Here is a 72,089-nt window from a genome sequence, read left to right as displayed (position 1 = left end):
GTAGAGAGGAAGCCACACTAATCTGGGTATCTGTATTAGAAGCAGGAATATTGTTGATTTTAAACAACAATAAAAGCTTATCTCTATAAATGCTTCACAGCATGAACCCTGGTAAAGCACAGTTTAGCACTCACTATCAATTAGATACAGGGTTTTACAGTAGTCTGAGTTTGTGGATGCTGTAGACAAGAGCCCTCAGACAATGCTTGGATCAGGGGGAAGCCAACAGACCTGGAAGCCCTAATGCTTCTGCAAGATTTAGGTGTCCTCTACAAATATGAACATATATGATGAATAGATGAACTGCCACTAAACAGGACCTAAAACATCTCTTCTGGCCCACCACTACCTCAACACCCCTTGCAGAGATGTTGACACTCAAATTTCAGTACTATCCATTGAGACAAATCCAAAGCCAGTGTTATTTAGCAAGAAAAGCACATGAAGGATCTCATCCTTCTCTCACTGAATTCCAGAGGAGTCTTGTTATGGGTTTTAGCAGAGGCTGAGCAGAACCCAAAGCATTGAGTTGCATTGCTTTGTGCTCATCAGGAAAAACAGAGCTAAAAAGGGCTGGATTGACTTGGTGGAGGGGAAGGCAGGAGCAGATCCTCTCTCAGCATGGATTCACCCTTCACTTTTGAGATGTTTATACACAAAGCCAAAGACAGTCAAGAGATCTCTAATGACTTTCTAATCACAGCAGTCATTTACCCTGTGTGAGTGGGATGAAATCTAATATAAAGCTTGACTCAAGACAATGCAGACCAGAGTTTTGTAACAACTAATGAAAATAAATTTGTAACAACTAATGAAAATAAATAACAATAAATTGTTATTCTTTCTCAGAGCAATGTACTTTTATGGAATTTTATGGAATGATTGAGAAGTAAAACCCACCTACTCTCAAGAATTCAGTAACTCTTTCTTTCTCCAGGACCCAAACAATTGCTCTAGGCTATGAAATGCACCTGAAAGTACTTTTGAGATTTAAATCCTTGTCAAGATTTAATCCAGGAAAAAAGTTTAAACAGCCAAATTAGTGGAACAGTCCAAAAGAGCACCCTCAGCCTGGGCCCTGCCAGTGCTTCTTCTTTCCTTTTACTTAGTCAAAATCTACTATAATTGCCCTCCCAGTCTGTTTTGATGGTCATATGTTCTGGGTCTTGGAAAGACAAGTGCAAAGAGTGAAGTGTAACTTTTAACAGGACTACTACAGGACTACTAACAGGACTACAGAAATGTATTGGGAGCAAAGTCTTTTAACACTAGGTAGCTACGTCACTAAGGTTAAGCTTCCTCCATTGTTTGAGATAAATGTTCTTTGCCCTCTTTTTGTCTTAGTAATCACAGTTTGTGCATCAGTGATGAATACTTAAACCCGCCTTTTGCTTTCTGCAAAATCAATTCACATATCTCTGGGTGAGCAGATGGAGGCTTCGTTACCTGAGGGTGTACAACTGCAGAGAGGAGCAAGTGAGCAGCACACAGACACCCACTCTTACACCCACAGCGTTATGTGGCTAAGGGGCAAATAGGAGATCCACTCTCTGCTCAGCTATCTTACCTTTCCTTCTCTTCCCCTATTAATACATTATCTTTCATTCCCTGCCCATTGTTTTGGCCTCTTAGGGCTTGGTTAGGCACCTACTAATAGCAAACCTGTGCACTACCAAACCAGCTGTCAGCATGACTCTCTTGGGATCAGGTCATGGACATAATCCTGCAGCAGTGAAGCTGACCTGCCAGTGTGCACTCAGTGTTTTTGGCAGCTGGAGCAGGGCACCCCACCTTCCCTTCACCTTTGGGTGTGCTCCTCAGTGCTACCCATTTTGCACAGTGCAAACACTTCATAGGTGGTTACAAGATGCTCTTCTTAAAAATGTTGTGTTGAAAGCATTGGCTGAATGCACCTCTGGCACCTGCCCCTCCGAAGTGTCTTCCAATTCTTCTTTATTGGAAGGTGTGTTATCTGCCATCTTCCAGACCTTTCTGCATCACAGGAGACACTTTCCAGGTAGGTAGTCTGGCTAAATTGTGAGCAATAATTAATTCTTACCCATTGCAGGACATGATCCAGTGTGTGCCCAGGTGGCCAAGCAAGTTGCACTGGGGAGGTTTAGATTTTATTAGGAAAAATTTCTTCACCGAAAGAATTACCAAGCATTGGAACAGGCTGCCCAGGAAAGTGGTGGAGTTGTCATCCCTGGGGGTGTTAAAAAATGTGTAGATATTTCAGCAGGGGTTGGAGTGACATGGTTTAGTGGTGAGCACAGCAGTGCTGCGTTAACAGTTGCACTCAGTGACCTTAGAGGTCTTTTCCAACCTAAATGATTCTATGATTATAACTCTTCCCTGCAAGAGAGAGTCAGGGGTGCAAGTCAGTGCACTCTTTGGCTTGATTTGGTAATATTAACAAGATCAGTACTTTGCCCATAGGACCTAAGAAACCATCTGACACCTAATAGACTGCTCAGGCTGGATGACATGACACTGACCTGTGTCAACCCTGGGTAATAGAAATATCTCTTAATCCAGCAGGAACAGCAAGGGAACCACACTCTGATCCTCTGCAGAGCTCCTGTGGGGCTTGTTATGCTTTTGGAGAGAAGCAGAAATCTGTGCCAGGTCAGTCAAGAAACTTGTTATTCCAGGAAACATTAGAGGAATGTTGCTTCATTAGCTTGAGCTAAAGTTCAGTTTTTGCACCCTGACACACTGATAAGGGTTGAAATTGTTGATGATTACCTGGGTAATAAGGCCACGAGAACCTTGCTAGCCTGTGTTGTTTTCTACGTGCAATCCTCATCGTAATAAGAAGTTATTGGTTTTGTGCCAATTATTTTCTGAGGTTTGCCAGCACGTGGCTTGGGTATGACCAGCTTGAGAGAACAGAAGGTGCTGAGGAAATGTCAGCCAAGGAGTAATGGAGGAGTGTGTGAGGTATACGGGGGGGGCCAGGATGCAGGGGGTACCCTGAGCCAAGGAGCCTGCCTGCTCCCCACCCCCAAGGCATAACTGCATGCCTTTGCCTGCTTACTGTCCCCCAAGCCATTTGACTTGGAAGAAAAGCAAAGTCTGGCCCTGTCAGTGCTCTCGAGAAACACAGTCTACTAAACTTGGTTGGAGGGAAAAGTGGCCAAGCAGAGCCCCGTTGAAATTTGGGGAAACTAGTAAAAGACAAGTCACAATGACTTAGAAAATGGTGTTGGGCCCCAAGTGCTTACAGTGAGTTTGGAAGGACTCAGAGACCATGTCCAGTTAGAACAGGGCTGAACACAGCTGGAGACAGATGTAGGGCACAGAGCTTTCTGCATCCAGCAACAAATATTTTTAGCATGATTGACCCCATCATCAGTTTTCACTTGGTCAGCAGTGGTACCCAGAATGGGACTTACTGTGATTAACCACCAAGGCTGGTGTTTCTGGCTTTACTGCACTAACCAGGCATAACAGAGCTGGTTTAGAAATGCCAGGGAAATACATCTCATTTTGGGCAGAAAACTGCAAATAAAAACATGACTGTATAAATAACTGGGTTTTGCCAACTAACCTTAAAATCCCTTCTTCAGCTGCAATTCAGACAATTACAGATTTAAAAATGCAGTAGGCAAGAGCACAAAATTCCCATCCCAGTTTCATTAATAAGAGATTGTTTCTAAAATCAGGCTATTTGGGCTGCTTTCCTTCCCTCCCAATAGTCCTCTGTTCTTCAATCCACAGCCACTCAGCTCAGATCCAGGTTATCGTAATTGTCCAAGCTATGAATTTCATAAACACCTTTGGCACTTTAGCAGGTTGATGCCTGTAAAATAACCATAATCTCAGCAAGAAATATTGTGGATCCCACCTGTAAATCCAACCTTGGATTTGGGTTGCAATCTCATTAGTGCATGTCTTGTCCAAAACTCATCACAGAGGACATGCAGGAGGCGATGAGTTTTCTGACCGACCTTCTGAGTGCACAACAGAGACAAAAATTGCAGCCATCTGTCTGCAGCATCCCCAGTGCCCACCCTGAGGGACTTCATGACATATATGGTACCCATAGAGCCCTGTCTCTGTGGAGGAAAGAAATTTGTTCTTCTGAAATCAGACCCAGTAGCCATGTGAATGTCTGTCACACTCACTGCTCTGTATTTTGTATTCCCTTTCTGTTATGTTTTATTCACAAGTTTCACATTCCCATCGCATGCTCTCAGGTTGCACATGACATAGCAAGTGAGAAAAAAGGCCTGCTGTATTATTTGATCTCAGTCTCACCAGGTTTATCACAGACCCAAAAGTATCCCTCATAGGAGGCAAGGCCTTTTACTGAACATTGCACAGCTTGCCACACTTCACACAAGACTAGGTGCAAATCCTTATTTACTGGGTTGTTGAAAATTTAGCTAAGCTCCAGTTTGAAAAAAAAAGAAAAAATATGTGACAGGATTCACCTACCCATGAATTTGATAGGACTGTGTCTCTGGTGGTCCTTTTCAGCAGTGTCCAGGCACACAGGAGGAATGGAGGGCTCTGCTCCCCTCTAAAACCCCAGAGATCCCTCCTTTGCCATGCAGATGGCCCCACCTCTGTGCTTCCCACTAATCCCAGAGGTACCATTTGTCCACCCAGGACCCACAGGCTGAGCCCCACAGAGACACATGCCCAAGCATGGCTTCTGACTGTGTTACTGGCACAGTCTGGATATGATCATCCCATCTTAAGAGGGAAGAGAGCTATGGACAGGGCAACTGGGCCATACCTTCCCCTCTCAGGGCAAATAATGGCCCTGGTTTGTTTATTCAGTAGCACAGGCACAGCTGTGCAGGGCAAGTCAGTAGCCTGACGTGCCCTGACTCCTGTCCCTTGCCCAGCTCTTCAAGCCTCCTCACCTGGTACACCTTGGTGGACCTTAATTTGAGTTATTTTGGCTGAGATTAAAAGCAAAGTGTTAAATTGAGCCTAGGACAGGAGCAGCAGCTCCAGGACTCCTGACAAAGGGGATCCGTGCTATTAACAGTGTCACAAGGGAACAGCTGTCCTACTTACAGTCCATGAAATATTTCTGAAATAAACTTCTGGAATGTGATAAGAAGGTCTGATAGGATGTCACCTCCTGGAATTAATGAAGCACTGGAAGTACTGTAAGGTCACAGTCTCGTGGCCCTTGTCTGCTGCTTGGATTTGTAGGGCGGAGGCACGTAGTTGAGAAGCCCCTTGTGCCAAGGGCCATTCAGGCACAGGATTAGCCATGAGCACATGTGCAGCCCTGGAAGGAGGTGCCAAACACAAGCAGGTCTCACAACTCCAAAGGAAAGACACAGGCTTGTCTTCTCTGGGGAACTCATTTGGCACTTGCCTGCCCCTGGCTTTTGTGCATCCATGCAGGCTACAAGAACATTCCCTCCCCAAGCTGGGCTGTGGATTTGTCCAGCCTCTCGTGTTGATGTTTGATAACCACTTCCCATGGGAGAAAGAGAAGAAACCCTCAGCCGAGGCAGCTGGAAGAGCCCAAGGTGGAGTGCAGTATCCCCGGCAGCAGCGCAGGGCCGAGCACAGGCAGGGCAGCACGGCCCCGATGCTGCAGCCGTGCTGTGAGCACTGCAGCCCGACACAGGGGCTGTTCAGGAGCTCCAGTGCCACTGCAGTGCCCTCTGGAAGCAGGGTGCAAACGGGATCCAGGGGAATTGCTCAGTACCCATGGAGCCTACGCTATGATTTCATGGTGTTGTAAAAGTTAAAGGCAAGTCAGGGAACTTCAGAAAGCCAAACTATGGGAATCTTAAGGCATTTTCCTGCATTCTAAGTACACTAATCCATATCGGAGGAGGTGAATCATTAAGAGCTACCCTCTTAATTTTGGGTGTTTCTAAAGAGTAGTGTGCTGTACAGGTGGGAATTGCAGATAGGAAGCACCCCTCATAACAGGAATATCCTGCTTTCTGCCATAGAAAGGTAAAGCAAGCAGGGTGCCAAACCCTAATTTCTCACCAGCCTAGCTAGCACATTATAAACCAAAACTAGCTTGGTGACAAGAAGGCAGGAAGAGGAGGCAGGTCCATGTGCTTCAATGGCTTTTACCTGACACATGCTGCATCATTTCCTCATTCTGCATAATTCCAGCTACCAGAAAATGTCAGGAGTATTAAATTAGCTGCATTGGGGTTTGTATGCACCTTTTTCCATTAGGAACATTCCCTGAAAATTTCTGGTAAACATTCTCCTGAAAACTTCCCTGAAACTTTTTTTTTTTAATTTTATTTTGCTTAAAAGCATTTAAGCTAAGAAAGCCTGGAGAAAATCATTGACACTTTGAGTGAGATTTTAAAATGCCTCTTCTCCCATCTTCCTCTTGTTTGGACTGGGGAGGAATTATTCACAGTTTACTTCTCACTATCTTTCCTGAGAATGGCTCACTGAGGTGATGAATTTACAAAAATTCACCTGATCTCTAAATACTGTGCTATTAGTTTTCCTAAAATATGTTCCTGGACAAACGTGAAAATTTCAGCAGAGAAGCAGTTAATGTTTACTGCAAATTGTAGCTGCAGTGAGCTCAGGGAGAAACAGCACAGCTGGCAAAACAACCTCCCTCTAGGGCCTGATTTAAACTCCAGGAAATACAGAAAGACACTGTCATTATTTTAGTTCAAGCAATACTTATTCTGTCCATATCTTGGACCTTTCACATTCTTGTGAATATTGGACGGACCTGCAAGACAAGCTACTACAAAAAAATTGAAAATATTTTCATGTCTACTTATCTCATTTGGAAAAAAAATTCTTTGAAAAAATCTTGGGTGTTTCATTCAAGAGACAGAATAAGGAAAGCCTGAAAATATTATACAAAAAAAAAAAAAAAAAAAAAGAGTTGGGGTTTTTTTCCCATTCAAAAGCATTATTTGTTTATTTTATAGACAACAAGTCCTTTTCTTTCAATTTCAAAGCTGAGGATCACTAAAGACTGAACTATAGTTTACATTTGAAAAACGGCATACTGGAAAGCTCTTAGCTGTAAGTAGTTCATGGACAATGAAACTATTGCATTGAATCTTTTTTATTCCTGGATAAACCCAGAGGAGAGAACAGGGGGGGAAAAGATGAAAAAGGCATATACAGAAAGCCATCATGTTTGGGGTTTTTTTTTGCTCACCTGTCTGTATGATGAAGACTTAGGTGCACACAGCCAAAGCACAACTTCAGCCCGACAAGGCCAATCTTTCTGAGATGCCCCAGCAGTCAGCGGAGAGAAAGGCCAAACTCAGCATCTCTGGAGACCCTTCTGTGGGCTGTCAGCCACTGTGCACAGAGGGGTGCTGCTGGAGCAGATGTCTGTCTTGGCCCCAGCCACCCCTGCAGCCCCCCAGGAATGGGAACAAGCCTTCCCGAGCCAACCTCATGAGATTGGTGCCAAGCCCTTCACAGAGCACAAGGATCCCTGCGTGTCCAGCACTTTCAAGGAAGAGCTGTGCTGCAGTTCAGCTCTACACAGGACTGGGACAGCTTTGGTAGTATCTGCAAAGGCCAGAAAACCCAAGAAGAAATTCCTGAGACTGCTGAATGACTGGGGCAATTTTCCTTGATACATCTTGAGTTCTCCAACTTTCACAGGCCACCTGCTCCAGTCTCAGGTGGAGATGAATAGAAAAACCAGCTGTGTAGATATGTATGGGCACAAGACATTTACACTTCTTTCTACCACAGCCCAAAGAACTAGGCATGTAACTTCTTTTGCTGTTCTTGGGGAGGGAGAAGAACCAGAAAAAATATTTTAATGACTAGACACCATTAAGGATGCTAAAATAACCCTCATCTGTTATAAGTGTTTTATTCCAATACCAGCCTGCTTCCTGAGAACAGAAAGAACACAGCCACAGCACAAGATGCTCTCAGCAAGGAGGAAAGGGAGTCTAGATATGAGGCCTGGAGTTCATGCAGGATTCACCACTAACCCCTTTATTGTGACTGAAATAAATTGGCTTAAAAATTGCAACCCAAACACAGCCAGGATCAGTCTCACTTGTCAAAGTTACACATTTGAAAATATTTGTATTATTTGTATACTTTATGTGCTGTAAATATCTTCTGTAACAATCTAGAAAAGCTGGGGTTTTTTCAAATCTATTTTTAAATTTATTTTTCAAAAAGAAACATACCAACCATAAATTCCCTGCTCTTTCTCTAGGTATCAAGATTTCCCAGTTGGTACTGTGACTTTTTATGATTGTGAATATGGGTCTTTTACCAGACCTTTGCATCTAATCATTCCTGTGAGGAGATAATCTGAAGGGCTTGGTGTTTATGGGCAGGCAAAGGACAGATTCCAATGGTTTATAGAGGGCTGAAAGCTAATCTTCATAGACACTGAGTTTCAAGCAGAGTTTGCCTTTTCAAGTCACTAGTCCTTGCTGCTGCAGCAGCATCTGAAGAATTCTTTACAGCTCACAGTTCTGTACACCCACACCAGCCCTGTTCCAACACAGTCCTGAGGCCTGGCAGGTTTCCTGGGATGAGCTGTGTGGTCTCCAACAGCCAAGGCACAATGTACAGCCAGAGCTTGCTGTTGAGTGTGGCCAAGGCAACATCACGCCTCGGCTGCCATGGGTCGGGACCTCCAAAGCTCCCCCCACAGCTATCCCTGGAATGTGCATCCATCCCTGCTGCAGGACACCTGTCAGCTCTTGCTTCAAAATCTCATTAAGGACTGGCTGGGCATTATCTAATCCAGAAGGACTTGTTTGGATGAATTATTTCTACAGTGAGGATCCTGCAGTATAATGTTTCAGTTGAAGTTTGGTGATCTTATTCTTCCAGGCATGGAAATCAAGAGAACAAATGGAGAAGGACTAGGAGGACTAGATAACTCTTCTCTAAGGGCACTGGTTAAATAATCCACTGTCACCTTCAGTCCTTGTCTGATTGCTAAGAGGCGATCCCAAAATGGATACAGCTGATGAAATCAAAGTAAGCAACAAAACCACAAAAACCTGGTAAGTATTCTTGGCCTGAAAAAATACCTCTTCACATACAAGCAAAGTATTTTAAGACATTTAAATAAGTGCCTTAGATATACAGTAGAAGGAATGTGGGTGTGCAGTTAACTTGCAGCCCAGCTGGCACCACAGGAGGGGACCTTGACTTCAGGACCTCCTGAGAGCCACACTCCAATTTGGAACTGAAGGGAGCCAGGACAGGGAAGGAAAAACTCTCCAGTGCCACTGGCTCTCAGATCCCAACCTCTTAGTTTGCCTCTTGACAAAAAAGTGACAATATAATAAATGTACAGATCTGGGGGTGGGGGGTGTCCTTCCCTCCACCCCCCAGCCTGGCTGGGTGCCAAGCTCCCTTCAGGAGAGGAGCCATGCTGCAGCATCCCAACAAGTGCTTAAGTGCATGTTTAGCTGTTTGTAAGTCAGCTGCTGATTTCAGAATAGCTCTTCTCACTCAGAGTTGAGTGCACTTGAGGAGCTTTGCTGAATCAGGCCACAGGCACATTTTTATGCAAGTGTGTTATATTCAAATGGTGATGCCCTTAATGAAAAAATGTATCTAGTGTTCCAGCCATTTGAGATTTTGCCACTGACCAATAGAGGGCCTTTCTGTAGTACAAGAAATGTCATGAAAATGCCAACACTGCTGAAGTGTAACCAGTTTCAGCTTTTTAGAAGGTTTCCATTCCATTGGCCAGAAGCCACATCTTCAGACAGTACATAACAAGGTAATGACAGGTACCTAACCCTTGCTCTGTGTGTAGCAGGGTGACACCATGTACCATGGCCCACAGAGACAAAGGGACAGACCATGGCCCCGTGTTCCGGCAGTCTGGTCCCACATATTCAGCCAAGACAAGCTAAGAACACTTTGTACCTCAGTTACTGTCCCCATTTCCCCCAAACCCAAGTCCCTATCATCCCATGAGCCTTCAATGCTGCATTTACAGCACTGGGTGAAAAATATCCTCCACAAGCTGTACCGGAAGAAGCACACCTGGTCTTCCTTAGGCTGAGGGATCTGACTCCAGGTCTTTCATTTCCCATGTGAATCCTGTAGTCATTTCTCATTGCACTCCAGGCAAGCAGTTGTCACAACAGTCACCAGTGCCACCACTGAATTTTTTTGCCACCACTGACCCTTTTCCTGGAGGCATGGAGACACAAGTGCAGAGACCAATGTATGGTCCAAGAGAACCAGGTGGCACATCTGGAGACCTCTGAGTGAGCTGTGATGCCAACCCATGCTCCCTGTTCAGATCCTGGAGCCAAACACTGAAGCATGACGAGTGTGGGCAACATGAAGGAACATACTGTTTTTTGGCTTGAATCATTTGACGGGATACATTGGATCTGGGGCGATTCAGTTCTGTCTCAGTCCCTTTTCAGATCCCAATGATCATTACTACAGCTAGCCTGACAGGATTAATTTTGGGATCACTGGCCATCTTCCCACCTGTCTTCAATGTCATTCTTTGCTCAGAGTCTTGTCCTGGTGGTGGGTCAGTAAAGGAAGGTGTTGCCCTTTGGACCACTGTTTTGCCTATTGTAGCACTGGTACCTCCTGGAGGATGTCAGAAGTCAGCCCAAGTGAGGGCAAAGTACTCCATAAAGGCATATAGAGAAAAGGCTTCCAGGAATCCTCAATGGGCCTCAAAAGTCCTGCTGGCTTTGCCAGAAGCAGGAGGTTGAACTTACTACCAAAAAATTATGGTAATGGTTTCTAATTGATTTAGCCCCTGCTGGTTTTTGTTAATCTGGTCCTTTTTATCCTATTTTGTGTTTGGTTCTTTTAATTGCTGCAATGTCCTCTTCAGTACTGTGTTATTTACCACCTCAGTTGTAGACGTGCATATCCTTGCACAGGCAGTATTGCTTGGGTTGCTCCACATCAGTACAGTGTAGCCAAGACAGAGGCCTGACAGCTGTAGAAGAGACATGCACTTCTATAACATCAGTAATAGCTTGTCTTCAACCTATACACTAAAATAGGGCAATTTCCAACTGCATGCAAGTATTTTGTAACATTTTGTGATGGCATCGGTAAGCAAAATTTTTCAAAAGCATGTGAGCAATGTAATCATCAAAGGGGTAAAACCAGCTGTAGTTGCACATTGGAGGTATCCCAGTAATAGGAGTTTCCAGAGAGAGGAGAAGTGCAGGGGCATAGATATAGATGGGATAAGAACAGTCAGCAAGACAATAGAAAATAGCACAAATGGCATCAGGAGCAGAGGAGACCTTCTGCCCCTGTTTGGAGAGGGTCAGTAGCATGAAAAAATAAGGCATCAACCAGGAAAGTCAGAGAAGAAGGAGACTACCTGTGCTCTGAGTTATCTTTCTTATGAGCTCTCAGGACCTCGGTGATTGTGCATGACCAGGACTGTAGCCAGCGGTGCAGACTGTTATCTCTGTGCTATCATACACTCACAGTTAATTTATAACTGTCAGGGACTAAGACTTTTCTCTATGTAGTGGCAGTGCTTAATATGGTGCAAGAAATACCCATTTACAAGTGTGTTGCTAATGAATAAATTTAGCAGACTATTTCATTTTAGAGTTAAGTTGGTATGATTTGCCAGTCTTCCAAATCCGTGGTCTTGAGCAGCCTGGAGCATATAAAGAAAGATATATTCAGTTACATAGGCAGGACCTACCCAAGCTGTAGCTGTATCTTGTGCCAGCTATATGTAAGTACAATTTTATTCCCACATTAACAGCTGCAGTATAGCCAAGGGCTACTTATGAACTTAACAGTGATTTTGTTGATGCCCTTTGAATTAAGACCTGGAAACCAGAATGTTTTCTTGAAAGGTGAAACACAAATTGCTGGGTGAGGAGGGCATTTGCCTGATGGCTTTGCACCTCAAGACTCCTATTTTCAAGCACTTCTAACTATGCACATATGATTTTCAGTTTAAGTGAAGTATTGCTGTTTCTAATATGCTTTCTCATGCTGGAGCTGCAAGGGGGACTTCAAAGGCACTGTGAAAATCATTATGAAGTGCAAGACTTGACACATTATACCAACTGAAAACTGAAGTCCTTAAAGATTCAAGCTGGATTTTGATTTGATAATGGGACCCCAAACATGTCAGAACTTTGAATCTGTTTCATCAAGGGCAAGGAATTAAATCAGTCCACTGACTCAGCTGCAGTATCAGGGAAAGGGCTCAGTCTTAAAATTAAGAGATCTCTCTTTCATTTCAGGTTCAGGCTAAGCTTCAGTCTTTTCTGTTAAGAACTCACTGATCAGTCTCCAGACATTTCCCTGCTTATTGAGCTTATCTGAAAACCTCCTTTTGGGGTATTCTTCCCTTCTCATTGTCTGCAATCAAGCATGGATGTTTTTCTCATGATCAGTATGAGCTCAATGCTCATAAAGATGTTCTGGTCTTGGTTCCTCCACCAAAGTGGCTGTAAACAACTGCAGCCCGTAGGCCTTTGTAATGAAAGGATGGAGAGGAACGTGATTTGGAAAAGATGCAGTGCCTATTTACAAGGCCAGCTCGAGCTATAATTAGGCAGTGCTCAACTGGAAGTGAAGGAGGTCCCTGAGCTGTAATATAATACTTGTGTGGAACAGAGTAGAAACAAATTTGTAATGCCAGACCCAAAAACTGGATAAAATATGGAATAAAATTGAGCAGATGAAAATGGGGGGGGGAAAGAAAATGTGGGATTAAAATCTGCACTGGATTTTCTACACACATTTTACACCAAACCTTTTTTATAGCCTACAAATTAACTCCCTCCATGTCTAAATGTTTCCATCCCAGAACGAAAGTGAGGCAGGAGCACAGAGAGGGGAGAGCACTTGACAAGCTGCAACTATTTTTTAAATCTCATTAACTATTTAGCTTTACCTCAGGATGTGTAAAAAAAAAAAACCATCCCTAAACTCTACTTCTGTCTTGCATCTGCCAGACCCTCTGGGGGCTCATGGCACCTCCCCAGCCAGGGAGAAGTCTCCAACTACTGCTAGCATATGCAGCAAAACCACATTTGGTAAAAATGGGGATGAACCAAAAGTACAGGTATTTGGAGGCTAGGTGAACCCACAGAATCACAGAATATTCTGAGCAGGAGGGGACCCAGAAGGGCCATCAAGCCCAGCTCTGAAGTGGATGGCCCATAGGGGGATGGAACCCCCAAGCTCGGTGCTATTAGCACCCGGCTCTAACCAGCCCATCCGTTTTATCTTGCTGATTCAACATACTGCAAATTTCTGACCTCATATTGATTTCTGATTTTAGTGGAGATGGTGTTTATAAGAACCAATTGTAACTTGACCTACTTACGCTTTCCAGGTCTAAGAATAGCGTGTTTGGGCTGCTGCCTGCCAGGACTGGCAGCTGTGTCTCAGATCACTATCAAACATACTTTAAAGGGTGTTTTCCACTTAAGAAAGATGCCTTTTACCTTTTTTAGGTTTCACTTATTGATGGGGGGGGGAAAAAATACTAATTTCAAATTCTTTGTGACCTAAAATCAGGCTTGCAAGTCACTCTTCCTGTCCCTGCAGCAGCACTCAGCAGCACTCAGCCCACCTCTTCATGGTGCCCAGGACTCAGCTGTTCCTGGTTCACTGAAGGCTGCACAAGGCCCCAATTTTACACCTGTCTTTCCATTACCCTATTCTGGGCTTTCTACTTCATTTTAACATATTTTTTGCCCAAGATCAAATACACTCGTGGGTTTCTGGTGACAGCCAAATATCTTTGATTTTCTCTCCTTTTATTTCTGATTTTAATTTTTCCTACTTTTAGGATTATAGAGCACCCTCTAGGTAAGAGCTGTCAGATTTCTCTCCCTGAGAAGCATTTGTATTTCACAAAAATGAAACTGAAAAAAAATCAATTACACGTATTAGAAGTTGTGGGGAAGGCAGAGAGGGTGCAGAATAAGGCTTGAATTTTTATTTTATAGAAAGCAAAGGAGGAACCTCCACTACCTCTTCACTGAAGGGCAGTGAAGCCCATGCAAATCCCTGGGTGCATTTCACAGGGAGTGTGAGGGAGGCCAAAAAGCAGCAGCAGGCATGTCCCTGGCTCTGTGACCTGCCATGCCAGGCAGGCTGCTGTGCTGCCCTGCTGCTGCCATGGCTGTAGCACCCCAGCCAAGACACCCAGCCCCAGCGTGACCTTCCCAGGGCACCATGGAGCCCATGGGCATCTTGACTCTCCCTGCACACCACAGGGCCAGCTCTGCATGGGGAGCTTAGCAGGAATGGCAGCAGCCAGGGCAGCTGGAGGCTCATCCCAGGGCAGATTTCTCACTGGGCTCGCAAGGTGCTGACAGCCCCTGCAGAGTGCAAAGCTGCAGCGCTCGAGGCAGGGCTACCGGCCCAGCAAGGCCAGGCCAGGCAAGGCTGCAGCCATGAGCAGGGGCACAGCAAGGCCAGGCCAGGCCAGGCTGCAGCCATGAGCAGGGGCACAGCAAGGCCAGGCCAGGCACAGGGGCTGCAGCCATGAGCAGGGGCATAGCATCCCCCCAGTGCCAGAGCCACTGCCAGGGCCCACCTTTGGTGCTTTCTGGGATGCTGAGTGCTGATTACATTCCCCACTGAGAGCAGAAGACAGGTCTTGGGGACAAAGTACGTGTTTCAGTACTGCAGTTGGAGACACAAATGGTTCCTTGCCCAGGGAGCAGTGGGCAGTAGCACAAGGGAAATCATAGAGGAAGCCCCATGGGGGTTTTTGTGGCATGAACATTCATGCTCCCAGCCTGAGAAAGATGCCTTGAGGTGCTTTAGAGCAGAGCCCAGAGACCCCAGTGCCAAGGTGAGTGGTGAGGGCCAAGCTGAGTGAGGGGAAAGGTGACTGTCATGCCCTGGGCAGCCCTGGGTGGGAGAGGAGAGCTCTCCTGTCTGCACAGCCTGGGGAGATCCTCTTCCCCTGTTGCCCCTGTGCCAGCACTCTCCCTGTCCCCAGCCACAGCATCACGGCTCCTCACAGGTTTGCTGTGAGATATTAATTTCCTCTTTTCAGGCAGAGGACCAAGCAGGACATTCACTGGGGTGAGCTTGGGCCCCCAGCTAATTGAATCTTGTTTTGATGATTGTGGGGCAGCTTTCCACCATGGAGTGTGGCTGTGAGGTATCTTCTTCCCTGCAGTCCCTGAGGTGCACACCCAGCCCTTCCCTTTCTTTACTCAAACCACTACCCTACCATGTAAATTTAACCATTTACATTAAGTGCCTAACAGAAAGGTAGAGCCAGCCTCTCCATTCCCCAAACCTTCAGAGACTGAGGATAGGATTTATCCAACTCCATGCACAGATCTCCTGAAGGCAGGAGCTGGAGGATGGGTCTCCATCACCTTTTTTTGCCCTTGCTTCAGCTGCTGTTTGTGGAGACTGTGACTGGCCAAGGACATGCTGTGGTAGGGCATGACCAAAAACTGATCCTGACTGAGAGAGAAACTTAGAAGATTTGACACCTATATGTTCTCAGCCTTTGAGACAATGGCAAGAAAGACAGACTATTTATTCTCAGTGGAATATCATGTTTATTAATGCAATGCTTATTTGCATTAAAATCAGAGGTATTTATTAATACTTGTCATTCATAATGGACATGTTTTTTAGAAACATGTTTTTATCCATCTTTCCTTTTCACCTGATAGCTGTTACTAACTGCCACAGCTTTGTGATTTGCTGCTTTAGAATACCATAGATCACTTAAATCACATAATTGTCATCTTTCTGACTGAGTGCTGTAGGTTTTATGAACTGGAATACCCTTATCTCCTTGGAAATTACATTTAGATAAGTTCTTTTTTTTTAATTATTACTTCTAATTTATAGTCTATTATCTATTTGGTAAATAAAAGTGCTTGACAACACCTAAAAAGTAATTTCAGTAAGTGCCCTCCCAAAGACACTATTATCTTCATTTTTTATTACAATTGTAGTGTTTCAAGATCACACCTCACCCAGGATGCATCAAGCAGTTAAATAACAATAATATCCTTGTCTTAAAGAATCTATGTCTATACTCAACAGTATAAAAAGAGATATCCAAACATATAGGTTTTCTTTGTATTTACTGGAAGTAAATGCATGAGGAATAACTAAAAATGTTACTGGAGAAAAATCTTTTCTACTGACACAACCAAATATAATGTACTTAATTCAAATAATCAAGCAGAGAAAATTTCTGCACTCAAATGCCTGCAACATTGTGTGACTCATTTGCTGTGTAATGATGATAATGATCCCCATGTTGGATTTGTTCGGCTTCATTTACTTAGCCCACATCTTCAGAGCAGCCAGCATTCAGCACCAGAGCAATCACCACCCTGCTGCAGTGATGCAAAAGGAAACCAGGGCTGTGGACTGTAGCTTGATCTGAATTGCCTGGGTAGTTGCTTCTTTTGATCCAAGGAATTGAACAAAATTGCAAAGTGTTTATATTAGGAATAAAGGCTAAGAGATATTATATTTTCAAAGTACATAAAGCTTTTTTTCCCCATGAGTATACAGTAAGAGACCACCAGGAACATACATTGTCTCTGGCCTTGACTCCTTCCACCCAAATTTTCATGCTTATTTTCTTTTTTTCTCATAGTTTCACAGAAAGCACTTCTCTGGTTGCCTAAAAAGTTGAACTTTGATGGTTTCCCTCTTTCTCTAACAAATATGCAGCAGCTACCACACCTTTCCTTCTTACTGAGGTTTTTCAACCAGAGCAGGGTCCAAACTCGCCTCTTCATAAAATCATAGAATGGTTTGGGTTGTATGGGGCCTTTAAAGATCTAGTCCAGCCCCTGACCATGGGCTTCTTTCACTAGATCAGGTTGCTCAAAGCCTAGTCCAACGTGACTTTGAACTCTTCCTATGATGGGGCATCCATAGCTTCTCTCAGGAGCCAGTCCCAGTGTCTCACTATCCCATCACTTTGCCCACATGCAATAGTTTTCCACTATGTCTAACCAAAGGGGCATTCAGTCTTCCCTTGCTCCCCAAAATGAAGGCAGCTGCCATGGCCAGAAGCTTCTGCATGCTGATACGACCAAGCAACCCAGAGCACACTGAGGATTTGTTAATTATACTTCTGTTTGATGGTGTTTTGGATATATGAAGTCAAAACACACGGAACAAACAGAGGCAAACACACAGAATGGAAAACATCCAATCCTTGAGTAAGGCATCAGCTTCTCAGAGCAGAATGTATGTGGGACCAAAAAAATTCAAGCAGTAACTTTACTACTTCTGCCACATCTGCTTTGACCTGGAAGCTACTTTGGCTCTGGAATGAAACAGATCCAGGTCAGGTTGAGGGTTTGGATAATGTGGACATTAAGCTTTTGATAGGCACTTCATAACATGGTAACCAGAGAATTATCTCACAGGCTGCATACCCCATGTGTCCCCTGTGCAGTGACAGTGACCCTGAGCTAGCAAACATCTTTGACAGGAAGGAGATCTGCACTGACATCTGAATCTAAGTTGCCAGCTTGTGCTTTGCTTTGAGCTTCTTACTTCAAAAAGGCAGATGAAGTATTTAAAATTAAAACCCTTGTTCTGTTTCTTCTTTTTTTTTTTTTTTTTTTTTTTTTTTTTTTTTTTTGCAAAAAAAAAACCCTTTTTTTTTTTTTTTTTTTTTTTTTTTTTTTTTTTTTTTTTTGCTTTTAATTAGCAAGTAACAGAAAGCTCAGTGAATGAAAATAGCATTGGAAATGAAAAAAATGCTTCACAGAACTACAGTATACCAATTGTTTTAAAGGAAAAGCATTCTTACTTTCTTGGACCCCATTTTGCCTGCTCTACAGCCTTGTTTTTAGCCAGACTAATTGCTCTTGTTTCTGCAGGACTTCCTGCACACTTTCTGCAGCAAAGACATGGATGCACGCAGTTGTCAATGTTGATTAAAACTCATTTACAGCCTCAAAATCTGCACCAAGTTGTGCAGCCACTCAGCTGAGCCACAGACCCACAGCCCCTCCTCTGGCAGAGCTTGATGATATTGAGAGTGGCAACAGCTCCTTGCAGGAGTGCTGAAGTTGTGCAAATGCTCTTCCCTGGTTTCAATTCAACCAGGCCCTCTCACACAACAAAACGACAAATAAGAGCTCCAAGAACTGAGGGTATGTGCATGGACGTCTAGTGAGTTCATAGTAGTGGTGCTGGTCTAAAAACTTGTCTTTTAGGTGGTAAGGGCCTCTAGAGCAAATTTCCACATGCCAAAGGATTGCCATGCATGTGTATGAGGTACACAGTAAACAGAAAGACACTTGTCCATGTGGAAAAGGTGATTTTTATTTGGGAATACATTGAAGACAGGGAATGCTGCTCTGGAGCAGCTTATTTGCCTAGGACAATGATAGGCTATCTGCCATGTGAGACAAAAGTGTCCAAGAGCTGTCATGCTCTACCTAAAGGAAAGACATCCGTAACAGCCCCATTCTCCATGTGGGATTTTCAAATGAGAAACAAAAGTCTGCACAAGAAGCTGGCATCTCACCATGCCTCAATATGATACTTTAGTGACCTCTTATGCAGTAGTAATTTCTATGGTACACATTTCTTGCAGAACAAAAATAAGATACCTGCAAAATGGCAAATGATTGTGCTTCCATCTATCTACTTTCTTGAGCTGAAAATATGTGAGGAACTTTCCATATCCTGAATATACATTAGACATGTTGCTAGAAGAGCTGGATCTTGATTTGAAATATGAATATAAATTTCACATCATCAAGTCGAGGTGTCTGCTCTCTTGGAGAAGGGATCCAAGCCAGTTAAATCAATGCACAATTGGATGTAGAGCTTGACTTTGGTTTTCCTCTTGTTCTTGTTTCAGGACACCAAAGCTCAAAGGTGTGCCATTACTGTGAATTCTTGCACAAATAGGGAATACTCAGGTCCCTGAGTGTTGTCACCACCATGATTACTTTGTGAAGAGCCTGTGAAAGCTTTAAGTGGAGAAACAGAGAGATGGGTTACTACTGCCAAGTTCAAATATTTAAGTATCATGATCCAGATTCCCCCAAGTCCAAACAAAATTTTCTTTAAATAGCAAATGGTTTCTCTTGACTTAGGCTGTTATTTGGATTGTATTTCCTCTGCAAGCATAAGGACAAGAAATTTACTTTTTGTAAAAAGCAAGACGCCCATCTCAGATCTTCAGAACCCACAGGTCTGAAAGCTCCCAAAGTGACTAAAAACATCACAGGCATAGTGCTAAATAAACTGTCTCCAAATGCTGCTTTGTTTTCCAAGCTCATTGACTTGTAAGTGAGTGGACTTCTTGTCTTCTCTTTTCTTCAGCGCTTTTTTGTTTCACGTACAGAGAGGAAAACGGTGTTTTAGAGGGTAGCATGATAACATTCTTGCAAGTGGGTCCAGAGTCTCTTTTTCCTCTTTGAAATGCTTTAGATTATGAGATATTTTCAAGTGTAAAAACTGCCAGGGAAGGAAATTTCTTCAGAAGTGTCCTTTGAGTCAGAGATAAAAGTGGTGCCCAGCAGGTATAGGCTAGCAGTAGTCAAAGAAAAGATGAACTCCCAGCAGAAGCTATGAAGTTCACTCCCTCTAGTTCAGCTACTGTATAAGACTACATAATTCTTTATTTCTAACCTTCTCTTTTCCTATCCACTGGCTGTACCAATAAATGTGCAAAAAATCTACATGTGAGTCCGGATTGTTAGCCTCATAATCCTGCTGTTTATGATGTTTTCCCTGAGGACAGGACTCAGACTACCAGCCACTTCATGCAGTGACCCAGGCTCCATCAAGGGGTGACACATCTGGACACCTCTGCAGAAGATGGAGCACAATCCAGGGCTGTGGGAGCAGGCACCAGCTTGGATCTCAGGAAGGCAATATTCAATTTCCATGTTTAGCTATGATCTTTTGATAAATCAGCGAGCATTTAACATCTGCCTTGACAAATCTGAGCGTTTGTGAAAGTTCATTGATAGTCTCTGGAATTATACATTTGGATGCAATGCTATGAATGCAGGAAATGTTAAGATTTTGCAAAGGGGAAAAATTTACCTGGGAAGCCAGGGTAAGAGCATGCGGACATAACAGGAAAGACGCTGGTGCTGAGAGAAATGCTTCTGAGAAACCTGCTTTTACCTCCTGCAAATCTATTTTACCATTTCAGCCCATATTCCTCATTTGCCCTCACCTCATGCCACACATGTTTAATTTAAACCTGAGACAAGCCAAGGACAGAAACACAAACTGTATCCATGACTCTCCCATGCCATCTCCAGGTCCCCAAGAAAGCAAAATATGCAGAGGAGAGTGGCACAGAGACACTTGTTCTGGCAGAGAAAATTAAAATGTTGGTGTTACAACATAAAATCAGTGTTACACATTAAAGGGTCCTTTAATGGACATCAGGGAGGAAATTACATTCTTGTCTGGCTAGATTAATTAACTTTTAGATAGTAATATTTAGATATCAGTATTCCTAATCCATTTTTAACTTACAGCCCTTTAGGACTGTTGAGGAACAAACCCCTTGTAAGATGTTTCTAACTCCAGCAACATTTACAAAGGGAGCTGCTATAATACCTGGAAAACTTGAGTTTGGAAGATCAAATGACTATTCATAGCCAGTTACCAGAGCTGTGACAGACTGAGTCTCCTGGCTCAGCACCTGGGGTCTCAGCTATCAGTACAGTTGCTCAGACTGTGGCAGTTTCATTGTGTTATTTGAGAAGCTGTAATAAAAGACCTTATTTCCATGGTCTCTAAGTAACCTGTACTCCATGCACCCCCTTTGTGCCAGTGCTGCAGGCAGAAACCAAAGAAGCCTGTGCTGACTCCTGCCTACCCAAACAGCCCTGCATGCAAAATGCCTTAAATACATTTCTTCCAAGTTAACTAAATATTGCTGATGTTCTCTGATAAATAAAAGCCCTATAAACTGTTCCCAGTAGTGAGCACAGAGAAGTGCATCTGAAGCCAACTACTTTACACTGAAGTTTTATATGAAGAATATGCTGAAGCTTCATCATAAATAATTAAATGCCTTTCTAAACTATTAATGCAGCTTGTTGATGGCTTCTGTTTTGCTTATGGTGTTTCAAAGGTGTTGACTGGAGGCAAGTATAGATCTTTATCTCTGATGAAAAATAGCTTTGAAAATATTAAAACACCTTTGCAGTTGAAAGTCTTCCTCCAGACAGGGATTTAAAACTGAAGTGTGCTGTCTGCAAGACATCACTCCTAAGGATCTAAAGATCAAAACAGAGCTCAGTAAAGTCACTGCAAACAAATCTATTTGGTGTTTGACCAGCTAATGTCAGCCACTTACAAAACACAGAAGTTTCACTGCATAGGACCACCTTAGAAATATGCTGAGCTAGACAGAAATTGTCTGAAGCAATAATTGACATTATTTCTAAACTAACTAACACCAAGAGTGGCTATTCAAGGCATTCCAGTGCTGAGAAATCAGGTACAAAAGACTGCAGCACGTGACTTTTCCTTGCAGTTCCCCTCCATTTAGAAAGAGCTTAAGGGTATCGAGGCAGATGGTCGCTAACAGACAAGTACAGTACTATCCCAGTTTCTGGAGGTTACCAGGATGTTGCAAATTATCAGAACTGTATTTTTGAAATTGGAGATGTGTGACAGAGGTTTTCCAATTATTTTTCTGTTCAGAAAGATTTGAGTTTTCTAATCAGCTGATGAAGGGTTGCATAGAGAAGCCTGGAGTATCTCAGGTTCAACCTCCACAAAGCAGAGGGCAGAAATGTCACAGTTCTGGTGCCAGATTTATTTAAAAATCCCTGTCTCAGCTCACTCTGCTAAGGATGACCCCACAAGCAAATTTTGTTGAGCCACATGCCCTCTGCCCCAAACAACTCCAAGCTGATCCACAGCTAATATTTCTGTGCACTCTGATGATGATGACAGCCCATTAAGGGTAAGTGTCCCAGTGGATTGCATTAGTGATTTCGTGTCAAAATAAAAAGGTTTACATGAAAGTAAAGAGGGAAAACTAAGCTCAGAATCGAAAAAATATTCTGCTAGCTTGTAAGTAGAGTCCCAGATGTGTAAAAGCGTCCTACCTCACCCTAACCCTACATCCTTGCCTTTGTGCTGCCACAGTAAAACAACCAATTTCAAAATGCCAGCATTAAGTAATCTCCTGTTGGTGCAGTAAACCTGCAGATGAGCACTGCTGATCTGTCCTACAGAGCACAGGGAGCTCCTGTTAGTGCTGCTATCTGCTGAGCTGGGATTCCCACGCTGCTCATAGCTGCAAGGCATTGGAATGCTGGAGCCCATCTGCTCTGATGTTTATGTTAGATGGGTTGTTCATGTAAATACTGTGGTCAAACTCATTATTTCCTCCTAGGAAGGTGCTCTATCTGTTCCAGTTAGAAGGGGCTGCTTCTGTTGACTCCTGCAGCCTGCCTACAGACCTGTCATTGCAGCATAATATCTAATCAATTAGGCCACGTCAAAACAAGATGAGAATATTGAGTGTCACTGGCAGATGGTGAAGATCTGTACCAACCAGATAAAGTCCCTGCATATTTTTGAGGAATATGAATGAAAATAATAAGGAAAACAAGAAATATTGCTCGACTTTTAGGAGAAAAATAATATTCTGCTTTGGCTGGACAGGAATAGCAGAGCAAGGAGCAGTGGCATGAGCGGGGGTGTTCTCCTGCAGCCTGAGCTGCATCACTGAGATTCCCAAAAGCCTCCACTCACAAACAGAGCCTAAGGAAAATAATTAAACTCTTGAGTCCTTTGCAATTCGATCCAGTTACCATGGATAATGCACAACTTTTGACCCATCTCATATAGCACCAATATTTTTTGGTATCATGTTGGGGCACAGACATTTTTCTGAGTCTCTGGTCCATCTTCCAGAGAGGGCACTTTAAAAACTACCAAAAGGCTTTCAAATTGGTTTTGTATAACACTATTGGTCTGGATTCTTATCTTGGCAATTTAGCATCAAAATGTCACTGATCAAAGTGCTGGAATTCACACTGGTTTTGTTTTTTTTTCTTGAGGAAGCAAAATGATTAACTAGGTTATTAGAATAAAAACTTAACAGTGTGTGTATTCACAACATTTTGCTCCCACTAATTAATTTCCAATCGAATACCCTGCCAGATGATCAGCTTACTATTGAAAGAGAGATCACAGCACACAGAAGCTTAATTGGATGGGAAGTGGTCCCAGAAGGACACAACTCCACTGCATCTTGGTGCTGGGCTGCATCAGAGGCTGCCAGGGGCTGGGCAGAACTGGGACCCTGTAAATGTGGCTGAAAATGCAATTGCAAGGCTTTGTAAGCACCAGGGCATCAGAGCACAGGAGGGTGAGTGTGTTCTTCATACTGAAAAGGGTCTTCAGGCAGCTTTGCATCCCTGGAGGAGGCAGGCTTACATCTCAGCAACAGGATGGTCAGGTGCTCCACAGCCCTGTGTCCATGCTGGGATGCTGGCACACCTGAGCTGTGCCTCTGCAGAGCACACCCCCAAGGCTGGCTGCCAGAGCTCTTGCTTGGGTCACTCAGAACTGCCCCATCATACCTCTGTGCCCCCTTGTCTGTGCAGCACTCAGCAGCAGAGGGGGAAGGCAGGGAGATTGGGGTGGGCACCATGGCCATGACACTCCGTCCCAGGCCCACGGGGTCATTCAGGACCTCATGGCCCCTGCCAGACCATGCTGCCAGCAGCCACTGCTAGGGACATGTCCCTGGTGGGGCAAAACCAGCCTTGCTGAGGAAAGGGAAAGACCGATGCATTCAGGTTCTTTTTAGGCAGCTTTAGTCAATTAAACCAGGAACGTGCCCAAAATTCATCCAACAAAAGCATCCATATTACAATTCCTTACTGTGAGAAGTTAAATTGGCAGTTGTCATCTGCTCTCTCTTCCCTGCTTTAAGGGAAGAGTGTGAAGGATTTGGTCACAGGTCAGCATCTCTCCTGCACTAACTTTAAGGCTGTCATGATTTCAATACATGGTCAGTACCTCATGGACACAAACCCATCAGCGTTTTCTGGAGGACTCAGGCACAACCCTCAGTTCTTCTGTGAGGTTAAAGGTCAATCCAGTAATGAGTAAGTCAATATGCAACTTCTCCAAATTATAATCAAAATTGAATATTGAATCATTTTAATGAAATAAATCCATCACTTCTGTTAACTGAATTGTGATTAAAAGACCTGGGGCAAATTGAGGCAGTCCCTGTGGAAAACTTCTTAGCACTACAAGCAAATTGAAAAGAAAAATGCAGGTCTTCTTTAAAACAGTCTTAATTCAGTTTGTTATAAACCTGACTCCAAATTCTGCCAGCAGCCTGATAATGCTGCTAAAAGACAGTTGTACTCTCCTGCAGAAAGAAAGGGGAGCAGTTCTTCAGTTCTCTCACTCAATACTGAGGCGAAAGGTCCTTTTCTTTACAAAAAAAATGTTACTAGCTCTCAGTAGACCATAATCCTCATGTTGGAGTCTTAAGGTTAACAGCCTGGGTTGGGGCATTCATCTTTTGAAATGTCTTTCATGCTTGGATAAATCATTCCTTTCCCTCAATGCAGTACCTTTTTTCCCAGCAGCCATTCAAAAATGAAAGAAAAATCTGTGAAGGAATTGTAGACAAAAGAGAGCAGACACCTCAAACTTACAAGGAGTTTTAAAAAGACCTACAGAAAACCCAGATTACAAGTTTTATTAGCAGCAGTCGTCGTAGTTCACTGGAGCCTCTGAAGCATCTCGCTCACTCCCTCTGGGTGACTCATTTCTCCCTCATCCTAAACACTGCTGCCCATCACAGGGGAAAATACTGACTTTGCAGAGCAGCATTAAGGGATGAAGAATGTGCACTCTGAAAATTCCCATGCTATCCTTTAACAACAATTGACCTTACTGAAAGAAAGCAAGGCCCAGGTGTGTGCACAGACTTGACATTTGAGAGATTGTCATCACACCAGCACTAATGAATCTGCGCTAATACTCACCACTGGTTGCTCCTGGGTGAAATATGTGCAGATTCCTGACACCCAAGGGATTTGTTGCAGAGCTCACACAGCAGAGGGTAGCAAAGGACACTACCTTTGTGTAGTGAAAGAATCAGGAGAGTGAGTGAGGTGGGCCTCACACATTTAACCTTGCTCAGTTGCCTGAAAAGGTGTCACAACAGGATCATGTGCATATGAGGAAGTGGAGGAATTACTGGATCCTTCCCTACTGACCTCACTTGTGATAACCAAAAGTGCAGCTAACTTCTGCCAGATTTTTCACTGGGTGAAATATGGAAAATAAAATAAGGGCTGGCAAACTGTGGCCTGTGTTGGCTGAGTTTCCTCAGACAAAGTCAGGGAAGACAAGCACAGAGCAGTGCAGAGCAGCAGCTCATCCTGGAAGGTAGATCCATGAAGCCCCAGCCTTTAAGAAGGGAAGTGTAGGTGCAGGGACAGCTGTGTCACACCACCTGCATGCAGAGCCAACCAATGGGTCTCAGACATCTTTGTTTCCTTGCTGACTCCTGGATCTTGCTGCTCTGATCATCCAAGCCAGCATCCTCTGAGACCAAACCCAGCCAAGGGCTGCTCCAGGTGAACATGGATAAGGCTGCACTGGTCTGGGCTCCCACAGCCCTCTGCAGCCCCCAGCACTCTCCTGGGGAACTCAGACAGAACTTCCTATTGCCTGCCAGGGCCTGTGAACGTCCTCAGTTCCATGAGGTGAGTCCATTCTGGTTGACTGTGACTCACCCTTCATGCTTTCTCAGACACTGAAACTAAGGAAGCCCCAAAATGATAACCAGCATCTCAGAGATTTCCCCTGAGCCCAGGGAGGATGAGGGCTGAGTACCATGGCAGGGGAGGCAGCTGTAAGTACCGCTTACAGCTCCACACCACTCTAGGAGACCAGAGTGTGAGCACCAGGCAAGGTCCATTATGATCTACAGTCTGTCAGTGAAACCTGCTGTTACTGCAAGCCTGTTTGTGAGGCAGCCAGCCTGACAGAGGATTTCTTTTGTTCCTACTGGTTTCTCCTTTCTGCTGAGAAATGTTTTCACGGCAAGAAATGCTAAGAAATATATTATTATAAAGCAAAACAGGCAGGGGGAAAATAAATGCAAAGATTAAGTTAAACATGGTGTTTTCATGGTGTTTCTCAGGCCTTTCTTCATATCAGCTGCCATGAAGATGGGGATACTTTCTTCTTTGCAGAAGCAAGACCTCAGCTGTGGCTGAACCTGCAGTTATGGCTTAGGACCCAGAAAACAGCCTCTTGTTTTATTGGTGCAAACACATCCATAAAGTTGTGTTGTATTCCATTTTATTTAAATGGTATGCTCTGTCTCACCCCTCTGAAATGTATGGTATATTCTAAGCCTGTGGTCCTGCCCTGAACCATCCTGTATCTGTCATCCCATTGGCCCAATGTGATTCTGCGCCCACTTCAATTCCCCTCTTAAGCTGTGCTAGGGGGTCAGTCTGGCTCTTAGCCCTTCCTCTCTCTCAGCCTCTTCCCCCCTCTTTCCCCTTCCCCCCCTAAGGATTCCCCACCCTCCCCCTTCCCCCCCTTTTCCCTCAGTAACCATGCTGTACCCGGGGTTGGGACCCCAAATAAACCTTCATCTGATCAGCACCCTCAGAAGCCGTGTGGAGTATCCTTGCCTGCCTGCTCCTGCCAGCCAACTCACAGGCTAGGGGGCCCTCCGGGGACATCCCCAGGGGGCCCCCACCTCAAAACGCACCGCAACAAAGTTGTGTCAGTGACCTGGCTCTGCAGAACGTGTCTCATACAGTGTTTTGCATCCAGAGTTGAAGCATCCCAGATTTACGTGGCAATCCTACACTTGGTTAAGATCCTACACTTGGTCTGGTTAAGATCCTCATCAGAGTGGAGGGCTGAGGTAACTCCAGATCCTGCCACATGTTCCTCACACCCTGCTGCAAATCCCTTCCAGGAAGTCATCACCTGTGTATCCCAAAGTGGGCTCCAGAAAGTGAGGCTGGACTCAGGTTTTATTGCAGTTAAGATGATTTGGGACCTACATATTCACTCTGTCCTTGTGAGCACAGACTGATGCTGCAGAGGGCCCATGGCAGCTTTATTGCTGCAGTAAATGCTCTTTGCAGAGACCAGGGGACACTCACCTTTGACAAATGATGCTCCACTAGAAACCAAGACCTTGGGAAAGCCACTACAGCTGCAGTGCATCGCAGCCAAGAGCTGCACTCTTGCAGGTCCTTCCTGCTGCTCCAGGGACAGCAGGTCCTGGAAGAGCTAGGCAAAGGTGAGAGGTGCCCAGCCTCCTGTCCTGTCTCCCGGTGTTCATGTGCAAAGAGAGCAACAGCTCTCAACAGCAACTCACTTCCTGCCTCCCTCAGACTGAGGAAAACAAGCGGGATAAGAGCAAAATCTCTCTGACAGAGCACAGTGTGCGTCGCTGCCCATGAGCTGAGCTGGCATCTCCCGTCTGTGCGTACAACACCCGCAGCGAGTCCTCAGGTCCTGTTCAGCTAACAAAGACATTTCCATGCCAGCACGAGCAGACAAACACCACAGGAAGGAAGGAAGCACATCTTTGTGCACGCTGGTTCCAGTTTCACTACATTCATAATCTTAATATCACATGAACACAACAAGTGCATTGATGCTGTAATTGCATTCCAGCTGCCTGAATGCTCCTCTTAATTTAGTCATGCTACTTTAGCTTTGTTGTGAGTTACAAATCATTCTTGCTCTCAAGAAGCAAATCAATGTACAGATGTTGCAAGAGATAGGATTACCCAGTAGGTTTTCTTTTTTAAACACATGCAATGTATAAACTTTATTAAATGAAAGCAAGAGAAGTCCAACAGGCACTTACACTGATGGCAGAGGGAGACAAATTGCAAAGGTTTTTGAGCTTCAGGGAGCATCACAGTCTCCTTGCAACTGACTTGAAGGAATTCTGCCGCAAACAATACAGCAAAGCAAGAACATACATTGTATCCTGTACCTGTGCAGGTTTTTAAATACTCATTGATTTTCAAGGGTACAGATATTATGTGTATACATATATTATTATCAGTCCAAGAAGTGTTGGCTTGTTTGAGATTGGTGGCATCTTTGTTACTCTGAGGAAGATTTCTCAGTCAGTTTGAATTTTGCCATGGTTTTGACAAGGAAAAGTGACCCAGTAGTTTGAGGCTAAAATTTAAAACATTCCCTGCTTTGTTACAATGGTCTGTGTATGGATGAGTTATCCAATTTATTAAATAATAATAATGGATTAAAGCAAAACCAATTTTTTCTGGACTACAGGCAAGCAGCTATACTCTTGTGCAGCCTTTTTCTGCTACATTTATCCCATTTCAAATCACCCCCTTGGTCATGCATTTTCTGAATTACATGGTTGTGCTGCGGAAGCTGCACTTTTGCCTGTATGATTGCTGTTCCTAATTAAAATAATTAGAAACAGTGTCAACAGATGGTGCTGAAGAGCAGCAGCATCACCCTGGACTGCTGTACTATCAAAAATATTCCAGAGAACTGCAACCACTGTCACCACCTGCTAATTACATAAACTTCCAATGATGGGTACTTCTAGAGATATTGCACTGTTTCCAGGCATCAGTGCATAAAAAAAAAACATCATAACAACTCAAATAAACTTCAACAATTCATTTTGTACAGCAATAATATGTCTCTCTAATTGTTTTAAGGCATCTTCTTGAATGCCTTCTTTGGGAGCTGTCTGTAATGCAGTCTCAATTCATGCTGTCTCCTTCTTCGGAGTGCTCTGAAGACTGTGATACTATGATTTAAGGGGATGAAACACACATTTTACCTGTAGTGCCAGTGAGCTTTCTGCCTTGCTGCACAAGCTCTGCTCCTGGTACTGACACAGGGAGACAGGCTGGAGATGAGCTGGGGAAACAAAGTTTGGGTAGGGTGATGTCATGGCCCTCAGTTCAGTGATACTGACCCCAGGCCATATATTCAAGATGAATATATCACAACTGTTCCCAGCTGGCACCTTAACAATACATCAGTCTTGAAGGGCATGGAAACCTGCTTTTGGAGGCTGTTTACTCTCAGAGAGCTCTGAGAACTGTAACTTTCTTCACACTTTATATATCCAAGAGCCAGTTCATGAAAATAAAATCAATCCTCCTACTTCCAGAAAGGATGAATTCAATATTGATTTGAGAATTTAATCAAGATTTTAAAGAAATGCTGCAACATTACTAAAATCTATACCTTTTTCTGATTTAGGCTGGGATAGAATAAATTTTCTTCCTAGTAGCTGGTACAGTGCAGTGTTTTTTACTTGTGAGCAACCAGATGCAATATGTTGACCCGTGTTGTACAAGAAATCAGATTTTTCCTTCTGGCTCTTTTCTGTAAAATCTATAACTTTCAGTCTTGAATGCTCTTTAAAAAGAGAAAAATTAAATTGTATCAGGAGAGGAGTGAAGGATGCACATTTTAGATACCACTGCACACAAAATCTTGTTGAACCAGCCACAGGCTTTCCATAGCTGCCAAGAAAATCTCTCTGTGCTTCTTTCATCTCTCACATAAATTGTAAAAACTCAGTTTGTATAGCCCCTTACTGCAGACACCAATGTCCATAAGAATAGGACATTGCACTTGGCTGGGATCTCTAGGTTTGGCTTGACTCCACTCAAAACAAGCAAACTCAATAAATAAATATTGGCATCTCCAAGGGAGAGCTGAATTTCTCCTTCTGAGGACTGCAAAGAGAGAGCTCAAGACAGTGAGGCTCCAACTTGGATGCTGTTTGTCTGATGAATATATGTTTAGGTGTAGCCTCAAGCTAAACATTAAATCTGCAACATCACAGCTCATTGGACTTTCATCAGGTATAACACTGAAATTGCTAGAAGTCTGTATTTTGGTGAAAGACCAAACCAGTCACAGGATCCTTCACTCTGCGTTTTCTAGAATCTCTGCTTGCTCAAAATTGTTCGTGATTGATCACAGAGCATGTGCAGTTTCTCTCTGTCAAACCTCCTGAATTGATTGAAATAGATTGTTCCAAGACAAGCGTATATATAATGAAATATCCCACAATAAATAGTGTGAATGAATGGTGCTGACAAGAACTGATGTGCTTTTTCCAGACATCACATGGTACAGAACTGAGTATGTGCGACCTAGAAAAGGTCAAAAACCTTAAAATAGCTGATATCCACAAGCCCATCCTCTCCCTCAAGCTCTAGAGATGTTAGGACTCAATTAGTGCCAAACTAATTTCTTGCTTCCCAACACACCGTGACATTTTGATGCCAGATAACTTTTGCTGTTTTGTAACCAAACCTTGGAGGAAGGCTGGATGTCGCACATTTTTATTTGGATTCTTGTGTTTAATACAAGTGACAGATGGATTTATTTTTTTTTCTTCCAGCTTGTTCCAATATTCCAGAAAGATTTATGTTAAAGACTCACCCAGGCACTTTCTCTCAGAGGTACCAGAGGATCTGGCATATGTGATTCCTCAACCGAACATTTGTTTCCCCACAAGCAATACATTTGTCACTTGTGCTCTGAAGCAATGCATCTTTCTTCAACAGTCTGCACCGACTCCCTTCTCATTCATGGGACACACAGCAAGGACAACTGATATATCTGGCCCCCTCCCACACAAAGCAGGCTCAAGGGGCCAGCACTCCATGCTGAGGACTCTTTAAGATCAGGCTTCAAGTACCTCACGTACCCAGAGCTTGGACCACACCATGGTGCTGGTTTATGATGCAGAACCCTTCTACAAGGCACCTTTGTCTCCTCTCCACCCAGACAGCTATTCCACAGGGATGCAGTAGAAATTTAAGGTGATGAAAGGCAGGACACTAGGTGTGCATGACCACCAGTATGTGGCTGGCCACTGTCCCAGGTTGCCGGATGAGGTGCCTGCGTCCAGCAGGATCACAAGGAGATAAATGGAAGCCATCATGAGGATGGCAAGAGCACAGAGTCATGGACAGGATTGACAAAAAATATCAATCTTGTCCTCACTGAGAGCTTGAAAGACCTTCTTAGTGACATTAGCATGTGTGAATGTCAGCTACCCCACAATATTTCAGGAAATCTTTTGCATGGCATAAAATCACAGCATAAGAAATTAAATTACAGTCTGTATCTGTGAAACAGTTTTAAAGTTTTCAACTCAGAATATGTGTCAAATCACTAAGGTATCCTGGTGTCCATGCTGGGGAATCTAAGCTGCCCCACACTGCTCCCCTCTCCTTGCAGCTCAGCAGAAGCCCTGTCTGCCCCAATTTGCTTGAATCAGATTCCAACCTCTTGTTACAGTCAGATTTTAAAAGCCTTGGAAGAAAAAAATCCAGGCTGTGGATTTTAAAACATCCAACCCATGTTTTACACTATTTTGGTTTCAATGGTCTATATGCTGAGATGTGCTGCCTGAGCACTCACACCACAAGATGCTCCTGTGTTTTGAAGACAGGCCAAAGCCTGAGCCAATACACGCTCCCATGTACTTTCAGATAAAATCTACGTTATGTTGCACTGATCTGCATTCTGATGTTACTACCACATAATTTTAGAAAATAAAATAAATACTATCCCCCCTCAAAAGGAGCATTCTCCATGGGAGAGGACCCAAATGCTTTCCATAAAACATCAGCACCTGTTCACACTTTTGTGCATGAACACAGTGAAAAAGCAGCAATTGTTGCTGTAGTATCTGTTGAACTTTTGTCTTCCTTTTGTAAATAACAATCAGGTAAGACTGTTCCTAGAAAATTTTGCTTGAATAAACTACACCAGAAGCACAAACCCAGACAGTGTCATTTGATCACCAGTATCTACAGAAAATGTCGTATTTCCTTCTAGAGCAAAGTTTAGCCAGTAAAAGGTTTATTTAGTGGGTAGAATTAATGAAAACAATTTGAGCAGAAAAGAAATCCTAGCTTAAAAAATAAGCAAACCAAGACCAACTGCCCAGCTGCTGCATACTTTATTCTTTTTTTACTTCATACACCTGAGCTCTTAAGGCTTGTACAAAATATAAAATAAAACCCCAGTATGGTTTTACTGATCTTAAAACGGCAGCCCTGTATTTTTTCATCATTTATTGTAAATATAAAGAGAATTATGAAAACTGCCAGTATATCCACTGAAAGCACCTAACCTTTTGGATATTATGTCATTATTGTTGCCATGAGAGTTGGCTTAAATGATTCGATTTTTTGAAGAAACGCCAATTTTATTACAACTCTTGCAGCAGAAATGTGTCCCGTTTCAGGGAGAAATTCACTGAGAAGTGAACTTCCATTGAAACCTCACCCAGTAAAAAAACCCCACTTTCAGTTCTACTGAAGAGAGGAAGAGCCTGCCTTTTCCTCCCCACAGCTAATAGGAATGCACTAAAGGAAAGGCTACAGAGAGAAACAGGAGGAATTATAAAAACACATATTCAAACTTCTCATACTAGCAAAATTCAAAATGAAATACACAATGCAGCCCCAGCGGCGACAGGGAGTGCAGCAATATGAAGAGACGAACATTTGGGTGGAATGTAGGCAGCAAATCCTTCCGCAGAGGAATGAAGTCCACTGGCACGTAGAAGGTGTGTGAATGTACTGTGGCTTGCTGAATCAGGTTCTGTGAGAAGCTGAGCAGCTTTTGCAAGATGCTGCCTGAGGGCACCCTGCACCGAGGGCTGGAAATCATGAAGCCCTCAGAGAGCATCGTGCAGATTTAGGTCCCTAATGCAATATAAAACATATTTGCTCCCCATTAAGTGACCTGGGAGCTTGCTTTGACTTAGTTTTTTCCCCCAAGCATTTGTTGTTAAGTTAATTAAGTACTTAAAAATAACAGTCTCTCACTTTCCAGAGACTCCACATAAATACTAACCTGTCTTCATCTAAAGGCCAGATTTTCAGCAAGGGCAAATCAATACAGTTTCACTGACTGAGGATCTGGCCTTAAAAGTCTAGCAAGTGCACTAAACCCAGCACAGTATGACATGTGCCTTGGCAGTTGGACAATTCTCTGGATTAATATTTGAGGGAAATTTGGCAATTTAAAGAAAAATCTCTGTTTTGAAGTCCTGCCATTTCTTTAATTGGTGCTGAGCACCACAGTTTCTCCTCCGGTGAACTGCACAGCCACGGCTGGGGTTTCGCCGTCGCTCTCCTCCAGCTTTAGCGCTGCGTTGTCCAGGCCGGAGCTGCTGGGCTGCGGCGGGGCCGCGGGTTCTGCCGTGTGAGTGGGAGCAGAGCAGTACAAGGTGAAGCCCACCATGATGATAGCAAAGGACACGATGTAAAGACCTGAAAACTGGCAGAGGAGAAAAAGAGATGCATTAAGTCTTGCCTGATGTAAGAACATGCCAATGCTGCCTTGTTTCAAGAATGCCAAAGCTACCCTTCCTTGTAAAAATTATTTTAATGAGGATTATCACCATGAGCTGGATTCAGGTCTGAAAACCGGAATTCAACAGCTCTATTTACTTAAAGACTTGGGCCACTGGCTGATTTTCTCTGCACCTCGTTCCCAAGACTGTTGGACAGGGAGTTTCCTCGGGTCTACATACAAGAATCTTAACAGAGAGAACAAATGGGTGTAAACACAGTCATACTGAATGAAAGTTGTTTACTCACGTGAATACTGGAACCCTCCATCCCTAAGAGAATTTTGATCCAGCACATGCAAGTATTTCAGGTTCTGGCAAGGGCTGAATCTCTGTGCTATTACAAGCCACCAGAGCAGCTAGTTCTCTGCACAGATCTCTAACCACCTGCAGGGCCAGATGCGTGTTATTGCTGGATCAAAACCAGTTTGCTCTCAACACCCAACAGGTCCTTGAGGGGACAGAGGCTGGGGCTCCTTTTACAAACTGGCATTTGCAAGCTGTGAAGAGTGGTGAGAGCTACAGAGTACAAATTGCAGAGGTACATCAGGCACTCTGTTGTTCACTTGCCTGTTAAAATTCCAGTAATTGCCAAGATTCATCCACCTGGACAGAAAGACAAATAATCCGTAACACCAGATTCAATAATACCAAGTGTTGAAGTTATCCAGAGACAGGAACACTTTTCAGCAGGTTTATTAAAATCCTCCATATTCACTTTGCCAAACCAGGCTGATTAAATACTAGGAGGAAAGACCAGCATATCCAAACACCTCTGTCAATATCCTCTAACTTCCTTAGCTTCCTCAGACATACTTGAAGAATATGTTCTAGTTTATCAGGATTAAATGAATGGCAGGACCTAGGCAGTGGACTCTCTTCCAAAAAAGACTGAGCCATCTACAACATAGGCACTGCAATTCCTAGCTGGCAGTCACTTGGCTTGGAAACTCTTGGATGGCAACACACAAAAGGAAAAGCAGACTGAAGCACAGCGGCCTTGTGTTAAGTGCCCTCTCTCCTCACCTTGTTGGCTGTTTGCCTGGAGGAGCTTGGACTCAAGCGCTCGCCCCACACAGGAGGAAGCATCAAGCTCTGAGCTATCCAAGCACAGGCAGCAGGATAACCCATGGTCACACCTCCCACTGACCTGGTTCCCAGCAAATGGGCAGAGCCTGGGGCTGTATCCAACCACCTGCACAAATTCTCCAGCCTAAGGCCCAGAGTGAGCATGTCCCTGAGTGCAAGGACCCGTGGAACAGTCACAGGAACTGCAGACCCCTCACAGCACAGTGGGCACTGGAAGGCTGGAAGTGTCTCTGATCCTGATGAGTCAGTTCCTCCAGGGGTGGATACAGTCACCAAGGCAGGGTGCCAAAGCTGTTGCAGTGTACCTGTGACTCAAGGCCTGCCTGTATTTCTGCATTTATTGACACAGGTGTACATTACCCATGCTGCTCTATCAGACCTACACTATTTTTTTTTTCCTTTCGAGGAGAACTTAGTGGTTTTTTCCTGGGTTTTTTCTTTCTTCTCGTTTTTGGGTTTTTTTTTTTTAATTTTAAATATTGCAACAACTTTATTGCTTCAGACACTGATTTCAGTCATACTTTGTGCAGCTGATATCCTCATTCCCACTGCTGAGCCTAGAGTACTTTAGATGTTACTGGAGGACTGTATCTCCATCTAGTGTCTGTTTGTGCAGTATACTCCCTTCTGCAGCATTTTATACAACTAATGCATGAAAAGATCTTTCTCAAGATCTGTTGCAGGATTACAAGTATCTATATAATGAGTTCATTAGGAAGCACAGCAAGGACTCATTATGGAGTAAAAAGAAAAAAAATAAAAAAGAGTTCAAAGCAAGCATGAAAAATTCACTTTTCACTTGAAACAGACATGGCTGGGGCTAAAAAGTTAAGTGCATTAGCAAAACACTGTGCACAAATCAAAACTTTATCAATTCCTGGGCCTGGTCTCTGGTGCAGCCACTGATTGTGGTTCTTTTGTTTGTTCATTTCAGAGCAGGCTCAGACCACGGCAATTCAGAGCTGTCCATGGCTCTCTCCACTCTACAGCCCAGCCAAGCCTCCAGCAGCTTGTTATGAAATATCATCTGATCATGGGGAACACAGAGCAATTCCCTGTATTTTTTGCTTGCAGATTTCTGTATCCAGAGTGCTTTTAATTCCAGCAAACATCCTACCTGGTTTCCTTGCCCCATAGGTAAAGAAACTATACGGTTAACTTGGCAATAAGATTTTCTACTGCTAAGAGCCATGTCAAAATTAGGCTCTCTCAGTTCATGGTTATCTCAGATAACAGATGAGATAATAACACCTCAAATCCTTTGATTATTAAAGATGTGGCATTATTCTTGTTCCCCTTTTTGCTACTTCATTTTTTCTAACCCCAGATGCAAGTTCCTATTTCAATAAATATCTGAAGTTGTCTCAACACAATCCTAAAGTCTTCACTTGTTCATTTTTCCCTTTGGTACCAGAATACCTCACTACTAGAAATTATGAGATGGTCTGCTACCAGAAAAACCTCTTCCCAAAATAAGCTACAAACCTGAAAAATAAAAATTTAATATATCCCTTCCAAAGCTCTTCTTCCTCTTCACTATAATATATAATATATAATATATAATATATAATGAATATAAAAGTTATAATCACTTCTTGAGTTAAGCTATCTGGGTGCCAAAATCCACACTTGGAAGTGACTCAGAAAGGATTTAACTGTTAGACCATTAGTATGGTTTGTTTCCTGCATTCATTTTTGATGGATGCTTTGTAGTTTGGAGCAAAGTCTGGAACCCAAAACAGGGAGGAAAGCTGAGCTAAGAGACTCCTGAAAAGGAAAATCTAGCTGCTATCAGACCCTACCATTACCAAACTCTGCACTGCCTTCATTTTCAGAAAACAAACCTGACCTAAAAGCCTCTGGCTGAAGAGAAAGCAACCACATGGAATAATACAAATTAAGTTCCTAAGCAAAGTTCACAAGCTTCTCACTCTCACAAGCTCTTCCAGTCATGAAGCAGCTGACTCAATTACTCCAATTACTTTAATGAACTAGGTTCTCACAAGTGATGCTGGATGGAAAGTGGAGGGTGGAATGAAATCCTTTCAGCACTGTCATTTAGCTTGAGCAGACACTGCCAAAAATATTTTAGAGCACAATAAAAGTAACTGCCTTTTGGAGAGTGTATAGAATAATACATTTATCTGTATTTTTCCAGGTTCTTTAGTCTCTCCTTAGCAGCAGCCCTGAGAGAGCTTGAGTCTCATCCCAAAATGTTGGTAATGAACAGAATAAACTTCTGAAAGAAAGTATTATTTTCTGAAAACCACACCGGTCCTCTCTCAGAAACCAAATGCCTTTCAGGAGAGAGAAATGCAAACCCTCTCCTTCAACACTTGGAGTAATGAACCATATCTAACATACAATTCCACAAAGGGCTTTCAGTGGGAACTCTGTTATTGTAACACCTAGGGAAATTATTTACTATCTCTTAACATTAACTTATTCCTTCAAGTGTGAAATGGTTTGAAAATGGCTATCTGGCTAATGGTGCAAGGCTCAATCATTAGCTAACGTTGACTCCTCCTGACTGACACCCGCCAACAATGAATGACAGAAGCTGCAGAAATGTGCAGGTGCAAGCAACTGCTCTGGGGCTTTTAAGAACATTACGCTTAATTCAGTATTTTGGAGTAGAAATGTAACTGAAAGAATGTGGAAGTGGAGGAATGAATGTACTCACCTTGTAATAAAACAGGTAAAGCCCAAGGAAGAGACTGTAGAGATCTGAAGTCAGAACCCCCAGGTTGACAGTGGTTGCGCTGGTAACTTTAATCACAACTGGCATGAAGTTGTACAGCCCAAACATGCACAGGGCAAAGGCTACAAACAGTAGTGCTGCAAAACAAGGTGGCACGTTACTCCTCAGGCACAGAACTATGACTTCATAGAGCACTGATATTCTTCAGATGCCTTAAAACTATGCATTTTTATCTCCTAAAAAATATGGGAATGTACATGTAAGAGAAGCATGAAAGATTGCCTTGTATTGCAAGAATTACTGTAACTATACAAGAAAGTACAGAATATATATATATATATATATATATATATATATAGATATAGATATAGATATATGTATGTATATATACAAGAAAGTTCTTGTTCATTCCTACATAAGAGCTGACTGAAGAAATTTAGAGCCACACTTCTTGATAACATTTAGTTCTGTTCAGGTCAAAATGTGTCAATTTTTCCTGTACTTCATTTAGGAAGAAGCACAGAAGAATGGTCTTGTGATGCTTCAGCAACAAACCCGTCAGTAATTAAACAGGTTTCATTTTTTACTTATTTCAACTTATACTGAAAAATTATTTCAAGTTATATGTAAAATGCAAAACCTGTTTTAATGTTCAATCCTGCAGACCCTCTCTCTTTGCTGAGCTGCAAAGTTTGAAGAAAATAAACTTGTGAAATACAGTATTAATGCTGCTTGCTATTCAGAGAAAGAAAAGCCCCACTATTCAAAGTCTAAGTGATTATAATTTTCCAGTGTTCTGTAACATGCACATTATTTTGTCATACACATACCAATTTTCCAGTTCCACTGAATTTTCATTATCTCCTTATGTTCCACAATGGCTCTAGAGTTAGAGAAAAGATATAATATAGTAAAAAAGGAAAAAATCATACTAAAATAGAGAATTTAATTACCAAATATATAAGAAACTTTTCATCTATAAGCCATTCATTTTTTTGTTTCAAATTTTACTGAATGAGACTAGCTCAAACATCTAACAAGCATGAAAAAAGACATAAAAATTAAAGTGCCTGAAAGTCAAGAGCACTGTTATTTTATTCTTATGCCTTCTTCACAGGCGTTTTAATCTTTCAGCAATTCAGTTTTATTTGATATACCATTTGAGGAAATTATTAACTATAATGATGAGAAATGAGGACTATATAATTCATTAGACAGACTTATGTGCATCTGGGCTGTTACTCAAATGTGGTTATTTGTAAGAGTACACATGCCTTCATTTTAAACTTGAGCTTATTATGGAAGATCTCCTGCTAACAATTATCTCCTAATCTTTTCCACAGAGAAAATTCTTTAAGAAATACAGTCCTGTGAACAGTCCTCGGCATACTGAATGTCCTCACAAACATCAACAAAATAAAAAATCCAGCCAAGTATCCAATGTGTTCAACTGCAGGAGTTCACCTTTAGAACTGCTGAAATAGGAGTAGTGCAAATAAAAAGGATATAAAACAGATGCTGATCAGCAACAAAAATCAATCCAAGTGGAAGGACTCCCATATACGCCACATACAAATGCAACAAAGAATTTAACAACATCATTTCAGGGTATACAAGCAATCATCTGTAGTATATTCTTAATTAGTTTTAAAATAAATATTAAATCCTTACAGCTGTAGACCGCTGATAATAGTCCCAAACAAGCCCACCATTCCTAGAAACTCCACTCTGCTCAGATTTTTCACAATGTATTCCTCACCCACATTAGAAATGGCATACAAAGAAGCAGCAAGAAGCACTAAGACATCTCCAATCACCACGTCACTACCTGTACAGAAATATTAATCCACAATAAGGGTAATGCCACAAATACTTTTTAACTTTCCTTAAAAAAGCAAACAAATTTATCTTGAACATTGCTATCTTCCTAGCTCATTCCAGGGGAAGAGGGAAGGAAACCTTTCCTGTGTGTGCAGTGTCCAAGCACAGACTCTGCCGCCTGCTCACCTCACCCTGCACAGTGTGGAGTCAGCTAAACCCAGCATTTACATCTCATCCCAGCCAAGACCCTGCTGTATTCTCTGGTCCAATCCTACTTCTGCTGACCTCAGGCACTTTAGGGAATTGAGCAATCCCATTTAGAGATGCTCTCTGCATTTCGAGAATATTGTCCCCACTTTTGCAGTAAGGCCTGACTCAAGGCTTGCTAAAATCAGCCTATTGATTTTGGAGGGACCTGGACTCAGCTTCAGGTTTAGGACATGCCCTAAGTGGGCACTGCAGAGGGATGGTACCATGTGTCCTGCTGCAATGTATTTATACTGCAAATGGGACTCCCTGGGCTACCATCACTCATCATTAAATGTCTCTGTGCATCAGCTAAATAGCAAGAAGATCACTGCTGCTTAAATCCTTCGACTGGTTTAAAATTTCCTTCCCTAAGCAATCACTAAGAAAATATGTCGAAAATATGAGGGTAAGCAGCAGTAAGGATCCCCAAGTCAACAAATAAAGCACAGCTTCCTATGTCTCGGGAATATTCTTCTCCCTTCAAGATACTTGTACCACACAGCAGTAAAGCTGAACTTCAGTTTGTCTTATATCTTACTACAGTAAAGCCCCAAATAACAGCACACATTCTTATCTCTACACTGCCTGATGAAGGCAATGCCCTGAAATTTACCTTCTCTCATAGCCTCTGGCTCTGAAAATTCAAAATTCTTATTCAAAATAAGAACGCTAAGATAGAAGTTGATTTAGGCATCTGTGATAGAGAGGACAAGACCTGCCCTTTTCTGCACCCTGCTGGCTCCTGGGCCCAGAGCCCAGCCTCCCTCACAGAGGTCCCTGGAATCCCTCAGAGGAATCCTGACATCCTCCCCCACCTCCTCTTGCACTCCTGTAGTAAGCCCCCGCTTTCTAGGCTGTGACCCTGGGGACACATGGACCATTTCTGCTGGGTCTGCCAAACAGAACTCTGAGAAGTCAGCTGCTGTGAGCAACTTTTTATGCATTACTTGTACCCAGAGAAAATTGCAAATCAGAAAAGTCTGGCTGCCAGCAGGTTGATACTGTAAAAACAACATAAAGTTTGAAGGCACAGGCCACTTCTTCTATTAAACCATCTCACATGACAGTCAAAGTGAACAAGATTTCAGGAATGAGACTTTTCATCACATTGTCTAATGAACAGCAGCAAAATTTAAACTTAACACAAGTGGGTTTTTTTAAGGTGGTAGAAACTTCCAAACACACAAAGAAATTCCACAGCTCCCCATAAAATCAACATCTCCTCTTCCCGGACAAGAAATAAAAATAGCAACGTGTTCTCTTTCAAAACAGAACTGTATCTGCTACTATTTCTGCTTTACAGGTTCCTGTCCACAGCAGGAACCATCTCTTTGCTCTTCCCCCCCCCACAATAAAGGACTCCTTACCTTCACCTTCCTCCCTCCCTGACAAAATGTCTGCACCCACCATTATTCCCACACCCAGCAAACAGATGGCAACAGCAACAAAATGTATCAGCCTGTATCTTGCTCGGAGAAGGAACCAGGACAAAGCCATCAGCACGGGAATCCCGAAACAGTCGAGGAGCTGTGTGTACAGAAAAATTGTTTGAGTTAGAAACCCACCCCAAATCTGGACTGCAACATCCTGAAAGCAAATGCACAGGATCTTACTTCAAATCATCAAATATTAAGGAAACCTGCAAAGCAGCCCCAGCAGAAGAGAGGAATGAGACCTGTATTTCTATTTCATCATTAAAAGCATTTTGTAAGTGAAGGAGGAGCTGGAACAGGGGTCCACTTTCTCTTGGTAGGAAAGCACTGATTTAGAAACTCTTCTAATGATGGATCTAATCAATCTTGGCAGCATCACAAATGAATGCTAGAATGCTGCTCTGAAACAGCATTGCTCCCTGGAGCTCCATGTACACAAAGCAAAAATATGGAACTATTGATGGGTACAAGTAATCTAATTTTACATTAACATGACTGTGACAAGGACCTGACCCTGCAGCTTTGGGTTTGATACTCTGACTTATCTTTCCTTTCTTTATTTTTTCTGTAAAAGTTTCTAGGTATCTTTGCTTCAACGTTAGACCCACCCATAGAATAACAGAACTGCTTGGATTGGAAGAGATCTCAAAGTTCAGCTAGTTCCCACCCTCCTGCCATGGGTAGGGACACTTTCCACTCAACCATTCCAACCTGGCCTTGGACACTTCCAAGGATCTTCTACCTACTCCCCTTCAGGACAGGAAGCTGCAAGAGTTAGCTGTGTACTTAATACAGAAGAACATACACTGCAGCATCAGATGGGCATACTGTTCTAAAATAATCAAATACCATCAAGACCACTGGTTTAGTATTTAATTCAACAAAATAGATTTTGTTTCTGTATTTGTGAAAGGAAAGAAAAGGTGTATTTTCTGACCTGTCTCAGTAGAGTGCCACAGAACTACCTAAGGGAACAGCCTACAGAACGTAGAGTCAACTTCCCAAAGATTCCTGAGAAATTACTCTCAAATGTCAGCCATTAAAACCTGGTCTCTTGAAGCCCCAACAGTATATGTCCAGATCAGTAGGACTGGACTTTAATCCCTGCAATCAAGACAAGAGCCCTTAGTTCTTAATGTTTACTTCCAGACTCTGCCTGCCTCAGTGCACCACTGCAGTCAACTTCTGTGCAGTGTCATTTCCCCAAGGGCTTCAACCAAACTTGTTAACATCTAGTTCTACTTGTTCATAACTATACATAAAGTCTTAGAAGCATAGTGCTAAAAGCAGCTATTAAAGAGTAAATCCTAACAGTGCCTCTAATCCTTCCATCTATTTGTCTTTGCTCCTTGGATTGCCTCCAGCTTGTCCAGTTTGTAAAATCTCTGAAGTGTAAAAGTACTTCTTCAGGCTGTATTATGAGACATTACAACTACATGAGTCCCACCATGTGATACCAAGTATTTCAATACAACTTTACACCATGGAAAATATCACACTGTGACCTTCTGTCTTGTCACAGGTCTTGTTTTCCATCTTACCTTTAGTCTAGACTCGAGAAAACCTCTAACATTTCCTTCAAATTTGACCGTTTTGACTAGTATCAAACAACAACAAATACAACATAATACAAGCATTAGAAAGCAAAATTTTTACCCCTCTGGTGGTAGATATACTATCAGAGGGGTAAAAATAGGCATACCTCTTCTACTAGTAAGTAAGCTTTCACTTCCCATTAACTGAGATGTTAGCATGTAGCCTTTCCAACCTCCAAGCAGTTTTTCGACCCAAACAGAAAGAGTAGAAACCCTTTAAAAGAAAATCTTAATTAGGATGTAAGGGAGTAGTACATAATGAGCCAGAAGCTCTTTCACTAATGTAAGATGGGGAATTGCTGCATCCAGACCAAGAACACCCTGGAGAACGAGAGCACCATGGTTAGAGGACTTGCAGCCAGGGCACAGAGGCACCAAATGATGGAGAACACACTCTGGTAATCTGTTCCAAGAGACAATTACCCTCAATTACAGACAGATGAAATCAGATTTCCAACTACTGGATTTTACCTTCCCTTCATCTAGTACATTACAGAGCTCTTGTGTTCAGGCTCAAGATCAAAGAGGTGCAAAGCAGACATAATATCACAATGAATTGTGTCAATGGAATCAATTAAAAAATAAAGTTTATTTATTGAGGTTTTACAACATTTACAGCAGTATTGTGGTACTGATTACTATTTCCAGTAGTGCCTCTCCAAACTCTCATCTTATTCAATTCTAGCATGTATTTTTAACAAGGGTGGGGGAAACCAGAAAACCTGGTGATTTGATTTACAAATGTTTTGACTCAAGCCACATTTTGGCCACAATGTTTATAGGAGGTTTTAAAAGTAGGGTAAATTATGAAAAGACGTTTTAATATAATGGTCAATAAATTATCATAGACAGTTGGAGGTCATTGGTTTGCTTATAATTGCCAGCCTCAGACAGCTTTGTAAGCAAGAATGCTCAACTGCTCATCTTGCTCATTCCCCACCAGGCTCCATAAGGGCAGCCTCCATCTGAACCCCAGGGGCTCATCCTATGTTTTCTCCTATTAGGGCTAGCACTCTTCCATCAGCTGACAATCTGTCAACAGTTTCCTGAAAAACATTTCTATCTGAATTATCTACAGAGTGAATGCTAAATGTGCCAAATAACATCTTAAAAACATCAAACCACAGCTACACTGCTTGTTTTTTGATATAAATCACACAATTGCTAGCACAGACTATCCTGAGTTGGAAGGGACCTATGAGGATCTTTAAGTCCAACTCCTGGCCATGCACAGGACACCACAAGAATCCCACCATGTGCCCCTTGTCCAAATGCTTCTTGAACTCTGTCAGGCTTGGTGCTGTGACCACTTCCCTGAGAAGCCTGTTCCAGTGCCCAACCACCCTCTGGGTGAAGAACCTTTTCCTGACAGCCAACCTGAACCTCTCCCAACTCAGCTTCGTGCGATAATAGGAGGTCAAACTGCAGCACAGGCAAGTCTGCCCCAGGAAAAAAAGACACTGGCAGTAAGGAGTATGCTGGCACTGGCTCAGCCACAGCCAAACAGTTCAGTTGTGGACCAAAGTCTTTGTCTGTATTTACTGAGAAATGACAGCTGTCATCCCACTGTTATCACCCTAAAAATCTCCAAACCCTTCCTGTAAAATGCTGGTATTTGATAACTAAAGGGAAACCAGTTCTGCCTGTGTGTGTATGTGTGAGAAAATACATGGAAGTTCCTTGCTGAGCTGAAAAAAAACTTATCTTTGAAGCTACGTTTCATAGTGGTGAGCTGAAGCTCCAGCCAGACAGCATTTCAACAATGATTACACTGCATTTGGGAAGGTGCCATAAACCCCTGTGTTGTTTTTATGGTCCCTGGCCATTCACTCACAGCCAGTACTGCAGACAGGCCATCAGGCTGTGTGCTCTGAACCACAGGTACTGATATAGCTGCAAAACTGCTTGCCAAAAACAAAAAGAAAATGCCCTGCACTAGAGCAAATCACAGGCTTTTGTTGTGGTTTTTTTTTTTCCCTGTATCTCATTTCTGACAATGGAGAGAAATTGGTGACTTCAGAGAATGTGCAAGAAACCTCAGGGCAACAGGCAACTGCAAAAAAATCACAATTACTGAACTGACACAAAGCAGCATCAGTTACAAGCTTTACAAGAGGGAAAAAGGCTCAGAAAATGCTTGCGTTTTTTGGACAGGACAATCTATTATATATATCCTTTCTTAATTTCTATGAAAGAAATCATGGGAATAGCTTTTGCTACTTCTGAGAACTTGGATCAAAGTCCTGGCTTCTTCAGCTGTAAAAAGGTCAAACTGTCTCTCACTTACCAGCTTAACTTAGTCTTGAGACTGAAACAAGTCACTCTTAAAACTTTTATTTCTTAGGCATTATTTGTAAGGAGATTAAAGACCTAATGAGTCATAACACGTAAGTATGCAGTGGAAATGTGACAAAATAACCCAAGAGACAGAACCAGTCTTCAGCTGTGCAAAGAAAATTCACTGCAATTCTCTAAAGGGAGCCCAGACTGTAGGAGTTTATTGCTTTACAGGTAATTCTCTTAAATATCAACCCCTATTACTATGACTCTGTAAAACACTGACTCCTTTCCAACTAACAGCCAAGTCTTCATGTTACTTTTTTTTTTAATTCAGTAAGTGGGGCCATGACCCCAGCCACAGATCCCCACCACTGGTAACAGCAGGCATGAACTGGCACAACATGGACACATTCCCTACTTGCTCCTGCAGCATCCTCTCCCTTGTTCCCACAGCAGCTGTGAAGTCACACAGGGAGTTAACTTGGGCCTGACACAGCTCACTAACAGTACAGCCAAAGGCAAGGTTTACTCCCACTTTGCTCAGTGTTCTGGGTTAGTTTGTTCAAGGAAACTGGCCCTGCAAGCTCAGGAGACTGCAGTTGGATGCAGGAGGAAAGCACTGACTCTTCCAGCAGCCTTTGTCTGTGTAATGTGACAAAGAAACCCCAGCTTTAGCCCTTCTGTTTATAGAGCTTTTTCAGAACACCAGATTTATCCTAGTGCAGCAATGCAGCATCAAGCACTGGTGTGCAGAGGATGTCTACCATTACTTTATTTATGCTGACCTTCCTTCCACCTCTTCCAGAGAGGGCCCTGAACTGCCACACCCAAAAGCCACAAGGCTGGTACCCCCCTGCATGAGCAGCAACACCAGCTGACATTCAGTGTGTCCTCACAGGTGGGGTTGCATCTCACAATGCCTCCTGCATTTTCTAGGAGTAGGCAAATTATCCACCTCATTGTCATCAGCAAGAACCTGCACTGAGTGACTGTATCTGGTCATGAATCTTTATTTTGTGTCAGGAGAAAAAACTGAGTGGCTGTCAGCAAACTCTTAGAATTGCTTTTATCAAATAATTAGGGTTCAACTCAAGAGCTGGCACAGCTCTACCAGCCAATCTTCTCTGCTTCCTGGAAAGGTTATTCATGATACAGGATGCTCTTCCCTGTACTGCAGAGAGAAAAGAGATACTGAAAAGCTCTTTTCATGCTTAAACAGCTTCCATGTCTGTCCTATGAAGCTCATTTTAGAAACCAGTCCAAAACTGTAATAAAAGCAACAGTTCAAAAAGAGAGATTGGTCCTTACCTGCACACTTGTGAGGGTTGTATATTGGTAGGCTTTTACAATCGTGTAATTGGCTTCAACATCAGCCAGTCCCAAAATAATATACTTCCACCATCTCTGTTTCAAAATCTGACAGAGATTGTCATTGCCTGTTTAGAAGAAAGCAGCAATCAATATGTGTTTCTTTCCAACTAAATGTTGCACGGGAATTTTGCTTTTTAGAAGCATAAATAATACCAAGATTGACTTTGCCTGCCCTCACTTGTATTGAAGATATAATAACAGGAAACACAGCTTGGGAGGAGACTATGCAAATGGTGAAAAGCACAGAAATTCTTCCACATGAAGCAAAACACAGCAAGACTAGAGTTGTCTAAAGAGTAAATTAATAAGAATAGGAGGAATACTAAATAGCCTCTGGTAACAAAGCATGTTAAAACAAAGCTTATTTTTCCTAATATAACATATGACTTCAAACCAAAGAGCACAAAACTCTAAACAGATATGACATTGTATCAAATTAAATGCACATTTAACCTGTGAAATTAATTTCCATGAACTGCTATAAAGCAGGTACTTTAAAAACTAGTATGAGTATTGAGGTCTTTCTTTTCAAATTCTGAAAGGAAAATGTAGAAAGAAAAAAAAAAAGATGAACGAGAATCTCCCATCCCGTATTTCACATACCAGTCCTAAATACCAGCATTGTTGTATAAACTAGAAGCAGCAAAAAATAGTTGATGAAACTTTGCAACATTGGAGTATTCACTTGGTATTTTTCTGCCAGGTACTGGCTTGTAACAGCAGTCCCACAGATAAACAAGGAGAGCATCTGGCCCAGAATTACAGTTTTCCAAATATGCCTGTGAACATAAAAGACAAAACATTAAGGTTAGAATTAAACATTCAAGTTTCTAAAAAAATATTTTCTAGTTTTACAGGAAAAATGACTTTTTTTGGACAGACACTTTAATTTTTTTCTACTCCCTACCAATATTGTCCTGTTACCTACAGGTAAGCAGGGTTTTGTGTACACAGAAGGTCTAGCCCGACCTCAGGGCAGCCAAGTGAGAAGTGAGGCCAGCTCAAACCACCAGCCATGGAGACTGCAGCTACTTGAAAGGATCTTCAAAGACGTCACCTGGGCAGGCTCTACCCAACAGCAGGTCCTACTCTTATTAAGCAAGTTTTGAGTTAAATCCTTTGTCCTCCACTGAATTCCATCCTGACTGATCAACAAAGATCTACAACATGGAGATAAAGCACAACTACCTTTAGGCTTGTCTGAGACCTGAGGTTTAGTGAGCTGAGACCTTAAGATGAGCTGTGGTAAAGGAACACAAAAGTATTAATGATAAAAACAAATAACAGCTGAGTTTGGAAGGCTCTTGAAAGATCACCTGGTCCAACCCTTCCTGGGAAAGGGAAGCTCAAGGAGACTATTCAGCGCCCCGTCCAGTTGCATCTTGCAAACCTCCAGTGATGGGGACTCCACAACATCCCTGAGGAGGTTGTTCCAGTGATTGCTTGTTCTCACCATAAAATAAATCTTTCTTATAATAAGAATTATTATAATTAATACTTATTGTGGATTTTTCCAGTTCTACTGCATCATGTTCTGCTGCAACTGAGGATGGAGTTAAGAATGCATTTTGGGCAAGATCACGTTTGAATTTACAGCTCTTCTTAAGTCGCACCCACAGCCAGCAGGGACAAAAAAGTAAAAAAAAAGCTCATGCTCTTTTAGAAGCAGTTCTTCACTTAACATAAGATGAACTATTCCAGATGCTCCTAGACAAAGAGGGGCATGTAACTCTATGGGGTTTTTTTGCCTTGCTCTTTCTCCTGCCAGTGGAGCTATGCTAATTTGTACCACCCCAAGTCTCTGCACATGCACAATATACAGTGACAGGAGCTCAGCCCTGTGTTGTCTGTACAGATCTGCTAAGTTCACATTTAATCTGTTTACTCTGAAGACTACTGATGACAATTTAACTGTCTGCACAATCAATTAATTTGTTTCCACTCAAATTAATCAAGAAAGGGAAGAAAGGACCTCATTAGGATACTGCACCTACCCTGTGCCCACATCTCCCCACGTGTGTCAGGCACACCACCTGGCTGTCTTCCCAAGGTGGGTGACCCCAACACAGTAAGCACCAGCTCACCCTGCTGTGCTGTGCAGTGCAATCCAGCTGCCAGGCAATGAGAAGGGTGTGTTTGACAGTGCTAAACCCAACTACAATCATGCAATCAATCCCTCCTTTTGGAAGGGAGGCATCTTCCTTGCACAAACTCTAATGCACCTCCATGAATCCTGTTTTCAATTCAGCCTGACACCACGCTCTTCTGACTTTGAAAATGCTGCTGGGCACATTTTTCTCTCCAAGTTCATTTTGATGAGACAGCAAATCTCTACAAAGTCCAGCCACACTGTACTTCCAAGAGATTTGAATCCCACGCTTTAATACAGCTTGCCTTGCCAATCCCAGGAATGGTGCACATTCACACTCTAAGTATTATATATCATGTGACAATCTTGTAAGGTACTGACAGTCTCATCTGAGTAACTCTTACTGGTGTGTGGAATAAAAACATTCTCATTTCTAAACAGATTTCTAAAATGCATATGGTGGGGGGTGGTGGGTGGTTTTTATTAAAAACAGCAAGAGAAAAAAATTGAAGCAACCTCACTTCTGTTATATTTTAACAGATTTCTTTTTCATTTCTTTATATTCTGGTCAATGGTCTATGCTATTTAATGAACAACTCAGACACATTCTGGCTAATTATTCTGGCTGATGCAGAAATATCTCTTCATGGTCATGTAAAGAATTTAATCAGTTGCCATTAGAACAAATGTGATGCACATTAGCTAAAATTTCAAGCAGTCATGGATGAAGATCCCAGCTTGCCCTTTGCCAGCCCTGCAAACTCTGGCTCATTTGCAGCAGGTAAAATGACAGAAGACCCACTGAAATTCAAAGGAAGATACACTGCAGTGAACAACATACAAAAACATGTTTTCAGCTATTTAAAAAAATACACATACACTTTTTATTATTCAAATAAAGCTTCTTGCTCCAAACTAGCAGAAAAATGTTTCTTCTTCACCAGCAGCACTCGAGGAACACAGCAAGCCTTTAGCAGTTTATTGGACTAAACTCACCCTGCACTTGGACTAGCTGGGAGGAAAATGTGAAGGTAGGGCTTAGACAGAGGCATGACTGGGCAAAACTGCTGCAGTTTTACTGGAGCAAAGCCTGTGTGCTGCACAAAATGAACTGCACTCGTCAGTAAGCTACCAGGAGAGGTCAAAGCTGCCTTGGCTGGCAGAAGCCCTAATCCAGACACAAACTCCCCTCCACTCACCTGCTGGGTGCTGCCAGAGAAGGGCAGAAGCACAGGCAATACCACCCCACAAGCTTGTTTAAGGAGGCTCCTGGAACATGGACTTTTGTGTGGTAGGGCTTTAAACATTTTTGTCTAGGATATGAGCTGCAAGGAGCAACTTTGCTCCTCCTGAGCTACAGCACCTTCTCTACAGCAAAGGCCTGGACTCCGCGTGCAGCGTTCCGTCAATCTGGACAGCGACCTTGCTCCAGTGAGAGGGTAAAATGGGGAAAACCTGCTGCCATTCAAATTTGTTAACAACTGAGCTGCTCCAACCATCATTTACTGAAAACAAGACAGACGTATCTGCCCTCTTCAAGTGGAGTAACTCCACTAAACTGATCCTCAGCTTTTCTAATGACCAAATTTCCCCAGTTCAAAGCACCTAAGGAATTATCTCCTTGCATTTCTACAGAGGCAGGTCCAGAACCTCCAGAACTGTTTGCTTTGTGGTTACTGCCCTATTGCTGTTTAGTTAATATATGTCTTGGCAGTACTACAGCATTTACTTCTACTGTAACAAAGGTGTCTAACAAAGCAAGCAGGCTTCATCACACCTCATGCCTGTCTCTATTTTTGTCTATTTTAATTCAAGGAATTTTTTCTTGCCTGAACAGATTCAAAATGTTAACATCAAAAATCACACAGAAAGTCTTCGTCTTTAGTGGAAAACTGCCCTCAAAAAATGTCTTCTGTGAATCCCAAACTGCTCTGTACCTGGCAGCTTTCTCAGCTGTGTGGAAGGTGACACCTCTTGCCCTGACTGCTCCCCAATGCCAGGTGGAAGCCTCAGCAGGGAGCAGCAATGGTTTCTCCTCACACCATTTGCCAAAGCAGGAAAAATAATTTCTTCAAATTGAGATGACATCATCATGCTCCTGGCATGATGCACCGGGCTCATGGCTTATCTTAAAAAATACGTTTCATCTTCTGTTAAAGTTGAGAGCAAACTTCAAATCCTGTTTGCATTTTGCATAACAACTTCTGAGAAAAATGCTTTAAAGACACAAGTTTCCATTCATTTTGTTATTGATATGAGTATCAATGACAGTGACTTTCTTATTAATAATTGATCAGATTTTGAAATATATTAATTATTAACGTTTCCATGCCAGAACTTAATCCTCTCAGCTTTTTTTTTTTTTAATGCATTGGAAAAGACTAATTCACTTTGGAGTCTCAGATGATGCAAGGTAAGTGATCTGAAAATGCCTTTTGTTTCATAGATGGGGGCAGAAGTTATTGTTGGCTTTTAATGCTTGGTAGCAAGCTACAAAGTAATTAGTCCCCTCCTCCATTCAGCCACCTTAACTTAGCTAGCTGTATCTATGGCTTTGAGCAAAACTAAAGTCATTTTGGGACTTTCTAGAGCACGAAAGTTTGCCATAAATTGATCTAAAGTGTACACTGAGCAATGTGCAGCTCTCAACATCCTGAGAAACTCAGGCTGGCTTTCCTTGGCTCCATGTGAAATGCAGAAAAAAAAAGACACCAAGATACTAAAATACAATTTATATAGGAGAAAGTTAAAGAAAATTTAATAATACCACAGTTCACAATTTTACTGGCAATTAGTTTAGTAAATCCTGTAATTTTAGTGTGAATTTTTAATTCATAATAAATACAGCTATTCAAATATTCATTTTATTTATGCCATCAATCTAATACCAACATGGGAAAGCCTGGCAACACTGTTCATGTACAGAGTGTGTTTGCACTTAGCTTTATCTACTGAACCCTTTCTAAACAGGGGAGGAAGTGACCTTTTAATTCCAATGATCTCACTTTTTCATGCTAGTGCTTAAGGCAAAATGCAGGTTCAGACCGAACCCATACTGTAACATAATTAGTAATTAACTAAGAAAAACAGAATATATTTTTAAGAACTAACAGCATCAGAAGTTAGTTTTTTCCATGTTCTGCTTTGAAACTGACATCAATTTAACTTGCAAAAGGTAAAAACCAGAAAAGAATAAGAAATATATTTTCTAATGGTTCTACTCAAAAAAAAAAAAAAAACAAAAAAAAGCAGGAGAAAAAACCCACAACAAAACCCAGAACCAGCCTAGTTTATTACATACAACTATTAAACCTTCCTATGACTCAGAAAGGCCTCAAACACTCAAACAAAACTGAAGTGGCTGAGCCTGCTGTCCCTGGAGGAAAAAAAATAAGAAAAAATATCAATTCAGTATCTCAGACAACAGTTCTTAAAATTCAGAGAAAGCTATTGACTTTCTTTCAAATACCTTCCATAGACTCACTTAGTGTAGCCTTTGGCAAAACAAACAGCACAGGTGAGGTTGCTGAACAACTCAGCAAGTTTCTATCTTGCCTTCTGGGTCTCTCCTCACAGGCATGAGGAGTGAAAAGAGAAAAACTTATAACCAAAAGAGAAGATGAGATTTTGTCCACTAGAATAAGGCTCATCTTGGCCAGCATACACCATCAGCAGCAACCAGACTACAGCTCACGAGCACAAGGCTAGCAGGAAAGCCAGCACATCTTTGGCTGACAAATCCTATGCAATAACTATTAGTGACCAAACTTATAGCTCAGAAAAAGCCTTTTAAACAGGGACTGTTTTCCCCTGCTAGAGGAAAAGCGAAGCTGTAAATGGATGGCCTAGAAGTCTGAGGATGCAGTCCTGCTCTCATGGAAGGCAGTGCTTCTGAAGTACCAGCTTGTCTGCCCAGCTTGGCAGATGTTTTTCCACAAGTTTTCCATGCTTAACTAGTGCTCATATTTCAAGAGATATACTGAACGAGTCTCTATCCTAAGCTGATTCACGGAAGGAGGAACTGGGAATATCGGTCTTTCTGGACTCCACACCTCGTTTCACTTATTTTGTTCTATCACTTTTGCTATCCCCCATGACCTGTCCTTCATAATGATGGAAAACTACAAAACAGATGAAGTGTAGGGGAAAAAAACAGAAAACAGAAGAACAAAGAAGACAAATGCATGTGTTTATGTGTGAGACCACAGTTCTACTTCAACAGAATCAAAACGTCACTCGCTAATTCCAGGCTCAGCCGAAGCGACCCTGAGCGCTCCCGCCCAGCAGCATCCGCAGCCGGCAGCTCGGCGGCGCTCCCGGAGCAGCCCCGGCACCAGAGCGCTCGCTCCAGGGGCAGCGGCCAGAGCTCCCCCGGGCTCCCCTGTGCCGGGCGGGCCGAAGGCTCCGGGCTCTGCTCAGCCCCGCGCACCCCGCCCGTAACCGCGGGCCCGCACCGCGGCGGCCGCTCCGGCCCAGATTCCCCGCGGCCGCCCCCGGCGGCACAGAGCGGCCTCCGCATCCCGACCGCGCCGCCCGCCGAAGCTCCGAGGGCAGCGCGGACGCTTCCTCTCTCCTCCCGTCCTTCCCCGCTCCGGCGGGCGGCCCGGAAGCCGGCGGGCGCGGAGGCCGGCGCCGCGCCGTTCCACGTGGAGGCCGGGGACTCACCAGGTGCAGAGCTTGGCCCGGAGCAGCGCCAGCAGCCGCCGCGGAGAGCAGGCGGCGGCCCTGGACGATGGCTCGGCCCCAGCAGCATGAGCAGCAGCATCAGCAGCATGAGCAGCAGCAGCAGTCGCGGGCGGCGGTGCCCCGACAGCAGCGGCCGCCTCCTCCATGGCGCGGCTGCCCCTGCCCCGCGCCCGCCGGCAGCGGGCAGGCAGCGATGGAGGGCGGGCGCTGCGAAGGCGGCACCCGGCGGAAGGAAGGGATGAGCAGCAGCACCGGGACAGCGGCACACTGCTCCCCAGAGAGCGGCCGAGGCCGGCTTTGTGCCCGCCGAGGGGCCGCCCCCAGGAGGGTCACGGCTACTGCCGGGGCGTGGGATCGGAGCTCTCCTGATGTTGCTGCTCCTGGGCGCGCTCCGGCCCTGCGGTTTCCTTCAGCCGCTGAGGGTAGGTGGGGAGCTTTAGCAGCGCCAACGCCAAGTTTGTGTTCCGCTCTCCCGCGGGGCCCCCGGCACAGCCCAGCCCCGTGCCCCGGTGCGGGTCCCTCCCTGCAGGGCTGCTTTGCCCCCAGCCCCTGCGCAGGCATGGAGCCCCAGGGCAGGCGGGAGCCCGGCAGCGGCAGCAGCAGCAGGTTGCTGTGCAGGCAGCTCAGGCGCATCTGCCAGTTACAGGAGTAACAGCACATCCTTTAAGTTCAACTTCTCGCAGCTTTCTACGCAGACTCGAGTCTTCCAGCGTTTGAACTCCCACTTCTTTTGCTGCTGCTTTCCCATGCCTCTGGATTTTTCACATTCTGTTTGTTTTCATCCACATCTCAGGGCAGCTCGCATGGAGAACCTGGTGACATTTTGCATAATTTGGTGGGTTTTTTAACTGTACTTCTAATGATGCTCTGTATGGGATGGAATTGAACCCCGAAGGTGTCTCCAGGAAGAGCAACCTTCTGCCCTCATTGGGGCAAATATTTGTCACTGTTCTCGCTGAGCCGGCAGAAAGGATTTTCTGCCACAAGACGCTGTTGGTCTCTACCTTCAGCTTTTCCTCCCAGAGCACCACGATTAATCTTTCTCTCCCCAACACCATAACTTTTGTTTCAGATATGTTTTTCTCTGTCATAGTTCTCTCATTCAAATTGCATGTATTTCCCTATGCTACTCCTCAAATTCATCCATTTAGAAGTCAAAGAGGCATTACTGTGCCATTTTCAGGTTATCTTTACATTTCCACGTACCTGTCATTAATGAAGGTGAATTCTAGTCTCCCCTTTCCCCAAGGGCCCAGGCTCAAATAACCAGTAAGGTATAGGCTACAATATCCTCTTTCACTCTGTGATGGGCTAATGTTAAAGGTCATTATGAAAGAAAAGCAGTATAATTACATGTTGTAAAAGCATTAATAAATATACTTCTATATTTATAACAAACATACTCATTTGTTTATTATACTGAGGTTTTATGTATTTTTTCTTCATTTGTATAACAGAATAGTTTATTGGTATTTTAATTTTGAATTTCTAATCTAATAAAAATCCTGCTCTGACTCCTGCAAGAAATCAGTCTGCCAAGATTAGTCTCAGTGTTGTGATAGTTATGAATCTGGTCATGCTGGTCCTGATTCTTCACAACCTAAACTAACAAAAAGTTTATAAGAAACAGACTTGTCAGACCCTGTGTATTTTGTCATATCTGAGTTCCACAGCTGTGGTACTCTTATCTTCACATTTAATTCATCCTATGTCTGCAATCTGCTGCCAGTTTCCCAGAGATGGTAAATCATGTCTTTGGTGCTCTTTGTCTCCATTTAAGCTCAGCTCTTGGAATTCCTTGCTACAGGTAGGCTGCAGCAGCCTCATACCAAAAAGACACTGCCAGGCCAGAGCTTTACCCTAGAGCTGCTCAGCTGCAGAAAGACTGCCGTGCCAGAGGGGTATCTATGAATTCTAAAAATATGAAACAAAATAAAGTTACATCTCTTTTTAATTTAAATTTAACAATAACACCAAACAAACAAACAAACAAACAAACTAGCAACAACTATAAAAAGTGTTTGTTAGACTTTGGGGACTAAGTTCATTGCAAAGTATAATAAACTTCGCTATCACAGGAAATTTTTATGGCTTGTGGACAACATGGCCATGAATGCAGAGATGTTTGAGATGTCTAAACGTGACTTCGTGTTCAGCTACTCCTGCTTCAGGCTGCCGCTTTACTACAGTTCAGGGTCCGTCTCATGTGTGATTGTGGCTGTATGCTTCTGGAGCTTTGTGGTGCCCTGAGTTTGCCTCATGGCAGTGAAGAGATGCACGTGGCTGCGGTGTGTACCAGCCAGGCTGCCCGGCCCTGCAGACACCCTTCATTCAGCCCAGAACTGGGGTTACCCCTCCCTGTGCCACCCCACCAGTGGAACAGGGCACTGCGTGCCTTTAAGGAAGGGCTTCCTTTTTCAGTGACAGAAACTCTGCTCCTGGGGCTCTACAAAACTGCTTTCACTCTAACATACTTTACTGTGTCTTTCCCAGGATGAGTGAAATCCCTGGGAATTACTCTAGTTTATCTGCAGGCAGAATGTACTTGGAAGCTTAATGGGCCCCTAGACCAACTGGTAGGTATACACCTCCTTTTTGACTAAGAATTTTTAGCAATAAATGTATGGAATTATTTAAAAATTAATTATTCATATTAAAAAATTGTGTCTAAAGTATCAAACTGTTTTGAAGTGTGACTGAAAGGAACTAAGAATCCAAGTATTTCCTATAGTTGGATATCTTTTAGAATGGGTGAAGGATAACTCAAAAGTACCAGCATAGCTTTTTTTACTGTTTTTCTTTTTAAAAAGCCAAACTTTTGAGCTGAGGACAAATAAAAGAATTAGAAAAGCCATAACAAATGCAAGACAGACATAGCTCTGGTTTCCTCATCTGCTTTCAACTCCTTTTTGCTAAACAGTTTCATTTCAGTGTGTCTTATCAGGCTGTTCCTCCTGCTAAGAAAATCATAAGTTTGAATAGGTGATAAAAGTAGATAACAGTGATAACAAGTAAAGGGCAATGCCATTGTTCAGCTAGACACTTTGTTGTACATTACTGTAACAAAATTATAGTCTTTGCATCTGTGTCAAGTGAAGGAAAGACAAAAAATTTTACATGAATTGAAGTAAAAATCTGAAACTGCAGAAGTGATTCTTTCTAAAATGCTGAGCAAGCATAATGTCAGGGGTTTTTTGATTAGAAGTATGTGTGCCACTAGAGGTCCTTCATAGTCAGATTATGTTTTCCTCCACAGCATTTTGGGAGGATTTTTTCCTATTCTTTTACTCATGGTATATATGAGAATTATAATTTCTAAATATGTTTATTTTGTTTAATGCATTAAATTCTTAGAATAATAGAGTGATTTTATCGTGATTAAGCCTTTTCTGGGAAGATACCAATGCTATTTTTCAGATAGCATTTATTCAGTAAAAGCTTCTGTTCTGTTCTGTTATTATGAAATAATAAATGTTATTTATTTTTACTTCAATAACTGCATGTCTTTAAATTTCCAATTTTTCATTGTCTTATACCACATCTTCAACATAATCACTTTTCTCTTAGAAAAATAAAGGAAGGAAACAAATGCCAAACTAATGAGTGAAATTAGGATAAACATCTGGAACAATAAAACAAGATGTAAAGTAATTTTTCTCTGCAGTGTCATTATTTTCTTACTTCTCCTAGTTAGAAGGTGGTTTAAAATGTCTGAACACTGTTTGAAAGAACTATGCAGCCTTGGGACTGACATGAAATTTATCACTACAGAACACAATGTAATTTATTGGGAAACTAGTAACAGAAAAACCACAGCTCGTTAGTTGGAAATGTTTAGGAACTAAGGCAAAGAAACACTTGTTCCTAGGACGGTCATGAGCTGGAAAGGCCTGATAGCTGCACAAAGGGCAAATGGAATCACAGAATGCACCAGCTGGAATCAACACAGAGATGTGTTACACTGTACAAAGTCCTGGGGGAACTTTTAATGAAAGGTTGAGTATGTGCTGGTTACTCATATTCGAGACAAATGTGTAGAAAGGTGCAAAAAGATCTGTGGGGCTCCATGGGTTCACTGCAAAAGCCCCGATAGCTAAAAGATTCCTTACTATCCTGTATCTTAAAAAAAAAAAAATAAATAAAAAAAAAATTCTGCAGATAAAGGAAATCACTATTTAAAAATTAAAATATTCTAATAACCCTAAAATTCTCAAAAAAATTAATCTGAGAAACATTACAGTAAGATATTTAGTGGAAAAACACGCCTTATTTCTGTGCTGCCATATCCTGGGGTGCAGGGCTGATTCTGCTGTCTCTGCCAAGAAGGAAATGTGAAGAAACATATGTTTTCATATTGTTATGTCAAAGAAGGTATTTGCTAAGCAAAAGCAACTGAATGAGGAGGGGTGAGAATTTCAATATGTGGTGAGGTTTATTTATGAGAAAATATCAAGAACAGAATTTAGGTACTTGATTGTCATTGAGAATCACCAGAGCCAACAGAAGTGGTAAGACAGACACATTTTGGGGGCAATCAGTATGAGGCCACACAAGTCTATGCATCTGTAATTCTGATCTCACACATCATCCTCACTTCCCACTCACCTGAAATGTGAACCTCTGCTTGGAATTGTACCCAGATTTAAAAAAGTGAGGATTTGTTGCAAATTTAGTGTATAACCGACGTGGATGTTACTTTCATTAATAACTAGCAAAATCTCAAAGGACTCTGGTTTTGTACCCAGTCCAAACACAGCTCCCTCAAATCTTTAACCTTCCAGCATTGACACAACATATATAATATTAAAAGAGATAGTGGGAGAACTGGAGATTACAGCTTCAAACCATGAGCTTAGTCTCAGAAAGGCAGACATAATAAAGCCCAAGGACCATCTAAATTTAAGCCTATTTAGCACATGTTGAAGGCTATTTTTTTTAATCAAAACTCTCTGTCCCTGAAATAAAAGAAAATATTCTTCAACTCTCTGACAGATTTCTTTCTCTTAAAAGAATTGTGTTCTCACAATTCTTTGTTTCATGGAATAGCATCTAATACCTCTGGCTCTGACTCATCTGCAGGATCCAGTAGGTCCTGTACAACAGGCATCTTCTGCTCTTTGGACTATAAGAATAGTTTGGAATTTTAGTCTTAAAAAGAAAATCACAAACAAAATCGTCGCTTTACTACATTGACCCCATTTTTTATCAGAAAAACGATACTGCATTCAGCCTTGCTATTACATGAAAAATAAAATCTGTGTAAATTTAATTGCAAAACTTGCCAATGTGAGATCTTTCTTGATTAAGACTGTGTAGTATTCATTTCAGTTTAGCTGCTTGTCTGTGATGGGATCCACAGAATCCACAATTCCCTGCATGAATGTGAACGCCAGACTTTGCATTGTGTGGTGCATCTTTAAATCTTACCACTCACATACAGACTAGGGCTGAGAAGAGCCAGGCCCCAACTAAAACAGGTTTAAGGGTAGGATAGTATTTTACAGGCAGGTGAGACCCCGTTTCACTCCCAACCTAACAGAAGAGTTGGGACAATCTTTCCATGACTGTTTTTGCACCTTACTGGCACTGGCACTTTTCCTTCACACCTCATTGAAAAAGTTGTAGGTAACATCATCCAAGGCAGCATTGTGATGATCCACCACAAACAAAACACGGATTCCAGGCAGAAGAAACTCTTTAATTAAATCAACTAGTGTAATTTGAAAAAAGTTTAGCCAGACTCATAGCACTTCATCCGACTGGATTTGCATTGTTGCAGATTTGGGCAGCATCAATGCAATATTTTTAAGACAGGGACCCTAGAATATACCAAAAGATATTCACAGAATTTCTGAGTAGCTCGAGTTGAAAGGGATCCCTGGAGGCTATGTAGCCCAAACCCCTGCTTAAAGCATGGTCATCTTGAGCAGGTTGTTCAGGATCCTGGCCTGTTAAGCTTGAATATCTCCAAGGCTGATGATTTCACAATTCTCTGTGTTCTTCTTCCAGTGTCTAAGAATGCTCACAATACAATAGATAATAAATAAATAAATAAATCCTTTTCCCTACTCAGAAATTCCCTTGTTGCAAATTGTGATTGTCAGCCTTTCTCCTTATTCGGTATGCCATCAGGAAGGTGAAGCCTGCAAGAAGATCCCCCCTTCATCTCCAGCTTCCCTCAGCTCCACCTTGGCTGTCATATGCTGCAGTCTCCGTTGCTGGACACCTTTCTAAATGCCATTGTCATTCTTGTACTGGAGAGACCAAACCTGAACACAGCAATGAAGGTGACCATGCAGAGTGATTTCAGCAGTTTTAATATTTATTGTCTCAGAAACATGGATTCTGCCAGGTCCTTTCTGAAGACTTACATTCTCTTACTGATCAATTGATTCTTCATTATTTGTGTGTACATTGAAAGAGCCATTACTTATTCTTAGGACAGACTTTATTCTTGAAATAAAAACATGCATTCTGACATTTTAAATCATACTTGGAGGAAAAGCATTCTGTAGAAGCATATTAGGTGTTCCACGAGGAAAAGTAAAAATTGATTATCAACTTCAGTGTGGAACTCAAACCAATTTTTTTTTTTCTTCCTTTTAGTTTTTGGCAATCCAATAAAGCACAAGTAAGACCAGACATTTGAATGGTGTAAAATAAAACTATTCTACATATAAAAAGGTACTGTAGAGAAGAGACACTGTATAAATAATGCAGAGGTAAACAGCTTTACTTCTTTTTTTTTCTAAAATTCCTACATATCCAAAAGCCATTTCATTTAAATTTCTAACTTGAAGAAATTTCAGCTAAATAATATTTTAGTTAAATAATAAATAGTAAATTATTCCTTCTCAGAAAAATAATTATCTTTTTTCAATAATTTTTTTTCAGTATTAAGTATGTAAAGTTGGAGGGGGGGATAAATTTCTCTGTTCTTTTATTCATGTTGGAGTTTAGGAGTTTGTATTTTTATTCTGACAGTTCCTAAACACTTTCTTTAAGTGAGGAGAGAGAGGTGAAGGCTAGAATAAAAGGCAAAGTCGTTAGGCTTCAACAAGACCTGTGGAGCTGCATTCCACTCTCTGTCTTAATCTTGGCAAGGCATTCCACTAATGAGTAAATGATGCAAGCAATACCTTGATTGTAGCATTACTTCAGCTGAACTTTCACCTTGTGGGAAGATGTTGGAAGACATTTTGAACCTATGGTTTAATATACATTCCAAGGGAAATTTTTTAGTTGTTCTCAAAAATTTACACAAAATAAGCAATGCTAATCGGGTGTTTGTTTGCTTGTTTGTTTTCAATATGACTGTCAGAAAATATTGGTCTTTGAGACACTTGCAGAGCTTAGTTGCCAGGCTAAGAAAATATCAACTACTCACTTAGCTTCATGTGTTGAAGTGCTTTCCTAAATATTTTTCACCAAGAAGTGTAATCAGATCATTTTAGTCATTCCTATTCCTATTATGGAATAGTCCTATCCCTATTCCATCATAGGACTTAGATATTTTAGGACTGATCACAGAATTCTCTTTGTCTGATAGCCTTAATATATAAGCAAGCTTAGTAAATTGAGTTATGTTGAAACACAAGTTTATGAGAAGGAAATTATATTTTTTGGCTACACAGATTTACAGGAATCACTTCCACAACTTTATTACTAAGTCACTATTTTATGAAAACTGTCATTTTTGTTGTGCGCCCTGTTTCTTTGGTTTACATTTCTTTTATGTGGGATCTCTGTTTGGCACACACATTTTTCAAGTGGCCCCCCTCCCCAGCAACCCTTGATCCATCACTACCTCTTAGTCCACCACTACCACCCAGCCCACTTATACCACAAACCTCTTGTCAGCCTTGCCCAGCCCTCCAAACCAGTGATATCAGCCATAACTTCAGCAGTCACAGCAAGTGTCTCAGGTTACAGTGACCACTTCCAAGACCTGATTCCACCTTCTGATTCTGTAACCAGTATGTACAAACCAATGGTTGTTCAATTCTCTCAGCATGCTAAGGAGGGAACTCCTCTTATCTCCATTGCATTAACAGTGAGCTAAAGACTTTTTCAAATAGCTCTGATTATTTTTGCATTATGAAAAGGCCATTGTGTTTCCTGGAGCTGTAAATAGTACAATATGTTAGACAATGCACACTTAAGAAAAAAAGCTTCCTAAATTTGTAGTCAAATATGCATTTACTTGTGTTTTGACCTATCTGGAACGGTCACACCTTTTCCTGTTTCCTTACAAGTCAATCAGAACTTAACCAAAAGAAAGAACACAAGGCATTCTGCTATTTGGAAATCGCAAGCCAGATTTTTATTTGAGTTAGAGTGGAATAAATTCAGGATGGCTGCCAAGGCTGTACATATACATCTGAACTCCAGCTTTGATCTAGTCACACTCTATTTTCCTTGCATAAAGAAATAGCCTAAATCAAAGGACCAGGTAACTGAGCCTGCCAGCTGGCTTTGGCTAGCTGTAACTACTAGACGAAGGCAAAAAAACCACCCAAAAATTGTCTTTTCAACTGTTTGGCATAAATGCATCTATTTGAATGAAATACAAAACCCTGAATGTTTAAAAATACTAATGAGGCTCAATAAATGTTGACCAAGCTAAATAGGTTTTATCTTCAGGTCTGGCTTGAAGAGAGCTGGTGATTGATCTGTAATGCCAAGAGACCTGTTTAGCACTTCCCAGAAAAAAAGTGACATGCTGAACGTATTTATCCCGTGTTCCCTCTTAAAAGCAGCTGGTAATTGTCTTCTAGATTATTTGATAATCTTGTATGGACAACTGCTTGTACTAAGTTACATTCATGACAATGTTTCTGTTGGGGCAGTGAACACGGTACTGTCATTTCCAAAGACATCACAGAGGAGAGAGTAGGAAACACATCCTAATCACAGCAATTGGATTTCATTCCCAGAAAAAAGTGTTTTATAAACATGATCCACCTATAAACCTGTCTCTGGATATGATCCTGAAAATCAGTGAGAATCTCCTCAGCACCAAGGGTTTTTTTTCCTTTGGCTTCAGAAAAAAAAAACAAACAAACAAAAAAAAAAAACCCAAAAAAAAAAAAAAAACAAAAAAAAAAACCCAAACAAACAAAAAAACCCAAACAAACAAACAAACAAAAAAAAACAAAAACAAAAACAAAAACAAACCCACCCAGCTTTGTCAAATCATTCAAGATGGGTTTTTTCCCATCTTAAAATGCCCTTGGTGCATGCAGATTCATCTCTGGCATAGCACATAATAGGCACAACATGCCATTACAACTTCTTACCATGTTTAATAACTGCTATTGCAGCCACATAAACCTAGTGTGTTCTGCAGGACACAATGGGCTAAAGACAATGTGTTTTAAGCCAAGGTGTAGATTTGGAAGGTAAAATGTAGAGTTTTTCTGTAATTTTGTGTTAAAATGATAGAATTGTAGGACAGTTGAGGTTGGAAAAGGCCTGTAAGATCATATAGGACAACTGCTAACCTGACACCACTGTGTTCACCACTAAACCATGTCCCCAAGTGCTACAGCCACACGATTTTGTAACACTTCCAGAGATGGCAATTGCACTTCCCTGGGCACCCTGTTCCAATGCCTGACCACCCTTTCATGGAAGAAATTCTCCATAATATCCAGTATAAGCTTCCCTTGGTGCAACTTGAAACCATTTCCTCTTGTTCTGTCACTTATTACCTGAGAGGAGAGACCCACCCCAACCTGGCCACACCCTCCTGTCAGGCAGCTCTGGAGAGCAGTCAGGTCCCCCTGAGCCTCCTTTTCTTCAGGATAGACACCCCCAGTTCCCTCAGCTGCTCTTCACAGACTTGTGCCCCGGGACACACTTGTGCCTCCTTCCCTGGACACGCTCCAGCCCCTCAATGTCTTTCCTGCAGTGAGGGGCCCAGAGCTGAGCACAGGATTGGAGCTGTGGCCTCAGCAGTGCTGAGTACAGGGGGACGGTCACTGCCCTGCTCCTGCTGCCACACCAGTGCTGATCCAGGCCAGGATGCCATCGGCCGCCAGTGTCCCAGGAAGCGCTTGTTCGCCAACGCCCGCGCTCAGCTCCATGAGGTGATCCCAGATTTCCAGTGATGCCCGCTGCAAGGGTCGCTCACAGCCTGGAAGAAATCCCCGCTCTTTCCAAGCAAGAAAGGCAACATGCATGGCAACTTCAGTGGTAATTAAAGCATTCAAAGCTTTTTTTTGTGCTCAACCCTTAATAATGATAGTCCTTGGGCTGCCCTGCCCCCTGAATTTAAGGACCACGAGTGTGGGAGCAGTGACCTTCCGTTTGTGGACACTGAAGTTGCAGAGGAGCAGCTCTACCAGGTGAATGCTCACAAGTCCGTGGGGCCTGATGAGATTCACACCAGAGGTTCTGAAGAAGCCTGCAGATATTATGGCAGAACCCCTCTTGATCATTGTCCTGGATTAGGGCAAATCTGGGAGAAAACCTCCAAAGGGGACTCCCCCAGAAAACAAACCCACACAGCCCCTTTCCCCCACTGGTTCGGGAAGGATTCCTCGGAGAGAAGTGGAAAGAACCTGTTTATTTAACAAGCAAAACACCCCCAGCACACAAAATTAACAATACCAGATGACAACACTTTCACTGATCTGAAAAGGATGACAAATTCAGAAAGTCTTTCCCGGGAGTGGTCGCTCTGTTGTTGCTCCCTCCGGCGCTGGGGATGGCTGCTGCAGCCACAGGATGTAAACTCTTGGTGTTTCCCAGGTCCCAGTCTGGAGCAGGTTTGAATGGTTTCAAAAAGGGAAGGGAAAAAACAGTCCAGGGAAAAATCTGGACCACTTAGCTAAACTAACAGAAGCAAAAAGCAAAAGCAGAGCGGGAGCAAAGCAAAGCAGCAAAAAGCAAAGCCAAAAGCAAAAGCCGCACTATGTACTGCCCCATCTCTCTGTCCCGCCAGCAGTGGGGAAGCAGGTTGATAACAAACCAAAACAAACCTTGCTCTTCAGATCCAGTCTTGAAGGCACAGTACATAACATCCAGCACCAACAGAACACACGACTGGGGATACAAGCATCATAACCTCACCCTAGGACAATCATCTACCAAAGGTCTTGGGAGTCTGGGGAGGTCCCTGCTGGCTGGATGTTAGTCCCACCTACAAAAACATAAGTGAGGGAAGACTCAGAGAACTACAGAGCTGTTAGTGTAACCTCAGTTCCTGGAAAAAATGTGGAGAAGATTATACTGGATACTATTAAGAGCCATCTAAAGAAGAATTTGTAGTCAACATGGGTTCACAAAGAGAAATTCTTGTTTAAGTAATTTGTATCTTTCTGTGGTAGGGTCACCTCCCTAGTGAATGAAGGGAAGGAGTGGATGTAAAAGGAGTGGATGTAGTTTTCCTGGATTCTAGTACAGCTCCCTTCTGGACAAGCTGTCCAGCTGTAGGATGAGTGGGTTCATGGTGTCCTGGGTGAAGAACGGGCTGAAGGACAGAGCTCAAAGTGTTCCAGTGAATGGGGCTACATCTGGCTGGCCAGTGGTCAGCAGCGTTGCTCCTTCAGGACTCAGTTCTGGAGTGAGTTCTGTTCAATATATTTGTTAATAATCTGGATGCAGGAGGTGAATGCACCATTAGCAAGTTTGCTATTAATACTGAACTGGGAGGTGCTGCTAACTCTCTCGAGGGACAGGAGGCCCTGCAGAGGGATCTAGATAGACTGGAGCATTGGGCTTAAAGGTGATTATTACAATGTATTCTGGATTGATGTAGCCTTGTCTTGAGTGCCATGTGCAGTTCTGGGCCCCACAGTTTAAGAAGGATGTGAAGGTCCCTGAAGGAGCTTGTCTGTTTTGGAGAAAAGGAGGCTCACCACTAATCTCTCTCCGTAGCTTCCTGAAGAGGAGAAGTAGAGAGGGAGCTGCTGAGCCCTTCACCCTGGTATCCAATGGCAGGATGTGTGGGAATGGTTCAAAGCTGTGCCACAAGGGGTTGAGACTGTGTGTTAGGAAGAATTTCTTCACCAAAAGGGTGGTCAAATACTGGAGAAAACTTCCTGGAGAGGTGGTGACTGTTCCAAACCTGTCAGTGTTTGAGGCATTTGGATAATGCCCTTAATAACATGCTTTAACTTTTGATTAGCCCTTTTGGTCAGGCAGTCGAACTGGGTGATCATTGTAGGTTCCTTCCAACAAAAATAGTCCTAGTCTATTTTATTCTAAAGGTCCTATAAAGCTACTGGGGGGGGGGGGGGGGGGGGGGGAAGGCAAGTGCTCTTCTGTTAAAAAGCTCTCTCTGCAATTCTGGGTAATTATTAACTATTTCTTTGGCAATGTTTGATTTTTAAAGAGTAAAGAGCAGTTTTCTCTGTATATATATCACACTTATTCGGCATGCCAGACCACAGCATATATTTTGAGGAAGAAAAAGTGGTTTCAATGATTGCTTATCCAGGAAAATCTTTAACATTCATTTCATATTCTAAATGTTAAGGTGTAAGTTCTGCCAAATCAATAATAGACTCAGAGGGCACACATGAAAACATTACAGATACACAGATGTTATGCCATTGTTTTATGGCATAGGTATATTTTAGGAGCTGTGAGGTTGTTGGACATGCTCCAGAGATTTTTCTGTAATTTCTCAGGTTAGCTAAATTTCCAAATCCTGTCTCTGCACTTGCACACTGCAAATAAAATTTGTGAACTGAAGCTTCAGCACTTTTCTGCTGCAAGTCATTCACAGTGACCTTTTGATGGTGAACTAAATGGCTGTTGCCCATGCAATCCAGACAAGTATTCTTCTGAATAGAGGCTCAGTGCATCCACTTCTAGCATTAGTGTGGTGTACTTTGTGCAGAACCACTTATCTGCAAGTGCTTGAGCTTCTTTCTGTGTTGTGAGAGAAACCTTTTGGCCTGAGGATTGCTGCAGCTGGATGTTCAACAGAGGCGAGGCTGCCGCCACTCCCTGTTGCCAGATGCAGTAAGTACTGGGGTGGGATATTATATATATATATATATATATATATATATATATATATATATACACACACAGCTGAGCACACCACCAGAGGCACAAACATCCTAATCTTTGGCAGTTAAAGGATTTTTTAATTGTAATTTATTTTTTTTTTTATTATGGCTGTGGAACGAGTATAATTCAGGCACTCTGTCCAGTAACTGACCCTGGACCCTTGGCCTTCCACTGTACTTTGCATGACCCCACACAAACCAACAGCCTACACGTGTGCACTATGGATCTTCCCAGTAACTGTCCCTGGCTCCTCCTGGCTCTCCCTGACTCACACTCAGAGACATAAACCTGCAGATGGGTCTCAGGCTGACCACTGACCTCATAGCCTCTCCAGTGGTTGGGCTGGACCTCTTGGTCCCTCCAGGAGCCAGCTGTCAGACCACTCTGGTCTCCCTGGTATCCAGCCTAGACCTACAGCTTCTCCATTTAACAGCTTCCGAGCCTCTTGTCCTTCTCACCAACTAATCCAACTTCATATTTGCAGGTGTGCCCACACTGATATACATCTCTTCATGGCACACAATCTTCACCACAAATGCAACATCCTCTCTTCATACAAATTTATTTCATCTGCACTAGCTCAAAGCACTTGCTCAGGAGGGCTTTACAAAGATCACTAGAACAGGAGTAGCATTTTCCTTACAGCATCTAGTAGTTGTAGCCATGATATTATGAAAATCCTTTGCTGGGATTTTTCCTCTCCTGAGAAGCTGAGGAGCCTCAGGAGAGAAATGTAAACAATTAGTATCTGCTGCTGTGGAATGCAACAGGTGCATCCATGATTGGTCCATGTGGATTGTTTTCCATTGATGACCAATCATAGCCACCTGTGCCAAGGCTGTGAGCAGTCACAGGATTTTTGTTATTCTGTTCTGCTATTCTTGTTGTAGCCTTCTGATCTCTCTGTTCTTTTAGTATAGTCTTAATGTAGCATTTTAATATAATATTTAACATAATAAATCAGCCTTCTGAAATGGAGTCAAGCCTCGTGTCTCCACACACGGAGAGTTCACCACAATAAGTAGTGGTTTCTTTCCTTGTCACTTCATATTTCTTATGCTTTTCAATTGCTGCAGTTTGGATTTCTCTCCAGACTGTAGTCCCTTTTAGTGTAGTACCTGCTCCTGCAGGGATGCCTTCATGGACTGAAGTCATCTCAGGATGTTTCTGCACCTATGTCTTCTTGTGTGTCATCACTTGTACCCTCACAAATCTCCCAGCAGCTGCTTTATTAAATGTGTTTCACAGAGGTGCTGCATGGTTCTGTAATTGGTTTAGGTTTTGGCATGTGGTGGGTTGGTGGTATCTGTTGCCAAGCCAGCTGAAACCAGCTGTGACTGAAGGGCAGACCTTCTCCTACACGGCTTTCCCCTGTAGCCCCACTGCTACCAAATCTCTGCCAGCTATGCATTTTCTTGCGGTTTGAGGCAACTCACGATCTTTCGAGTTAGGAGCTGTGTTTAGGCAGAAGCATTCTCAGCCTCATCTCAGGTTTCCCCAGCCTTTCACTGCCCTCCAGTGGATAGTGCTGCTTGTCAGCATTGTCTGCCGTGGCAGATACAGCAGCTTTAAGGCGTTTCCTTTCCTTGCCTTCCGCACCACATCCTTTAGCAAATGAAAAAAGATCAACGTGCATGTGAGTGGCAGTGTTCCAAGTTTGAACATTGATAATCCCTAAATGTCTTTGATTGATTCCTGCAAAATCAGAGAGCTTTTCTTTTGAACTCAGACATGTTCTGGGGCATAAGAATTAAAGGAGTGAGAACAAAGATGCTTGAATTATATTTGAGAGATCCCAGAGAGGTGTTAGGGTGAGGGTTTGACATGTTGGTAATAGTTTTTCTTTTCATTCCTGGTGTCAGAAGGTCTGCTGAGTTCTGTTTCAATTCATAGTGTATTTTACTTGAGATGAGGAGCAGGACTTCACTGATGGAAGGCTTGTCTGTATTTCTTTCTAAAGAACTGTCTAGTCTGGGATACAGGCATATTCCTGACACTAACATTAAATGATTCAGAAGGCGTGGCAGAGTGAAATCCTATTGGGAGGATGGTCAGGAACTAGTTCTTAACTGGACTGCAAACAAACCCTCATGAAAAACACCCTTCTTCCCCCTACACAGCTGATGCCCATGTAATCCAGACAAGTATTCTTCTGAATAGAGGCTCAGTGCCATGGGAGAGATGGTGCAATGAAGTGGAGCAGTTGGGCAGGCTGGTATTGTGGTTTCATTCACAAGATACTCGTTCTGCAGGAGGCATGGTGCAATCCTGAAGGAAGCATGGGTGGGTTTGTGTGGTTGTTCCTGCCATGCCCTGGCATCCTAGCACAGGAACTTGGGTGAGTCTTGGGTTTCCCTCTCTCTTTTCAGCTCTCTGAACTCAGAAGCTATAGATACAGTCCTGCATCTTGGAGCAGAATCATAGGCTTTCCCTGCCCTGGGTAATTTTTGAGTGCCCTCCAGTTACTCCAGTACTCTTCCATGTCCTTAGCTATAGGATTGGTTAGACAGTACCTCATTGATGATTACACTACTTGTTTTCTGATTTGTTGTTGTTTTCCACTCCTTGCTTCAGTTACTTCTAGATGCTTTTCCATTTCCTGGTGGTCATTGGCATAGATTGGCTATCTGTCCTTGAGCACACCAAAGCCATCCCCCACCAGGAATGGAGGCCAGGCGAAGGCCTCAGCCAGTACTGTCCTTCAGCACAGGCATACTGACCAGTAACCTACTTACATAGGTCCAGCTCCTTTGTCTTCTTTCTCCTCTATTTTTTTGTACTCATTCCATCCAGGTCCAGTTTGATCTTCTCCTCCCTATCTTTGATCCTTCCCCTAAACATCCCATAGTAAGCCTTGTACAACCCCAAAATGTTCTCGTGGTGAGTCCTATGGTCCTGTAGGCAGTAATTCTCTCTGAGTCTGTAAAGGCATTGATGGGGAGTGTCTTCAGTTGACTCAGCTGGGGGTGCCACCCCCAATCCACAGGGCTGGTGGCTCCCCTGTTCCAGCCTTTGGAACAATCCTGCCAGGAGCTCATTCAGCTCTGGTGCAGTTACTGGGGTTCCCCTGCCTGTCATTGTGTCTCTGCTCCTTTGTGTTCATGGGAATGAGCCTTCAGTCGTATAACCTAATATTTACCTAGTCCATAAATGCTGTACTCATTTAGGTTCACTTCTTGAAGTTCTTTGGGGTAAAAAGTCCCTGAATAGCTTGGTGACAGAGCTGATGATTGCCCTAACTGTAAAAATTTTGTCCACTCATTTCTGCTAATTCCCTTCTACAAACTTCTTCTTTATTCTGAATATCCTCATGTGATGTGTGCTTTTTGAGCAGAGACACAGTCTCTTAAGTTTATAAGAAATTTTATTCACTTTTAAAAGGCTTTGAATTCTCATGGACAGAGGGAAGGCTTCCTGTCCTAAAGTCACTCAGTCTACCTCCAGAGTGAACAAGATGGGGCTTCAACTGGAAGCACAGGGGATGGTGTTCTGGGAGAAAGGCCATGGGGCCTACTTCCAGTTGGGTAGTAGACAAGCCTTTACACCAGAAGCAGGACTGCAGGGCAGCTGTCACTGTTTCTAGAATAAAAGCTGTCTCTGATCTACACCATGCATCCCACGGTCACGAGGAGATGAGGTGTGGCACACAGTTTGCCTGAGCGGATGGGTAAGTGGGTAATGATGATTCCTGGTCTGCAAACACATCCCACACAGATCAGAGTTTCAGCCCCACCAGTCCTATACTGGTAATCCCAGAGGAACAGGTCTCTCACTCTGACTGGTTGATGTGCTGGATCTATGGATGACAGTGTAGCTTCCATGCATTGCAGTTCTTGTGCTTCAGCTCCTACATGGTATCAGATGACCATGTGTGGTGTTGCTTCCAAAGGACTATCACTTTAACAATTTAATACCTTTCATATATTAAATCATTGGTATAAGGTGGCAATGGCTCTGCTAATCACACGGCCTGAGGCCAAGCAACTTTGACTTTCTTCATCCCGGAGGCAAATTATTCATTCCCACCAGAGTTTCTGTAACTCTCCAGCCTTCCATACAAGTAATGTACAAGAGAAGAAACATTACTTGTGCTACCAGCTCATACTGGATTCATCAGTTCAAACTTGGTAGATGTTATCACAGCTTATTTGTCTGGGCAATTCTTCCATATAGGCTAAACTCAGCAGAACTTACCATACAGGGAAGTTCTTTGTTAAATATTTGCCAGCAGTGCAGGGAGACTTGTTTGCCCATCCTGAATTATCTCAGCAATTACATTTATGAAGGCAATTAAAAATAATACACCTCTTAAGAAATTATCAGAGATTGCATCTGACCAAAAGTGGGACTCTGTCAAAAACAGATGACCATGATAGTTGGCCATGACTTGTAGGATTCCTCTAGAAATGCAGTGCTAACAGAAGTACCTCTTTGATCAATGTGCCCAAGGGGTCCCTGCCACAAATCTCAGACAAAGAGCCTTTTTTGTTAGTGGAAATTTAGATTCTTTTACACACCAGCATTCCTAAAGAGAAAGGAAATGTAAGAGACAGACTTTATCAGAGCAAAAGACCCATAGAATCCTTGAAGGATCCATTCAAAGTGACAAATGGAAGAGTGAGGCAGGAGAACAAATAATTCACTTGTTCAGTGTTGCAGAATAAATTTCCATTTGGGGTTTGGTTCTTTATCTCACCTAAGGCAATCTAATCCTGCCTAAAGACAGGGTTTAGCCAGTTCAGGCATTATCTCTGACATGTCAGTGTGCATGAATTCACTTTAGTATTTTAGTGGAGCAGATTACATGTTCCTGTATTTTCCTGACACTTTACTGCATTAGATGTGCTTCTGTTACTGTGGCTGTCTAAGATGCCACCTTAGGTGTCTAAAATGGCAAGATTTTCAGAGCTAGATACCTTCTATTGCTCCTGGAATACACAGATGTTTGGGAGAGATATACACTTCTTGTAGTGCATCTTATCTAGGCACAGCAAAGATCAAGATGTGAGTCATTGCTCTGAGTATTAAATAATATTCCTAATATTTTGAGGGAGGAGATAGTTGGCCAACAGAGTGAGACAATGATGGCCCTATAATTCAGGTACACACTGTTAACCAGTGTGAAATATGGAGGGCTTAAGAGTTGATGAGATGTGAGGAAAAATATAAAAATACCTAATGGTTATAAAGCATTTGTTGAATAAATACCCAGTCCTTGATTGTTAATACTCTCTTAAGTTAGGAATTTTTTCCCCCAGGCTTGTCTTTGAAATTATGCTGTAGTTACTTCTGGAAGATCAGGCCTGAACAGTTAGGAGAAGTTTTTCTTGTCCCAGATGGGTGTTTCTCTTCTTCTCTGAACTGCCTCTGTGAGTTCATTCAGCTGTCAAGTAGTTTCACTTGCATCATCTCCACAGAGCCATTTTAATGCCTCACAAAGTGGACCTTTATGTAGATATTTATTTATTTAGATATTTATTTATTTTTCTATAAGTCCATTCATGGATTCTGATTACTCAGTTGGGCAAATTGTTTTTTTTTCCTGAGGTTTGTACAATGTTTTTCTATGCACATATTTATCTCAGCAACATAAGGAACACACTCATTAAATAAGGACATCTTCTAAGAGGTTGTCATTTAAGAAATGTCCTTCCCACCATCATGTGAAACCTAGCTGGCTTGATGACATCTCCGAGGAAGTAAAGTCACTGCTAATTAGTAGGGAGTATCCCACCTCCAGTACTACTCTAACAAAAGAAAAGAGCTTGCAGCAAAAAAATCAATAGTTTGCATCTATTGAAACTTGCTCTGTGAAAAAAAATTAACAGCTGTATCAGCCTCCAGATTAATAGCCTAGGCAATTAAAACAGGCATGGATGGCATCTTGCTTCCAGACTGGTCCCTCAGTTCTCTTAGATCATTGGGTGGCAGCAGGAGGCATAGTTTCTCAGTCACAGGCTGTCAGGGGTTAAAAATCTATTGCTTTCTTCTATGTTTCTCCAAATTTCTATGTAAGCACATGAGCATGTCCTTCAGGAGTGCTGTGATCTATGTAGTGACCTACTCAGTCACCAGTGTTGGAGAAAAATCCATGCTGGGTCAAAAATGTAACAAGAAATTAAGAATTTTTAGATTGAAACATCTTGGATTTGCAGCTTAGTGCAGTCATAATGGTGATAATGGAGAAGATTTGGAAGTTTGGCGTTGTTCGGCTCTTTTTTTTTTTTTTCCCAGAATTTAGGTTTGATTCATCCTCTCTGGAAAGAGCAGATTGAAGCTGCCAATGCACAAGTGGTAGAAATTGTCTGAAGGAAAATCAGGTTCGTGTTGTTACTTTAACCACTTTGACCTAACCATCCCAGCTCCTCAAAACAGCAGTTTCTGATTGCTTCTTCTGTCTGCTGGTCTGAGATCTTTGTGAGATTTGCTTGCTGTCAGG

At 42.6% G+C, this 72,089-nt stretch overlaps 1 protein-coding gene across 1 annotated transcript; it reads right to left on the bottom strand.

Annotated features, from left to right (window-relative positions):
- Positions 1 to 31,899: 31,899 nt before the first annotated feature.
- Positions 31,900 to 48,990, bottom strand: SLC35F2 (solute carrier family 35 member F2). The gene is made up of 8 exons (XM_041414552.1): positions 48,935 to 48,990; positions 46,453 to 46,628; positions 45,787 to 45,914; positions 40,538 to 40,697; positions 38,772 to 38,928; positions 37,931 to 37,983; positions 37,083 to 37,237; positions 31,900 to 33,237 (listed from the first exon to the last, which is right to left on the bottom strand). Exons 1-8 carry the CDS (start codon positions 48,988 to 48,990, stop codon positions 33,019 to 33,021), a joined length of 1,104 nt encoding a protein of 367 aa, XP_041270486.1. The 3' UTR covers positions 31,900 to 33,018.
- Between the last annotated feature and the right edge of the window lie 23,099 nt (positions 48,991 to 72,089).

The sequence above is a fragment of the Onychostruthus taczanowskii genome, unplaced genomic scaffold (assembly GCF_017590055.1).
Source record: "Onychostruthus taczanowskii isolate IOZ18803 unplaced genomic scaffold, ASM1759005v1 scaffold105, whole genome shotgun sequence".
NCBI classification, from domain to species: Eukaryota; Metazoa; Chordata; class Aves; order Passeriformes; family Passeridae; genus Onychostruthus; species Onychostruthus taczanowskii.
Note: the sequence above shows the minus strand (reverse complement) of the source record. Positions and strands in the feature narration are given on the sequence as shown.

Coding starts and splice junctions, on each gene's coding strand:
- SLC35F2 (XM_041414552.1), bottom strand. CDS start 48,990: ATGCCTCTGTCTAAGCCCTACCTTCACATTTTCCTCCCAGCTAGTCCA. Junction 46,629..48,934: donor CCAGCTAGTCCAAGTGCAGG/GTGAGTTTAGTC, acceptor TTATGTTCACAG/GCATATTTGGAAAACTGTAA. Junction 40,698..45,786: donor CAACCCTCACAAGTGTGCAG/GTAAGGACCAAT, acceptor CTGTACACACAG/CTCCTCGACTGTTTCGGGAT.